We start from the raw sequence: 68,750 nt of genomic DNA, 5'->3' as shown, positions 1-68,750 counted from the left end.
TTTCTGGGGTCAACACTGTGTGTGTTTGCATCTGGATACTCTCCTGGGTGCCATGTCCCTTGGGCCTCTGTCCTGCTCTGACTGGCTGGCCCCTCTGTGGCCCCACTCCCTGTCCTTGGCCGGCTCTGTGCTGGGCCTACCTTGCTGTCGTCCACAGCCAGCTGTCCCCCCCTCCTGGGCAGGGCGAGCGTTTTGGATCATGTGAGATTGTATCTTGAGCTTGAAATCAGGTAGACTGATTCTTCCTACCGTTTCCTTTTTAAGAATCATCGTAGTTATTCTGAGTCTCTTTCCGTCGTGTTTGAACCTTTAGAAGAATCTGGTCTATATCCACAGGAGTCTCACGGGGTCCTGGACAGGAACTCTGTAGGTCGATCCCTGCCTAATGCTGACAGCTCTCCCCCGCCCTCCCCTGTGGGTAGAGTGTCTGTGCGCTCTGACTTAGAGGTTCCCTGATGTCTTTCATCGTGGTTGTATAGTTTTTAGCATGCTCGTCCTGTACCAATTCTGTTAGTTTTACACCTAAGTATTTCATTTTCGAGGATTTAAGGGGTATCTAAAATTTTCTGATGAACACACGTTTATTACTAGTGTTGAGAGACGCAGCCAGTTTTTGTATATTTATCTTGTATCCCGCAACCTGGATGAGCTCGTTTGTTAACTCTGGAGTTCGAGTATGTGTGTGAATTCCGTGGGGTTTTCTACATTTTCTGTAAAATGTCTGTAAAAAATCTCTGCTTTCTCATAGGAACGGCTTTGGTTTCCTTTCCCTCTATGGATGTGTCTAGAACTTGGAGCATGAGTCCAAACGTGAATGGCGAGAGTGGGGTCCATGTCCTAGTCTCAGACAGACTTTCACGATCAAGCATCACTTCGGCTTAGGTTTGGGTGGAAGCTCTTTATCACACTGAGGAAGTTCCTCTCTGATCCTACCACCTCAGTGACTTGTTGAATATCGTCAGAAGCTCCTCTGAGTCAGCTGGCGTAAGCGTGTGACCTCTGGCCTGTCGCTGTGTAGATGAGTGGATCGACTCGGGAACCTCGGGCAAGCCTGGAGTCCCGGGAAAAGCTGCGCTTGATTGCGGGGTAGAATTTGCTGGTCTCCTGCTGAATTCCATTGGCTGAGAGTCCGTCAGTGACTCTGTGTCACATTCATGAGGGACCCCGGTCGGTCCCTTCCCTCTTTATCCCTACTCCCTCTGTCTGGTGTGTATCAGAATGACACTGAGTCCTAAGATGGACTCATGGGGGTCCCCCTCTTCTGTTTTCTGAAGGAATTGGGAGTCCATTCTTCTGCAAACACTTCTAGCTCTTTCCCGGGAAATCACCTGAGCCCAGAGGTTTTAGGGGAGTTTGGAATCATGGATCCATTCCTCGGTGGTATGAGGCATTCAGATCAGCCCATAGGGGGTGAGCGTGGAGTCTGAGGGGTTGTCAGATCCACGCGTGGGGAGTGGTTTGTAGTCCTCGGTCCTCGCGTCTGATGCCGGTGGGGTCTCTGGTGACAGCCTGTTCTGGAGCCAGCAGCGGGCGGCTTTTCTGGTGGGTCTGGCTGTACGTTTGCCGGCTCGTCACCCGTCCACGGCGTCGGTTCTCAGGGAGGGGGTGCCTGGGGGGGTGTGCTCCGGTCCTCGTGACTGTCAGTCTGCGTCCTCTCCACTTGTCAGAGGGAGCGGAGGCACCCGGGGCCCGGGAACTGCTCTCCTCGGCACTGAGTGGGCCTGGGTCCACTCTCTTGCTCTCTGTGACTTCTCCGCGAGGCCAGCTCTCCGAGACAGAGGCTCGCTCTGGCCACTGCTTCAGCAATGGGCTCTCAGAGCGTCGGCTCAATGAATGAGTGGACGGCTCCGCCAGGCTCACCCTGACCACAGAGCAGACAGGGCGAGATCATCGTGGGAAGAGTTTCTGTTCCAAGTGGACTCCATGGAGAAGGGTGCCATGACAGGTCTTTCTCTTCAACAGTGAGTGACGGTGGTGGTGGTGACGGTGATGGTGATGGTGCTGATGGTGGGGACTGTGGTGGTGGTGATGGTGTTGATGGTGATGGTTATAATGATGGTGGCGGTGACGGTGGTGGTGATGGTGATAATGGTGATGGTGGTGGTGACGGTGATGGTGATGGTGCTGATGGTGGGGACTGTGGTGGTGGTGATGGTGGTGATGGTGTTGATGGTGATGGTTATAATGATGGTGGCGGTGATAATGATGGTGGTGGTGATGGTGATAATGGTGATGGTGGTGGTGACAGTGGTGGTGGTGATGGTGATAATGGTGATGGTGATAATGGTGATGGTGGTGGTGATGGTGATGGTGATAATGGTGGTGGTGACAGTGGTGGTGGTGATGGTGGTGGTGATAATGGTGGTGGTGACAGTGGTGATGGTGGTGATGGTGTTGATGGTGATGGTTATAATGATGGTGGCGGTGATAATGATGGTGGTGGTGATGGTGATAATGGTGATGGTGGTGATAATGGTGATGGTGGTGGTGACAGTGGTGGTGGTGATGGTGATAATGGTGATGGTGATAATGGTGATGGTGGTGGTGATGGTGGTGGTGATAATGGTGGTGGTGACAGTGGTGGTGGTGATAATGGTGGTGGTGACGGTGATGATAATGGTGGTGGTGGTGGTGACAGTGGTGGTGATGGTGGTGGTGATGGTGATAATGGTGGTGGTGGCGGTGGTGGTGATGGTGGTGGTGATAATGGTGGTGGTGACAGTGGTGGTGGTGATAATGGTGGTGGTGACGGTGATGATAATGGTGGTGGTGGTGGTGACAGTGGTGGTGATGGTGAGGACGACAGTGGTGGTGACGATGGTGGAGAAAACAATATTATTGCATATTTACTACACACGGATCCAGTTAAGTCCTTTACTGGTATTAAGCAATGAGTCATCCTCATGACTTGATAAGGAGGTGCATCGTGCCCCGTGGCTGTGGACAGTGATGGTGATGGTGGTGGTGTTTGCGGCCCAGAGCTGACCAGCTCTCCAGGGAGCTCTGTGAGTGGGCCGGACCCGGGAGGCTGGCTCAGAGCCGCACAATCTATTTCTGCTCAATATTCATTGAACACCCTCCATATGTCTGACCCTCTGCTGGACGAGGACTCAAGAATGGAAGGGGCGGCCGTGTCCACGCCCTCGCCGGCTCCATCTGTGAGTGGCTTGGGGAAATCTGTCACAGCCCAGGACTGATGGTGGCTGTGGCCTCCGCCTCCCTCCCCGGGCTCCGTGGGTGGGGCCCGCATCCCCATGGACTCTGTCCTTTTATCCCTCATGCCAGGGCCTTTGGGGAGAGGTTTTGTGACGAAAGACTTCTACTAAACCACAGTTCTCAAACAGCGGTTTTAGGGTCTCGTACCACGTTTACTTTACCAACATACAAGTGCCCCCCGCGGTGGGAAAGCAGACCCCCTCACGCTGCCCCAGAGCCGAAGTGGCCTGCTTCACATTGGCCGGGCTTTCCTCCACTCCTGGGACAGCAGGACAGGGGCCTGGGATGGACTCTCCTGAGCCTCGGGAAGGGCCCATCCTGCCCAGGCCCCGCCTCAGGTTCTGGCCCCCAGCCTGGGGCGGGGGGGAGGTGGCCTCACCTGCGAGGCTGGGCAGACCCAGGCCGGCCCCTGCCTGCTCTTCCCAGGAGCCCCCCGGGCCACCTGCTGCTCCGGAGCGTGACCACCTCCTGGAGAGAACTGGGGGGACGGGGAGGAAGAGGGAGCAGGCTCGAGCTTCAGTGCCGGAGGAACCGTCTGGACACTGGACGTGCCCCTGGCCCCCCGCCCTCAGTTCAGCTCAGTCCACGTGAGGTGGGGCCCGGGATGTGCTGACCCGCCTGCTCCCAGCCACCTCCATGCCACGGGTCTGGGGACCGCATTTTGAGTAGCAGTGGCTCAGGCGGAGGGAGCAGCTGGGACAGAGGCTGCAGATGAGGGCCAGGCACAGGGGCCCTGAATGCCAGAAGCGGGCAGCAGGCAGGGCAGCTCACTAGCAGGACCAGGCTCCCCACAGCTGGCTGCCTGCCCGGGGTCGGCTTGCAGGAAGGGGAGCTGGGAGGGGCGAGGCAGGGGACGGAACCGAGCCCAGGGCTGGAGTGAGCATGGAGGCTGGCACTGCCCCCGGGGAGTCAGGGGACCCGGTCACAGCAACCCCCTGCAGTCCCACTGGGCCCAAAGGGCTGGGGTCAGCTGGTCTGCAGGACAGGGGAGTGACACAGGCCTCTCTGAACCTGCCGGACCTGGGCCTCCTCCTGGCCGTTGTGCGTGGGGGTGGGGCCTCCCGTCTGCAGGGCCAGCCTCGCCACCCCCCCTGGAGCCCCCTGGGCCCAGCCCGGGGTGCAGGCCGCTGGGGGGCGCTCAGAACCGGGCCCGCCCAGCTGGCCGGAGCTGCTTTCTTTGCCCCTCTAAGAGGTCCGCTCCTGGCCGTAAATCCTGCAGCCCCGCCGCTGGCCGGGACGCACACGTCGGCAGACACCGCGGTCAGGGAAAACACGCTTCCCAGCTGAAAAAGTGGCCTCACAATGGGGCCTTGTCCCCGGCGGCAGATCCGACGGCCACCTTCTTTGATTCCCTGACCTTGCCGCAGCCTCGTATGGAATCGGCCCCATTCTCGGGGGTCCATCAAACGTGCATTTAAACGACTTCATTAGCATCTCCTCTGATCCGTGACCACCGCGCGGGGCCGCGGTCACTTCCGTGGGGCCGGCGCGGCCTTCTATCTGGTGGACATCTAAAACTCCTTGACAGAGTTCCTTTTAACACCGACTCCCTTTGTTCCGCCTTCGTCTGCTGTTGAGATCTTTCGTGGCCCATGTACTCTGAGATGACTTGGGGACAAAATGCCGTCTGGCCCAGACAGTAAATCTCGTCCCCATTCAGACGGGCTAAATGCCTGCTTTATGCCCATTGTCACCGGCTCTCCAGAACCCCCTGCGCCCGCGAGGGCTTCCTCCAATAAATCAGACCCATCACCCCTGCCGGCCGGGGGAGAGGGACGGCCCGGCTGCCGGGTGGAGGGACGCTGGGCTGCGACAAACAGGCCGCCGCGGCCGTCAGGGACAGCGGCCATCGCCCTGGACGGTGGCACAACCTCCCCTGGACCTTTGACCTCCAGGCATTTGGGAGTTGTTTCCAGAGAAAGGAGACCCAACTCCGAGTGGATCTGCTCACCCCACGGCTGGGAGCAGGGAGGGGCCGGCAGAGCCTGGCGGGCAGGGGCTGGGGCAGGGGCTGGGGCAGGGGCTCCACGCCCACCTCCTCACCTCCTGGCCCGGCCGCCCACCCAGCTCCCTGCGGAGGGGCACGGCTTCCCCAGCACTCCTGGGCACCACTGGGCCACACGACCTTTCCCACCCCGGGGCATGGCCACTCGGGCGGGAGTGGGGACCACGGCCAAAGGACAGAGCCTCAGGCTGTGACTTCCCTGGTGGGAAGAGACCCCGTCCAGACTCTCTTCCTGTCAGATCCAGATGGGGCAGCTGCTGACCTGGGTGAGGAGTGACGTTTCCTCTGGGCAGCAGGGTGCCCGTGTGACACGGGGTGGACGGCGGCCCGTGACGGATCGTGGATGGGGCTTCTGTCAAACCCTTTTGTGAGCTGGATGAGCCCTTCTCGCTGTCCCATCCTTCCCACCCAGATGCAGACGTGCTGGCACTGGGCAGGGTCCCCGTCCCCGGCACTCTCCACACTAACACCTGGTGCTTCCAGTCGGGTGGACGTGCCCGGCCTTGCTCTGTTTCCATTTTTAATTCTTTGATTCCTGTGAGACGGTGGTGTCTGTTCTGGTCTCTTTTGACTCTTTGTAGCCTTTTTCTTTTCTTTTCTTTTTTTTTGTTGTTGATTTGTAGAAGTTCTTTACATAGTGTGGATATGAACCTTTTGCCCATTATAAGCATTGCCTGAACCCTCTGCCTCGCAATGGCTACTCTTTTCACTTTTTCCAGTGGCATCTTCTGTGATATAGTTACACATCTCTGTCCTGTCTGTGCTTTCTGTGATGACTGAATACAGCTTCTCTCAGCCTCGTGAAGATATTCTCCTAGGTTTTATTTTAAAACTATGTGGATTCTCTGTGCCTATTTAAGTTTTGGATTCATTGGGAATTTCTCTCTTTGGTAGATGTAGAGACGGGATCTGATTTTACCTTGTTTTCCTTTGTAACGTGGACGGTCCCAGACCTACGTATTGAGCGATGCTCCTTTGTTCTTTATTTTTCCTACTGACGTGTCCTTATGTGTCATTTCCATTAAATCTGAGCTCTCTGACTTCATGCTCCCCCTGCAGGAACACAGGTGACTGACCACAGTGGTGGCCTGGCGGGGCTTTATCTCTGGGTGGCCCTGCAGGGCCCCTCACTCTCCCTCCCCCCTCCTTTGTCCTTCTTTGGGACCGTCTTCTGTTCTTAGCACGTTAATCGTCCCCATAAATTTTAGGGCCATCTTGTCAAGTTTTATGACACCACCTACTGGGGTTTTATTAGATTTGCCTTGAGTTCATAAAGGGGCAGGCGCGCGGTTATCGGATTTGATAAGATTGCAGGAGCGGGAGCAGACCGCAGCCTGACCGGAAGCTCTGGTGCTGTCTCTCTGTGATTGATAGAAGGGGACAAAAAGGGAGACAGGACACGGGGGACCTGGGAGGCGCTTTTGGCCGCTCGGCTGGACTGGTGTTGAGGAGGCCTACATCCCGAAGGACATGAAGGCTGCTCGTGTCTTTGCTGCCCGGGTGCTGGGCCCTCTCCCCGCGGGCGAGGCCTGCTGAGCTGGTCCACACGTCCATCCTGCTCGCTCGGGGTGTGTCGAGCTCCGTAGCTCTGGGGGTTCACAGTTCACATCAGAGTGGGAAAAATTCCAGCCTTTGTTTCTTCAATTTTTTTTTTCCGGTTCCCTTTGTATCAGTCATCTTTTGCTGCACAAATCTTTGCCCCCAAACCTAATGGCTTAAAATCAAAAAGCACATTATCTCACCCAGGCTTTGGGGGCCAGGAATCTGGGAGCACCTTGGCTGGGCACCTCTGGCTCCAGGTCTCTCTTCATAAGGCCACCTTCAAGGTGCCCGGTGGCCTGCAGTCATTTCACAGTATCGGTTCTTCACCGAGGGACCTCTGCAGGGGCTTGCTGGGGTGCTCAGTCCAGGAGAGGGTGAGGCAGAGGCCACAGTGTCTTTAATGACCTTGTTCAGAAGTCACACATGGTCATGGCCATGTTCTGTTCGTCAGTCAGCCCATTCGAGGTGGAAGGGGTCGCCAAGAGATGGGGTCCCCTGGGGCCATCTTGGAGGATGGCCACCACCCTCCTAACCCTCTCTCTTCTGTCCCTGGGTCTCGCTGTCCCCCTGGAGGTAACAGACCCTCTCCTCTGTCTGTCCGGTCTCTTTCCTTGACTTCATTTTGGATCGTCTTGGCTTCGTTTCTTCTCGAGTGGCGACTCGGGTCACGCCGTCCACTGACTATTTTATTCCAGACACGGCCCTTTTCCCTTGTAGACGTTTCCCTTGGTCAAGGTGACTGCGGGGTGGAGTCACGTGTTCCTCTGGATGCATGTCCCCTCCTCTGCCCACCAGTGAGACGCCGTACTTGGAGATCTCTCTGTTTTTGCCGCTGTTGCTCGGTGTTTTCTGAAATGCTCTAACTCCACGCCAGGCCTTGGGGACGGTCGTGGCTGGCTCAGCCTCCTGAGACGTCCCTCCTCATCTTCCCCCTCCCTGTCCCTTCAGTGAGCTCCTGTCGGGCACCGAGCTGGGTTTCCTGCCGACGGCCCCAAGGTGGCTCTTGATCTTTTGTCCAGTTGGACGATTCCAGGCAGAATTGTGGTGGCCGAGCTTCTCTCTGAGTTAAGATTGCCACAGGAAGTCCCCTGTGTCATTTTCTTGGGACCCCAGAAAGCATGTTACCCTCTTCCTCATCGTCTCAAATCGACCCTCTGCAGCGAGCAGGAGTCTGACCCCCATTCCCCAGGTGAGGATTTGGAGGGGCTCCCTCTCGGACTCAGCCCATGGCCACCAAGGCCTGCAGCAGGACGTGCTGGCTCCAGTCACCTGTGCTTGTCCACACGTCGCTGCCGCTAGGGGAAGGAGGGCCGTCCCCTGGGCTGGGAGGGAGACTCTGGCTTCTTGAGGGTCTTTTCCTTTGCAAAGACAGAGAGCTCATGGCGGCTGCTTTGTGTTCCAGCTGGATGATCAGCAGTCGCTCCACCCACCACCTCAGAGGCTAGGTTTTTCCTTCTGACCGAAATGGAAGTGAATTTTCCAGAAATGACAGGATTAGGTTTGCCTTTGAATTAGTTGGCAGCTTGTCCCTATTGTTAAACAGTCTTGTCACCCTCGTCCCACAACTTCAGTGCTAGCAGAATGAGCCTAATTAAAAGAGGTTTGGAAGTTTCTTTTCAAAGAAAATCCTATTGCTTTCGGCCGGGCGTAGGGCTGAGGGGCAACAGGGGAAACTGAGCCCAAGGAGGGGATTAAATATCAAAGGCTGGCCCCCCCCGAGGGCTGCGCATTTGTGGGGTTCCATCTGGACTCCGGCCCCACCCCCAGGAAACGTCCCCAGCCGGTCTGGAGGTGGGTGGACGGGAGGGTCCTCTTTCGTAAGTCACTTGATCTGTCCCTGTCCCCCACCCTCTGGTGGCCTAGGTTAGTTAGCCTTGGCAGCCACCCACGTCTGTGAGGGATACACTTCATCTGTCCCGAGGAGTCAGCGGGGGACGGAGCCTCTGTGGGTTTTCAGTCAAACGTGGGGAGGCACATTTTAATCTTCTAGTCCCCCCCCCCACACACACCCAGCAAAGGGAAGCCTTCAAGGCACCACAGGCCCACAAAGGCCACTCCACCTGGCCACCCACCCACAAGGTGGGGACACATGTGAACATGCCAAGCAGGCTCAGGTGTGGGCACCGTCTTCTCCTCCAGGACGTCCTGCAGGTGGGGGGCCAGCGTGCAGAGAGTCAGGACAGGCTCTGCTCATGCCAGCGAGGCCCCTGCAGGCTCCGGTGGTGGCAGGTTTGCCTGAGAAGCAGCCGACAGAGTGTCCCCTATTGTTAGAGGAAGAACAGCTGGGCTTGGGGGTGCACACCTGGAATCCCATGATGCAGGAGGCTGAGGCAGGAGGATCGCAAGTTCAAGGCCAGCCTCAGCAACTTAGCAAAGCCCTAAACGACTTCGTGAGACCCTGTCTCAAAACAAAATGTAAAAACGGCTGGGGACGTGGTTCAGTGGTTAAGTGCCCCTGGGCTCCATCTCCAGTGCCAAATAAATACATAAATAAACAGGAAGAACAAATATCTTGTAACTTTCTTGCACTTTGTTGATGTGGCAATGTGGGATGACACAGGGGACCTGGGCCTGGTCCTTCCGCGTCCATGTCTACGTGCTGATCTCAGCCACCCTATAAGAACCGCGTTATCCTCACTTTTACAGGAGGAAACAGGCAAGGGCCCCTCAGCCGTCAGGAAGGGGTCTCCTGGAGGACGGGCAGGGTCTCCAGGCCAGGTGGGAACCTGAGAGTACCCCAGAAGCCGGCTGGCCCCAGACCTGTCAGGGACACAGCGAGTGGCCCGGGCTAGACCCGGGGTTATGACCACGGTGCCAGGCTGCAGCGCAGTCTGAGGCCACAGGAGCAAGCTGCTGCCGGCTGCCGACCCGGGTCCTTGTTAAGCTGGGCTTCGGCACGGCTCCCGGGGGGCAGTGCTCCATGCCCTGCTGCATGTTGATGTTACTGGTGGAGACGGGGCTGGGGTGGGGCGGGACTGCTGGGCGCTCAGGGAGTCAGTGGCTGGGCCAGATGAGGACCCAGGCCCTCCCTCGAGGTGGCCTCTGCAGCCTTGGTTCTCACACCCACCGGCAGGTCCTTCCTGGGGAGTGACCTGGAACCCGAGGGTGGCCCAGGCACCTGGCTCTCCCCCGGGGCAGTAGAGTCCGTGGGGTCACCTGTGTGGTGGGGAGGGGGCTGAGACAGGGTGCCTGGGAACGAAGAGCTCCACTCCCGCGGCCCGGGAGCTTTTCCCCAGTCCCCACACTCGGTAGACGCCCACTCACCCCTGGTTCTCAGCCTGGGCTGCTGGGCGGGGGGGCTCTCCCCCCATTTTCTTACACACCAGGTGTAACCCTAACCCTTGCAATGAGGCTCTGTCTCCAATCGGGGGACTGAGCGCCTCCATGTGGTAAAGCCTGGAATTGCAGGTTTAGAAGGCCTCGGGGCCACAATGACTGTTCTCCCAAATCCCGGGGCCTGGGGATGCCTCGCCAGCACCCCTCCTCCTCTGTTCCCCTCCCAGCAGAAGGTCCAGCAATTTCCTTGGGTGTGGCCATGGGCCTGCCTCTCCGACCCAGCCCATGGCCTGTCTATGGGGCGGGGAGATGGAGGTGAGTTTGGGGGCCAGCTCCCAGAGTTTGTAGGGGGCTCCGACAGATTGTTGAGGAGGGAAATGTAAGTGCCTGAGTCCTCAGTTGCCCGGGCCCATCTGAGGTTTGGGCCTGGCCTTCCCTGCTCCTGCCCCTGGGTGTGTGCCTATTATCTTTGTTTTGGCGCCCTAGAGATCAAAGCCAGGGCTCACACGGGCTGGGCAGCGCTCCACCCCGGAGCTGCCCTGGCCCTCACTATTTTTAAGTAACAGATTGAAGCAAAGGCCCAGGAGGACAGACTGAGGGGCCTTCCCCTCTGGAGAATTGTGTGTTCTTTGGTGGTTGTGCCGTGTGATGTCCCCATGCACCCAGAAACCTGTCGTAGGAGAGGCCACCAAGGAACACACAGCCCCAAGCGCGGAGAGCAGCTGGGCAGAGGAGGTGGTGCTCAGGAGGGGGAGAGGCCGTCCTTGGGGTTTGAGCGGCCCTGGGGGTTCTCGCTTGTGTGATTTCTCTCTCACTCTAAATGATGGTCTTTGCACTCAGCTCGGACTTGTCCCTTGTGGCTCTTTTTCTTAAACAGCCCCTTGGATCCGCAGAACCCACCCTCGGGCCCCCAGCGCCCAGACGCCTCCAACATGGGCGCCGCCCTCCCCCATTCCCTCGGGAGCTTGCAGGGGCTGAGGCTGAGGGCTGCTACCTTTCCCACAGGGGATCTGCTTCCTAAGGGAGTGTCCCCGTCCTGGAGGGAAGGAGAGCCGCTGCAGGCATTCAGTTCCCTGACCACAGGGATTGTGGGGACTCGGCCCCACGGAGGCCTCTGGGCAGGAAGGGGGCGGGAGGCCGGGGTGGGCGGGGCTCTGGGAGGGCCTGGTGGGACCAGATGGCAGGAGCAGGTGAGCAGGGGCAGTGAGCCAGCTCACCTCTGCCCCTTCCTTCTCCCCTTCCCCAGGCATCTGTGGGCCCCATCCTTGGCCAGCCCAGGACAAGACGCCTGGGGCAGCTGGCTTTGTGGGGCACGGGAACCCCCCAGGCCTGGTAGCCTCCTGATGTCTGGGGTACGAGGTCATGCCGTGTGATGTCCTCATGTACACACACACACACACACACACACACGTGTGCCTGCGTGCACACAGGGGACACGTCCTGGGTCCCGTGGGGCATGGCTGCCAGCAGCCCTCTCCTCCCGCCCTCAGAATTCAGGCCTGTCAATAGCTGAGGGCCTGTGGGCACTGCCAGCCCTGGGCTTGTATCTGTAGATAAATGTTAAGGTCCTTTTTGGTTTAAGATTTCTAAGGATCTAGTCCATATCTGTGGTGGCCACCTGTGGTAGCCCATACCTGTGGTGGCCACCTGCGGTGGTCCACACCTGTGATCCCAGCGGCTTGGGAGGCCGAGGCAGGAGGATGGTGAGTTCAAAGCCAGCCTCATCAACTTAGCGAGGCCCTAAGCAACTCAGCGAGACCCTGTCTCTAAATAAAATATGAAAAAGGCTGAGGATGTGGCTCCGTGGTCAAGTGCCCCTGGGTTCCATCCCCAATACCAAAAAAAAAAAAAAAAAAAGAAAAAAGATTCCTAAGGATCCCAAGATGTAAGAGCAGAGGAGGAGCCCTCCACGTGTTGATCCAATATCAGTCTTCCCACCAGTCCATCCCTTCAGCTACTCGTCCAGACCAGTGTCTGCCTGTTCATCTGTCCATCCATCTGTCCACCCTAGCCTCTCTTCACTTACCCATCCACTCACCCATCCAGTCAAACGTCCATCTGTCCATCTGTCTGTCCACCTGTCCACTCGCCCTCCCATCCCATCACACTCAGCCAACATTCTCTGCTCACCCATCTGCCCACCCAACCCCTGTCCACTGACCCCTCTACCCAGGCACCCAGGCCGCCGTCTCCCTGTTTGCCTGCCCCTCTGTCTGTCCATCCGTCCAGCGGGTGCTCCCGGGGTCCCATATGATTCTGGTTGCGCTCTGTCTGCTGGGTGCTGGGGCCACAGGGGAGCCGGACACGGTCTTCGCCCTGAGTAGTTCTCAGCCGTATTCGGAGGGAAGGTGGGGGTGACCCGCGCAGCTGGGGGGTCTGAGCTCTGCTGAGGCTGGCACAGCCAGAGACCCAGGACAGCTTGGCGCAGCCCGCAGTGGACACAGGAGACCCCATGGGGGGCCCCATGGGAACAAGGAGTTTGTGCAGAGAGCAGGACATTTCCAGGCCAAGACGCTGGCTCCGCCTCGGCCCCAGGGACAGGCACAGGGTGAGAGCCAGCTCCCAAGGTGACCGTGTCCCTTACCTCCTGGCTTCGTGCTCTGTAAAGCACCTGTTGTCTGTGTGCTGGACGGAGCGCAGTAGAGGGGACGGTAGGCGGCAAGGCCTCGGCGTGGGCTCAGGAATCCCCGTCTCTGGGGAGAGCTGTCTGCCACACACAAGGACACAGTGCGGCCCCGTGGGGAGGCCTGAGCCCCCTGCCGGCAGCCACAGCCTACCCACCAGCCTTGGAGGGAGCCACCTGGAAGAAGATCCTCAGGCCCAGTGAGACCTGGTGAGGACGGGCCCTGCAGCCCCCAGAGAGACCCGCAGCCAGCTGCGCCCAGCTCAGCCCTCCACGGCCTGGAGCCCCAGACACGGCGAGGCCAGCCAATGCCTGTTGTGACTCGGCCACTCCATGGGGTGACATGTTACACAGCAGTGCGTGGTCAGCACATGGGCAGGGACAGGAGTGGGCCAAAACACAGCCCGTGGGAGCAGGGGACAAGGAGGTGGCTGGGAGGGCCTGGGGGCTGGGGAGGAGCCTGCACCTCGGCCACTCTGCCACGGTCCATCTGTCCAGTCGAACACCCTCTGCCCCACCCGAGGTTACAAAGACTCAGCTCTTCTTTTTCCTACCAGAAATTGTACACGTATAGCTATGGATTTTGCATTGAGGGCTGTGATGGACTTTTAGCTCCTTTTACATGTGTTTATAATTTTCCTCAAATATGGGACATCCTCTCCTCAAACACTCTCACCATCTTCCCTGTGTCTGGTTAGAGCTCATCAGGGTGGGTGTCATGCCACTTGATGTCATCCTGGAGGTCACTGAGTGACCTAGCATGTTGTGCAGCTATGTCAGAATGCCTGAGACTGGGTGATTTATAATGAACAGAAATGTATTGGCTCCCTGTTCTGGAGGTTGGGAAGTCCAAGATCAAGGTGCTGGCATCCAGTGAGGGCCTTTGGCTGCCTAATCACATGGCAGAAGGCAGAAGGGCAAGAGGGCAGAGCTGATACACTCCTGCAGGTCCTTTTTATGACAAAACTAACCCCTTTCTCCACCCTCCATTAAGCCCCCCCCCCCCCGAGCTTGCCCCGGAGATTGAGTCACCAACACCTGAACTCTGGGGGACGTGTTTCAATGTACACTGATCTCCATTCATTTACTTGGGTCTGCCTCCGTTGGGGGACCTCAGTATTGTCGTTGAGATCTCTGATCCTTTATCCTGCAGGACTGACGCTGCTCCCCGTGAACTTCTCATTCTGTGGTTCATTTCTGGAAGCTCCATTTGTTTTTAAAGTGTATACCCTCCTTTTAATGCTTGTTTTCCTTTCATGTTGTGAGTCGGTTTTTAATAGCTCTTAAAGCCATTGTCTGCTAATTCCTTCGTCCCCATCCTACCTGGTCTATTTCTCTGGGCTGACTCTTCTGATCATGGTCCTGATTTTGCCGCCTGATGGTGTGTCTAGTAGTTTCTGTTCCGAAGCTCGGCATCATTTGCGTCACCTTGTTCTGAGTTTGGATTCTTCCTTTAGAGTGTCCTTGACATCTATTTTGGCAGTAGAGTGACGTGTGGGTGCTTTCCGTCTCTTGGAAGCTTGTTTCGGGCTGCTCTTGGGTCGCCTGTACTGTGACTGACTCTTCCGTGGCGAAGGCATGTTCCTTCCAGGTCTCCTCCGACGGCTTCAGGCACCCCACAAGCTCTGTCGCTTTGGCCAACAGGAACCTGCCCATGTCCCAGCCCCGGGAGAGCTCTGGTCATTGTCTGGCCCTGGGCTCACCAGCAGCTGTCCCATGCCCTCCTCGGGCAGCTTCTCCCCTGTGCACAGACTGGTCTTCCACGCGGACCCACGGAGGGCTTGTGCGTGTCTGGAGTTCCTTCTCTGTGCAGCTCTGCTCCTCTAGTAGGACGGATGGTCTCGGCCCCCTCCACCCTGGGGTTCCTCAACCTGGAGGGACGTGGGGGGAATGCAGGCTCACGGCTCTGGTCCTTCCCACGGGTTGACCCTCTGCAATCTCAGGGGCCCCCGTCCACACAGGGCCTGGTCAGAAGCCCACTCCTGTTATAGTTTGGATTGAAATGACCCCTAAAGGCCGTGTGTTGGACGTTCAATCCCAACCCGTGGTGTTATTGGCAGGTGCTGCAATTTTAGGAGGTGGGGCCTGGTAGAGGAGGTAGGTCACTGGGGAAGTGCCCTTGGAGGGGATATTGGGACCCTGGCCCCTTCCTCTCTTTTTATTTTGCTTCCCTGTGGCCACGAGGTCACTACCCCCCCCCATGCACTCCTGCCATGATTGCTGAAACAGCAGGGCCGAGCGATTGTGGACTGAAACCTCTGAAACCACGAGCCACATAAACCTTTCTTCCTTTTAAGTTGATGACTTCAGACATTTAGTCACAGCAACGGAAGGTGACGGACACACTCCTCAAACATAAACTTTCTCACCTGACTCTCCTCCCCTCTCCTGGATAAGGCCTGTTGGTCTCTTATTTTCTGATTTCCTGGTCTCAGCCCCCAGCTACGCTTTCTTCCTCGTGTCTGCCCTGTGCTTCTCAATATGCGGCGTCCCTCCTGTGGGCTGGACCTCGGGCAGACCTGATTCCTGCTTCTTGCTGGCCGTGGGGCAGTGGGCTCCCCCTACGCCCTCCAGCCCACTGTTTGCCTCTGTGCGATGGGCCAGGAGCCTCTGCCGAGCAGACGTCTTGTGAGTTCTGGTTGGGCAGGTCCACAGGGCAGCAGGCAAGGGTCCCAGCATGCTGTCCATCAGCAGATCCAGGCCTGTGGGGTCCCTTGCTGGTGGTTTGTGCCTCTCAGGGCCACAGGGAGCCCGGTCTGCTCTGCCTGCGGGAGCGTGTGAATCAAAGGAACATGGCGGCTGAGGCAGCCTTGCCCGGATTCTTGACGGTGACCTCCTGACGCCGGATGGTGTGACCACATTCCCCCCAGGGAGGCAGGTCTGGCCCTCGGAGAAGGTGTGAGAGCTTCCCAGGCACCCGGAGGCCCACTGGTCAAGGGGCTCTCCACGACTCCCCTTGCGGTCTGTCGTTCACGTTGGCCCAGTGCCCAGCACCAAGAGACCTGCCCCCTCGGGCCTCCTGACGTGGCCACCACGAGGTTCCAGGTGGTCTCTGGACCCCGAGTCAGAGCATCATTCAAGGCTGCAAATTCCCATCAATTCCCTCTCCCTGCACTGCGAGGACATGCAAGGTCACTTGCTGGTAGCTGAGCGGGTCACTGCTGAAGACACACAGGTCCATGGCCACTCTGTGCAGGGCCAGGGCTGTGGCAGGCCAACTCCCATAGTGAGCAGTTTCTCTGTCACCTTTAAACATCCCTGAGGAATGCCACCTAAGGGTGAGGTTTCACTGTGGTCATCAAAGGTCCCGAGGTGGCCAGCCACGGGCAGGGTGAGACTGGGGTAGCGGCCTTGACTCCCAGATGACATGGGGGGCTGCCGTGAGGTCATGGGTGGGGAGCAGGGGTCCTGACCACTGTGGAGGGTGCACGGGGACCTTGCAGGGGACCTGCAGCCCTGCTCCCTTCCCCCCGGGGGGTCTCTCCCGCCCTCCCTCAGTATGGGGGCAAAGAGGGGCAGGATTTGGGTCTCCACCACTCCTGAGCACTGGGCTCTCAGCCGGGGTCCCGTTACCCTCGTCCCCAGTGAGGTGGAATGACAAGCCAGCTTCTCGCTTCTCCATGGGGAACATAAGGAATGTGAGCCTCGCGGGGGAGGTGGGGGGCAGGCCTGGCCCCAGGGGGCTTGGGAAGTGGCGTGGCCGCCGCTGGTTATTTTCTTACTAACTTAGCCAACGGTGGCCCGGCCTGAGAGCTGAAGTACCGTGGCGACCGTGAGGCGCTGTCCTGCAGGGGAGCTGGGCCTCACATGAGAGGGACAGGTGTGCGCTCAGGGCATCCCTTCTAGAATCCCCGAGGAGCCCTGGGTGGGCAGAGGGAGCCTGCAGATGCGGGTTTGCACTCAGGCTGCCGTCACCAGGAGTGTGGTCTCGCCCCTGAGCCTCAGTTTCCCCAAATGTGGGCTGGAAGCCATGCTGATGGCAGCTTTTTATGGGGTCCTCGAGAGGATCACAAGGACGAATGTTCGCACAGAACCTGGCAAACGGTGCCTGAGAGTTTGGTAGGTTCAGAGCCGTGTCTGCCCAGGCCTGACCTCAGTGCACTGAAAGTTGAGCATGCAGAGGGGGGTGGGGGGCCTGCTGGGGATTAAGGAACCAGGGAGGAGCCCATCCAGCAGGACTCGGCCTGAGGGGGACGGCCTCCTCGGAGCAGTCAGGAAGGGGAGGGCAGGACGAAGCTCAGGCTGTCCCAGTCCAACCACACACCTGGCCTGCAGAGGGGCCTGCTGAGGGCCGGCCTCTCCAACGCCCACTGCCTTTCGGGGCTGCCAGGACCTCCCGGGGCAGCCAGGGGAGGGGGGACAGCCAGGGAACCGGAGCTTCAGGGGAGGCACAGGCTCCGTCCATCTGCCTGGGATTGAAAGCAGCTCACAGGTGTGACCACTGCCCCAAGCACAGGTGGGGACAGCCAGTCCTGACAGCCCGAGGATGGGCCCTGGCACCTCGTGGGCACCAGAGTCACAAACGTCCTGAGAACTGTCCCCACGGCCTGGACCTCTTCCATGCTCCGGGGCAGAGGCTTGGATACACCTGGGACTGACATGGCCCTGCACTGAGCGCTTTGGCAAAGGTCACCATCAGCTGGGGACAGAGTGTGTATTGTCAGGGAAGCCAACCCAGCCCTTGTGCCCTGCAGGCCGCCCCTGACCACAGGAATTCCTCGTGGGCACCCTCACTCACACCGGGAGGCGCCTGTTCCCGTGGGGGCGCCCGCCTCCCTTCCTTCCTCCCTGAGCGGCTTTCGGGCGGGAGGCGGAAACCCTGGCCAAGCAGACCTCAAACGGACCTCACCCACCATTCTCCAAAACCTAATTGCTGGGGCTGTGTCTGCGATGGGCACCGGCCCAGGGCCTGGGCCTGCCGAGAACCTCCCGTGTGAACACCTGCACAGGGCTCTCCTGTGGGAACCAGTCACACAGAGCCTGGCACTTGTCCCCAGCCTGTCTTGTGACATTAGGCAGATCAAAGCCCCATTGTAAAAACTCATGTTCTCGCTGTTCCTCTGGTGGGAGCCAGTGTCCTGGGACGGCCCTTCCCTGTGTCCGACGCCGGGAGGGAGCTGACCGCGGGACGTGGCCCCACGCCGAGGCCTGGCGCACCTCCTGGGAGAGCCCCCTCCCCCTGGAAGTGAGGTTGCCTGCCCGTCTGAGGCCGGGCACACCCTGAGAAAGAATGAGAGGGCGCGGGCAGCCCAGAGCGCTCCAGCGTCTTTGAGGAACAAGTTCCTACTTGGTTCTACTGAGTAGCAGCTAAGAGGGAGGGGGGGGTGTCACCAGTCACCACGCTGAAGTCACGGAGGCTGCCTGATGGGGACGGCTGAGGAGCTGGACGAGGCCAGGCAGGGGTGGCCTTCAACCAAGGCAGGTAGGCGAGAGACCTACCTGACCATCCTGAGTGGCAGGGAGTAGGAAGGTGACAGCTCCCCCTCCCCCAAGTCTGATCTCTGTGTGCCAATCGAGGGGTACAAATTGCTCACCCACCTGAGTGTGATCCTGCAGTCCACAGATCCATTGGTGTGGGCTGCTGCGATGGGTAGGAAAGAGTGCCAGGATGGATTAGTGATGTCTGTCCTGGTGCCTGGCTCACAGCGGTGCTGTGCATGTTGTGCGCTGGCTGCCGTCACCGGTGGGTTAGTCAGATAAGCTGGGGTTTGCTGCCTTAACAAGTAAACCTCCCAATCTCATCAGCTCATATACACCATGAGGATTTCTCTTAAAGTGAAGGCGCAATGGGTCAGGTGATGGAAGAGGGTCACGTGGGCTCTTCATGGCTCTTCTGTCCTTTACTATGTCCCCCCAATTCACATGCTGAGATCCTGACCCCCAGCCCCTCAGAACATGCTTTGAGACAGACCCTTAAATAGGTGGTTAACATGAGGTCTTTGGCCTGGGTCCGTCTGACAGACACACATGGAGGGCCAGTGAGGACACAGGGAGAGGATGCCATCTGCAAGCCAGGGGGAGAGCCCAGCCCTGCGGCACCTGGACCTCCGACTTCCAGGCTCCAGGATGTGGGACGGTGGCTGCCTGCTGTGGTAGTGCCTTGGCACGTCTACAGGGAGGACTCCAGACACAGCCCAGGAGGGTGGACACGGGGGACCCAGGGACAGAGCAGGCAGGACCCTGGACACAGATGCCTGTCCTGATGATGCTGTTGAGGGCCAGAGCAGTGTGCGTGGCCAGGCGTGGTGAGGGGACTCCCTGGTCTCAGGGCCAGGCCACGGCGTCATCCCAGCTGCATGGAGGAGACCCAGCTCAGAGGGCAGCCCGTCCCTCCCTGTGCCCGCTCTACGCCCACTTCTGCACAGGGTGGCAAGGGCTCAAAACCAGAAGTGGTGGCAGCAGCATTGGCTGCCCCCTGTCACCCGGCCTTGGCCACAGCAGGTGTCGGCCCCACCTCGCCTCTGACCCTCACGCCAGCTGGGCTGTGTTTCTGCTCCCAGCTGGCCAGCCTGGCCATGCCCGAGATGCTTCCCCAGGAGGGCACAGCTGTGAGGTGGCAGGGCTGGGACCCAAGTCCAGGTCTGTGGAGCTCACACGAGACCCTGTGTGTGGAGGTCACTGAGGACAGTTTGTGACCACTGTTGAAGGACCACAGGGCCGATGGGCAGCTCCAGGTGACTGCACCCCACACACCTCACTTGGACTCTCCCAATCCCCAGGGTAGGGGTCTGGCCCAGGCCATGGCTGGACTGCAGAGGAGCTATGGGTTCGGGTCCAATGCAGGGAGAGGGTGCAGGTGTTAGGGGTGTGGGGTCCACGTGATGGCCCTCTGCTGGCCGTGGTGGCAGTCTGTGGCCTCTGCTTGTCCTGTGTCTGGAGTCCATGAAGGCGGCTCTGGCCCTCCCCGGGCACTGCTCACACTTCCCGGTGAGAACCGCGCGGCAAGTTCCTGCACTCTGCAGCCACGGCCACTCGCCCTCCCTCTGGGTCCTGGCTTCTCAAAGCAGGCCTGTGCTGTCCCCACGAGGACTTGGAGGAGCGGCTTCTGTTCCCAGAAGGCCTCATACCCTGGGGAGTGTGGGAGAGCAGGCAGGCCCTCAGGTGGAAACCGAGGCCACCCTTCCCTGGCTTCCTGCCCTTCAGTGTAGAGACAGTGGGCCAGAGCCACGCGAGGGACCTGTGACACACATCACCAAGCATCCTGACCCTGTTCTGTCCGGTATAGGCTGTCACCTGCTGGAGGGGAGTCAAAAGGAGACTTCACCCCCAAGGGCAGCTTGGGAGAAAGGAGAGGTGGCAGGGAGGGTGAGGCCTGGGGTCAGGGTCATCGCAGGGCTCAAGAAGTGACCAACAGAGCCTCCTTCAAGCACTGACTCCTTCAAGTTCCTGTGACGGACACTCCATGAGCCCTGGAGCTGGCCTCTGAGACTTTGCCCACACCTTCCCTCTGCCTGGAGGGCCTGCCTCACACACCATGGTATGCTGTCCTGCAAGCTGGACCACTCAGCCCCTGCCCCAGGCCACAGTAGGCTCGCCTTGGGGCCAGCCATGCCCTGTCAGAGGAAAGCATAGCCTTATTTCTGGAACTGGGCTGATTTTCTGAGATTTCCTGAGAAGCAATTTATTGGGAATGGAAATCCCCAAAGATGAGACACTCTCCTGGTAAATCAGGGAATATGATACTTAGAGAAAAATCCCTTCTCCGTGGGGGCTTTTATATCCAGACCCTACACATCTGTGCTTTCTTGGCACTCACTGTTACCTACTGAGGGTTAGAAATTGTGGAAAACTAGTCACCTGCATGTAAACCCCAGCAGAACTGGCCTCTTGTGATTTGCACATGGACAAAGTCCCCTTCATTTCCAACCAGGCAAAAAGCCATGACTGGGTGGTAGTTCTCAGAGCGTGGAGGTAGCACCTATTCATAGACCGGAGGTAGCTCATGTTCCTGGACTGGAGGTAGCCCATGTTCATGGTCTGGAGGTAGCCCATGTTCATGGACAGGAGGTAGCCCATGTTTCTGGACTGGAGGTAGCTCATGTTCATGAACAGGAGGTAGCCCATGTTCATGGACAGGAGGTAGCTCATGTTCATGGACTGGAGGTAGCCCATGTTCATGGACAGGAGGTAGCTCATGTTCATGGACAGGAGGTAGCTCATGTTCATGGACATGAGGTAGCCCATGTTCATGGAATCAGAGAGCCCATACTGTTAAGATGTCATTTTTTTCTCAAATGAATGTGTGGATTCAACACCATCCCACTCACAATCCCAGCAAGTTGTTTTTTGAGAAGATGACTCTAACATTTGTATGAAAAAGCATAGGTAACAGACTACCTGGAACAATTTTTAAGAAGAAATGCGGGGCGGGGGGGGCTCAGCAATCTTCACTTTAACCAGCCCTTCAGGTGGACCTGCTGCACACTAGTTTGGGAATCTCTGGGAGAACAAGGAAGTTCTGAGGCAGGGGGTTGGTTGGGGAGGGAGCCAAGCTCAGAGGACCCTTTGCTCAATGGGTCCTTCCTTCTGAGTTCAGCACGCTTTCGGTCTCTCCCCCTTATTTTATTTTTAAGTGACGCACAACACTTGTACACATTTAGAGGGTGCAACAGGATGATCTGATACACATATGCAGTGTGTAGTGCTCCAACCAGGGTGATTGGCATTGCCATCTCCTTAGGCTGTTGCTGCTTGTCTGTGATAGAAACTCCACGCTCCTCCTTCAGTTGTGCGGGACCTGTGGTTGGCCTACTGTGCTGTGGAGTGCCAGAGCTTATTCCTCCCACGGAGCTCTGTTTTGGTTCCCTCTACCCCCCTTCCTGCCCCCTTTCCAGGCCTCTTTTAACCACTCCTATGCTTTGCTCCAAGGAGCCAACTTACCCAGCCTTCCCCGTGAGAGGAGGGCACATGGCCCTTGCCGTCTCGTGCCTGCTTCTTTCACTCTGCACAGCGCCCTTCGGTTCCACCCACGATGCTGTGGATGATCGGGCGTTGATCCTTCCATGGGTAGACCTCGCGTCTTAGCCCTGGTTTCTGTTGGTGGCAGTGTCTGAGGTCCTCGATCCCTCTCTCCTCTCCAGTCTGCCTCACAGGGCCAGAGCTCTCCAGGGCCTCTGGTGCACCTGGCAGAGCTGCTGCCCTCACCTTCTCATCACCTTCCCTGTGGTGGCTTTGGGGCACAGGAGGGCCTGGGAGGAGGTGGAGGCCATTCCTCTCCAGCATCCAGGACGAGTGTGGGAAGAGAACCGCTACAGTCACACATTATTAAGGTACGTTCCTGTGATGGACACAAGTGTACCTCAGTGTTCTGCAGGGAGTTGGTTCCTGGAGCCCCCTCTGCACACACAAATACCACACTCTGAGGATGCTCAAGCCCTCACATAGAGCACCACAGTGTCTGCATGGGACTTATGCACACCCTCCCGTACCTGCAATCATCTCTAGGTAACATAGGATGCCTGGTGCAATGTCAGTGCTATGTAAGTGGTTGTTACACTGTATCATCTAGGGAATAATGAAAAAGTCCCTACCTGCTGAGAACAGGTGCAATAAATCTTCCTGAATAGTTTCAGTCAAGGTTGGTTCAACCTTTGGACCTGCAACCAGAGGGCCAACTGCATTTTAGGTAGCAGAGGAATCCTGGCCCTTTCTCAAACCCACGGCTCGTTAAGATTTCAAATGGACCCGCTCAGCTGCATGTCCACTCCCCACCCTGCCCTGACTGCTGTCCTGGCTCATGCTGGCATCTAACAGAGTCTCAGCCAGTCTCCCCTGTCCCCTCCTAAATTCCAGCTGTCCCATCATCCTGTCTTCTCCCAGAGTGGTCACACAGTCTTGCAACTGTAGAGTTTTTGTTTTTCCCCCCTTAATGGTTTTTGGGTTTCCTGTCTTGCTTTGGAAGACTTCCTGCCCTGTGAAGTCACAGGAGCATACTCCTTTATTAACCCCATACGCTGATAGTTAAGACTCACTGTAAGTGCATTTGGAAGCCATTCTTGTGTGTGGAATGAGGTAGGGATTCAACTTCAGCTTCTTCCAAAGGGATGATCAATTGCCCTGGAGCCTTTTGAATGAAGAATCTGCCCCTGTTCTAGTTAGGGCCCCTCCACCTGTGCATGGAGAAGCCCCTGGGCCCTCTCAGGCCACTCCTCTGTCGGTTCCGGGAGCAGTGATGTGGCTCCTGGAATACTGTGGCTGCAGCGTGGGTGCTAACATCTGGGTGGCAAAGCTCCCTCCTGTCTCCAAAGCCATCTTGACAGTTTTTACAGATTGTTTGGTTTTTTTTTTTCATGTAAGCACCAGAGTCACAGGGTCTGATTTTTTTTTTTAAAAAAGAAGATTCTGTCTAGTTTTAAAAAAATGACATAAACCCGAATTCAGAATCTTGTTGGGACCCAAGGGATAGAATAAATCTATTGGTCCTTGTAGATCTGGCAAACCATGATAATAAAGTCATCTTGAAGAACGTCTCCCTTCCTTTATTTACTCAGGACTTGATTTATGTTCTCTGATGGCATTTCATTATTTTCTTTATAGAGTGTTAGGGTCTGTAAACAAGTCTGGATGGCGCCTGGCATTTTGCCAGAGGGAGTGGTTTGTGAAGTCACGCCAGCGAGCCATGGAGTGTGGAGATTCCTTATTGGTTGCCTGCTGTATCGAGTTTATGCTAATTAAGATAAGCTGTGTGGAATGTATATATACCCCTCCTGTCCTACAATAAAGGGCTCCCACTCCTGCTGTATCAATGTACACAAGTTGCTCGTCACCCCCCGGTTAGTTTGCTGCAGCCGGACTGCGGCAATAGAGATCTTCGCACATTCAGAACTTGTGGCCCTTTAAGACTTAAAGGGCCAGATGACAACAGCTTTGGGTGATTTGCAGGGCTTTGAGAGCTGCTGAGGGTGAAGGCTGTGTCTTCTTGCTCCCTCTGGAAGGAGGTCATTCTCTGGTCCCTGGTCACCTGAGAGCTGCTCCCAAACACAGGAGCCACACCCAGGTCTCACCCCCAGCAGGATGAGAGTGGCCCAATCTGCGCAGGAGGGACTCTGGGGCTTCTACCATGGCAGCTGCACCCTGCACCCTGATTCGCTACACACAACAAGCATCCTCTGGAAGCAAGGGACCCCGATCCTGCCAGATGACAGGACAGTGGCAATGCCTCATTCCCTGGGGCCTGCTGCCTCTGACACAGTTCTCCCAGTCGGGGACAGAATCCCCAGGGCAGAGAAGTGTCCCAATGCTCTCTTCCTCTCCTGCAGACCTTCAATGCTGGCCTCCAGCCCTGGGCCTCCTTGCCTCCTGCCCAGTCTGGGGCAGGTCCTAGCTCTGCTCAGTACCCTCACGTGTGGCTGAGGCCACGTGATGGGTTTTGGTCATGAATTAGCTGCATAAACAACAAGTTTGCTTTGCCTAGAGGACGGGTCACCTGGGGGCACATCTCTCAGGTTGAGCCCGAGGTGAAGTGTGACTGTATCAGCAGACAGCTCCACTCCCAGGCGCAGGGAGCCTGGTCCCTTCTAAACCAGAGCTTCACCCCTTTCCCAGCTGATACCCTGTCCCTCTGCTGGGCTCCTGCCCGCCTACGAGGGGCCAGGCAGGGTGTGGGGCACAGTTCCCACACACCCCTGGCCTTGCCGCTCCTCCCCAGCTTGTGCCTTTGATGTCAAGTCGTGGGCCGTCCCTCCGTGGGACCCTCCTGGCATGGCTCTCTGTCCCTGGCGAGGTGCCCCCCAGAGGAGCATCTGCAGACCTTCTGAGACTGCTCTCCTGCTGGGAGTCCACCCACCTCATGGTCAGGGTCCTTCTAGATGGCCCATGTGGTGCTTTCCTCCTTGGCTGTCCACCATGGCTTCGTTCTCCTGCAGACCCGAGCACCAGTGTCCAAGGCCAGCCCCGGCCCCTGGGCTGTCAGGGCCGTCCCTGGGCAGCCCCTCACTGGGCCAGCTGCAGGAGAGAGTCAGCAGCCGGCCGTGGGTCCTCTCGATGCAGGGGACTCCTGTGGACCCTCGAGAGGTGCTCCTGGACCCCCTCACCTGGCCTGCGGAGCGGGGCAGGATGCCCCTCTGCCCACATTACCAACCACAAACTACAAGTGTAGGTGAGGAGCCCCGTGCACTGTTGGCGGGATTGCCAGACGGCAGGGCCATGTGGGAAAACACCCAGCAGGTCTTCAAAAGCTGAAACACAGACGTAAGCACACGACCCACTCCCAGGTGTGTGCAAACACTGTATGTGAACGGTCACAGCAGGATATCGGCCACGCCCACAGGTGGATGCGGCCCGAGGCCCCTCAACCCATGAATGGACCAATGAAATGTGGTCTCTCCACCCAGTGGAATAGTATGCAGCCAATGGAAGGAATGGACTCTGCTGTAATATTGACGGATATTGAAACCTTGTGCCAAATGAAATCAGCCAGCCACAAACCGCCACATATTGTAATGTTTCCATTTATAGGAAATGTCCAAAACAGGCAAATCGACAGAGACAGAAAGATCAGTGGTTGCCAGGGCTGGAGGGGACAAGGGTAGACGGGAGGTGACCATCCATGGAAACCAGGTTTTTTTTTTTGGAGGGATTAAAATTGTTCTGATGTGATAGTGGTGTGGGCACTCAGCTCTGAGCATCTAAGAACACGTGACGAATCCTGTGGTATGCAAATTACCTCCCAATAAAGCTATTATATATCAGAACAGAATCGGCCATCCACTGCCCACGTTCTAGGGTGAAGTGACGGGGGCAGAGAGGAGCCCTGGTGAGCATGCTGCCCGCTCTCCGGGCGTCCTCACCCCCGCCCAGCAGGTCGCCTCTCTCCACCATTGTCCAGGGGCTCACCTGCCGGGCTGTGGTCACCTCCACTCCTCGCTTCCCACAGGCCCAGTCTGAGCAGAATCTCAGTGCTCACTGCTCTTGCTGCTTCCCTGTGGTCCACCCTGCTCCCTGGACAAGAGGACCTCAGTGGTCGGAGGCTCAGCACCATATCCTCTCCAAAGTTCATCCACAGACCAACTCCAGCTTTCTTGTATCCACCCATCTATCTGTCCTTCTATCTGACCACCTGCCCCTCCAACCCTCTGTCCTTCCATCTGTTGAAATACCCATCCATCTCTCCATCCATCCATCCATCCATCCACCTCTCCATCCTTCCATCTCTTTATCTATCATCATTCATTAATCCATCTCTCCATGAATCCTTTCATCCATTCATTCATCCATCTCTCCATTCATCTGTCCATTTTTCTACCAATCTATCCATTCCTCCAACTCTCCATCCATCCATCTCTCCATCCATCTGTCCCTTTGTCCACCAATCTATCCATTCTTTCAACTTTCCATCCATCCATCTATCCATCCATCCATCATCCATCCACCCATCAACCTCTCCATTCATCTGTCCAATTCTCTACCAATCTATCCATTCCTCCAACTCTCCATCCAACCATCTCTCCATCCATCATCCATCCATCATTCATTCATCCATCATCCATCCATCATCCATCCATCCATCCATCCATCTCTCCATCCATCCATCTGTCTGTCCACCCCATCCTCCCACATCTGTCCCATAGACATTCACTGAACACCTGCTCTGTCGGGCTCAGAGTTTGGTGAAGACACTTGAGGACACAGTCAACACCCCGGCTATGATGAGGAGCATTTCCTATTCTGAATCCTTAAGCCATTGGTTCAACACCCTCTTCCTGCTCTTGGCTGCATCTCAAGGCAGCCAATGTGACCAGACTCTGTGACCCTCTTGTTTTAGTCAGCTTTTGTGTGACCATGCAAACGAGGTCACCTTAGAGGAGGACAAGTGTCCTTGGGGCTTGGTTCCAGAGGTCTCAGTGCACAGACAGCTGACTCCACTGCTCTGGGCCCGAGGTGAGGCAGATATCAGGGGCAGGGCCCAGCAGAGGGGGCTTCTCAGCTGAGGGCAGCAGGCAGGCAGGGAGGGCGGAAGGGCACAGAGCGTGTCCCCAGTGGTCACTCCCCACCAGTGACCACCCAGTCAGTCCTTACAAGCTTGGATGGACGGACAGGTTGCCGCTCTCAGAGTCCAGCACTGCACCTCCGAGTGGTCCTGCCTGATTAACAGGAGCTCTTGTGGGCATCTCGTGTCCTAGTCACAGCAGGTGGCATGGCCCTTGTCCCACAGTGGGGACAACAGTCCAGCGAACACTCACACAGATACACAGGAAGGACGGAGGAGAACAGATGTCAGAGGGGTGATGTGCCAGGGGTGGTCAGGGAGGGACCCAGCAGGATGGCAAGCTGAGGGTGGCCAGTCCCTGGAGGGCAGGGGGAGGGGCGAGGGGCCAGGTGACCCTGGGGCAGCTTTTCAGGCTGTGGGACTGGCAGTGACTTCATTAGCAGCCAGGCTGTGGGCCCAGCCCTCGGCCAGCCTCTCATTCCTGTGAGCCGGCCCATGGCCCAGACCTCGGAGCCGGCCCTCCCTGGGCTCCGTGCTCTGCAGCCGCCATCCTGAAGGTCCACGCGACCTCCCGGGCCTCGTCTACATTCTGCACTGGGCCCTGCGGGTCCTGCACGTGGCTGTTCCCCTGGGGCCCGAGGCTAGGAGCAGTTCTAGGGAGACCAGGCCCACATGACGGCCAGAGCTGCCCCCACCTACCAGTCGACAGGGCAGAAGCTCCTGCTCTGCCACTGACCGCCACGTGACCGGGGCAACAGAGACCGGCCTTTGGCCTCCGTTGGCTCCTCGGCAGCGTGGGCGCGTTCTGTCTCCAGGGGAGGCAGGGCTTCATGCCCACCCCCGGGTGGAGCTCGCTGCGGGGTCAGGGCCCTTCCTGTGCACCACCCTGGAGCACAGTGTCCCCACGGGGCCACGGATGCCAGGCCCCTGCACCTGGGGCTTCGTTGGTCACACCCAGGAAGGGAGAAGGGGAAGGGAAGCTGCCCAGGATGGAGCCCAGACTCAGGGTGGCCAGCAAGGGCCTGTGGGGGGCAAGGTCACGGCTGGAGAGGAGAAGCCCGTGTGGAGGGAGGAGAAGGACAGACGGCGTCAGGAGGGGCAGGAGCTGGCCCTCAGGAGGCCGAGGTCAGGAGGACACGGGCGGAAGGCGGCACGAGGCCCTGGCAGACCAGGTGGGGAAGCAGGTCAGACGCGGAATCAATCGACGGGGACCCCGGCCGGTCACAGGGGCTGTCGGGAAGTGTGACAGCCAGGTCGGGGCAGGCACCTGGGCGAGCTCCCTGGGAGCGGGGCTGGAGGCCACCTGGGTGCCCTGGCTCACTCACAGTCCTGCCCGGGCTCAGCCAGGCCCAGGGTCCAGGACCAGAGGACAGAGCCTTCAGGGCACAGAGGGCAGCATGGCTGTGCTTCCAAAGAAGGCTCTAGGGAACCCCACCCCTTAAGGCATTCTAGGAGGACTTTGGAGGTCACCGGGCCTGCTCTGTCCCCTGGGGAGGCATGGTAAAGGCCCTGGCAAAGACGGCTGTGCCCTGTGGTCCCCAAACTTGGGTCCCAGTAGCAGCTGGTGGAGCTGGAATTGGCTTTGGGAAATGATGGCCAAGCCCGTCCGCCTGTCCCCCTCCTGAGAGGCCTGGGGGAGGACCGTCACTTCCCAGGCCCCCCGACTCCTCGCTGGACTGTGATTCCTGTCGGTTCAGAGCGGCCAATGGCCCCGCCTCCCGCGTGGCCTCCATCTTCCCCTTCTCCACGTGCCTGGGGCCTCCCAGGGCAGGGACACCCGGGTCCCCCAGGCTCTGGGAGATGAGCGTCTGTTCTCTCTGTCGTGGGAAGGAGGACAGTGGGCCTCCCAGAGGGGTGCCTCCTCCGCACTGGCCTGTCCTCGGGTCCTGAGTCTCCGCCAGCAGCAGAGGGGCCTCACCTCCGCCGCTGACCCCGGGACGGCGTGGGCAGGGGCCTTGTCCTTCAGGAAGGGAGCAGAGGGGGTAAAGCGGGGAGGGCCCTGGGTCCTGGCAATGGTCACGTGCGGAGGAGGCCGGAAGGAGGCCAGGACAGAGAGCGGCCTCCCATGCTTCAGCTTCAGAGCTGGGAATGGCCCCGGGACCGAGCGGAGATGAGTGGCCACACCAGCCAGGAGCTGCAGCAACCTGGACAGGGTCCAGGCGGTAAGGCCAGGGCAGGGAGGTTCAGGGAGGCCAGAGAGGGAGGCTGGAGCAAGGCTGGGGTGGGCAGGCTGGGAGGGCTAAGAAATGCCTTGGGGCCCTGTGGGTGGCTCCTGGGACGGGAACTGGATTCCTCCTGGGGCGGACTGGAGGTGGTGTCTAGAAGTGAGCAGCAGGCGTCCTGGGCTATCTGGGCGGGAGGGGCCCTGCCGTCCTGCCCTGAGGTGGGTCTCAGTCTTCCTCCCTTTGTCCTTTCATTTACTCAGCTCCTGAGAGGCCAGTTCTGGGTTTGAAGTCTAGCTCTTCCACTTCACTCTGTGACCTTGGGCAAGTCACTAAACCTCTCTGAGCCGGTTTCCTCGTCTCTAAAATGTGGACATTTTTATCTCTTTTCCAGGTGGAAAGACTGAGTCTGATACTGGGGCTCAGAAAGCGCTCAGGGAGAGATGGAATCTCAGGCCCAGGGGGGTCTTCACAGAGGACTGGGGGTGAGAAGGGTCCCCTGCCAGGCCCACCCTGGCCCCAACGTCCTGTCCTCATGTGACCCCAGAAACTTCTGGAAGAGTGGCGTGGGGGCCTGGCTGGCTCACGGCCTCTGTGGGACCCGAAGCCGCTCTCCACACGGTGGGGCGGGCGGCGGGAGGCCCTGGCCTGCCCTGTGACGGGTCATGGTGGGCTACCTGGGTGGGCAGCATGGAAGGGGGCACTAGGACCTCAGGGGGGCCAGGGGGCTGGGAGCCCTGGCCCGGGACCTCATGGGCAGCCGCTGGCGCGGGAACACTGGCCCAGCTCATGTGCTGCTGAGATCCACACGGTCCAGGGCCTGCGGGTCGCCTCCCGGGGGTGATGGCCGCTCCGTGGCGGGGGGCAGGCCCAGCAGGGCATGCTGGGAACGGACAGCCCAGCCTCCCGCTTCCTCCTCCCTCTGGGCCTCCCGGGCCTCTGGGGCAGCATGGCCTCGTGCAGGCCCTGAGGTGGTGCCAGCATCCCGGGCCTTCATCCTGGAGAGGGGACGCAGGTTCCCCTGCCCCTCTCCTCCCACCCCAGGCTGGGGGCCACCGGCTGCTGCCCCCAGCTCTGGGGCATGTCTGCCCCCCGCTCCCCCCAACTCGGGCCATCTTCCAACAGGCGCTCGGGATCATTGATGGGAACATGACCCCGGGGACAGAGGCTTTGGCCAAGCTCACATCCAAGAGGACGCCCTGGCCAGGTGACATCAGGAGCCTGGACAAACCCGGCGTCCTCTGGCCAGCTCCCTCCCGTCCAGGCTGCGGGGCCAGGCTCAGCTGGAATCTCCAGTGGCCGGAGCCAGAAGGCCCCTGGAGATGGTCCCAGCCAGTGGACCCAGAGAGGCCTGGGGCCTGAGGAGAGCAGCGGGGACCAGGGCCAGGTCCAGGTCCTCCTGGGTCACAGCCGCTGCCCACCTGCAGCAGAGCCCTGAGACGGGCAGCAGCCCTCCCTGGATAGGCCGCAGGCCCCTGTCAGGGCTGGGACGTCCCCAAGCCAGGGCTCTCCTTGGCTTCTTCTGGGACTTAACACAGCGGGTGTAGGAGAGGGGCCTCCCCACCGTGGCCAGGGCTGCACTCGGTCCCCACTGTGATGTCCACCTGCGGCAGGGTCGGCTGCTGATGTGGCCCGATGGTCACCAGGCAGCACCGCAGAGTCGGACCTCAACTTGGCTTTCCTGCCCACTGGCCCGTCCGGCCTCCTCTGTCCGCCCGTCCGGCCTCTGTCCTTCCACTCTCTGGCCGCCTGTGCTGACTCCCACCTGTCCACAGGTGCAGGGTCCACCCACCCCTTTGCTCACACGTCCATAGTGGCTCATTAGCCCGTCCATCCAAAGGCCCATCCGCCCACCCGTCTGTCCAGCAGCCCTCCCCGTGTCCATGACCCCTCCACTCACCCACCGGGCTCTGCGTCCGCTCGCTGGCTGTTCACCGGGTCCCTGTGGTCCACGCACTGGTCAGTCTGCTCACAGGCCACCTCTGGTCCCTGTCCTCCCAGGTTCTCCTGAAGCAGAACATCTGGGCTGCTCTGGGGACTCGAGGTAAAGCCCCAGTGGCTGCCGGGGACCTAGTGGCTCTCAGTGAGGAGCCCCTGCGGGATGACTGCTGCAGGCAGGGCTGTCCCCGGGGTGCCCCTGCAGCCTCCGGCCGGAGCCCGGCTGTCGGATGGCCACTCGTCCATCCCGTGCAGGGGACTGGCACCCGCAGCTGGCAGGCCTCCGCGGCCTCAGGTTCTTGCCGCCCAGATGAGGCGGCTCAGCCTCCGGCTTCCTGCGAGGGCGCCCCGCCCCCGCCCTGCCGCTGCCACCCGAGGCCTGGACGCTCCCAGGACGCAGCTTCCCCGGCCCCTCTGCGGGCGCGCCCCGCCCACACCCGCTGCGGGCACAGGATGTGTGCACTCGGAGCGTGACAGGAATCAGAGCCGCTGGCCATCCCTCCCCATCCACCTGGCCGCCTGTCCCTTCCCCTCGGTGGGTAAATACAGGCTCGATTTACGTGGCAACCCGGTGGCCCATGGTGGCAGGCAGGCGGTTATGTAATGGCCGCGTGGCGCTTGGCAGCTCCTGGGTGCTCAGCGGTCAGAGGCACCTTGCTGCTTGCCCCGGGGTGATACCCCACGGGGCCCCCAGAAGGCCCAGGATCCTGCCACCCCCCACCTGCCACGTGCCCTGGCTCTCAGGGACCCTTTGGAAAGTCCGGGGCTACCTGTTGAACACACCTGGATGGACACACGTCCCGTCCCGCGGCTTCCCCTTACAGATGGGAGACTGGGCCCCGAGAGGAGAGGGGCCTGTCCCAGGTCACAGAGGAGGCTGAGGCCACCGCTCTGGGCTGAGGTCCTCCTCCTGGCCCAGGCTCCTGGGTGCCCAGCTCAGGTCAGCTCGAGGCTGTGCCCTCCGGACCTGAACCCCAAAGGCCAGGCCCCCAGGGACTGCACTCAGCCCCAGGACCTCAGTCCCCTCTGCCTCAGCACGGAGTGGCCCTGAGCCTGGGCCATCTCAGGAAAGGAGAGGACAGCTGGTGTGCTCCTCCGTGTCCCCACGCGTAGGAACACCAGAGTCCTCCAACCACGTGGCGCCACAGAGGGCACCTCCACGCCCCTCCCCACGAGGACAGACTCCCACGCTCAGTGGCCTCGACTGTTGTCCTTGACGCCTCTGTGGCGTCCGTCCTGCACCGAGGGAGGGGACCTGTGGGCACGGGCAGGTGACAGGTGGACAACCCAAACCATCAGTGGGCACGTGGCCTGGGACGAAGGAGGAGGAGAAGGGACAGGGGAGGAGGGGGAGGAAGAAGGAGCAGGGGTTGTGTGCAGCTGGCCTCCGTCCACTCATCCCCAGCTGCCCCAGGTGGCCGCGGGAGTCTCACTCTCCATTTTGAGTCTCTGGGGGAATGGGACTCGAGCACCCACCAGAGCACGGCTGAGGAGCTCACAGGGAGCATCAGAGCGGGAACAGCCTCAGAGAGGGACTCTGGATGTCCTCCCTCCCAGCAACCTGGCTGTTCCTGCCCCGGCCTGGCCGCGCCTCCCCTGCTGTTAAAATCCCCTGGCGCAGCGCCTGGCCCAGGTATGTCCTGCTTATGTAATCGCAGCCCAGTCCTCCGGCTGGCTCACCGTGTGCCCCGTGGCGGGGGGGAGAGTCCCTTAGAAGAACTCGCCATTGTTCCTCGGCCTTCCCATGGGAAAGTGGCCTCAGGGAGGGGCCCAGCGGCCAGCAGGAGGGGGGCCGTGGGGAGGAGAGGAAGCGGCCTCCCACAGCCCAGGGCTTCCTCCACAGCTTACCACCTTTATCTCTTTAAAAACAAAAGCCTCAAAGAGCCCTTTGAATGACCTGGTTTTTGATATACCTGGAGAATGGTTAGGAGAAACTGGGCTATCAGCTCGGCCACCCGCCACTGGCCGTGACCTCTCACGCACCTCCTCTGGAACTTGGTTGTCTTTTTCTTCAGGCATGTTAGGCCCTTCCCCCATCAACCCACCCAGCAGCCAACCCTCACCCACCCACCCGTCCTCTACCCATCTGCCATCCACCCACCACCCACCTATCCACCAAACCATTCATTCGTCCACCCACCTGTCCATCCACCCACCCATCCATTCATTCAGCCACCCACTCATCCTCTACCCATCCACCATCTATCATCTACTGACTATCTAACCATTCATCCACCCATCCACCCAACCATCCCTCCATCCATCCACCCAACCATCCCTCCATCCATCCACCCAACCATCCCTCCATCCATCTACCCACCATCCATCCATCCACCCAACCATCCCTCCATCCATCCACCCAACCATCCCTCCATCCATCCACCCAACCACCCACCCACCATCTATCATCCATTGACCATCCATCTACCCACCACCCACCCACCCACCCTTCCACTCGCTTTTCCATCTGTCACCTAACATTTATTGAGTTTGCAATGAAGGACACAGTGGACTTGACTTCCATTGGCTGAACAAGTCCTGGGAGGGACATATTCCCAGATCCGAGTCTCACACCTGTCATTTTCTTTTCTGCCCTTGGCCAAAGTTCCCCACTCCCCGCCCCTCTGCGTCTCAGTCCTCACCTGGGAACTGGCGTGACAATGGCATCTGTCTCATCATGGTGGCCACGGTGGGAAGATACACACTGTAATCACATGGGCTTCCCCGGGGGCCGGCGGGGGCTGGCTTTGGGTGGGGGATGCCGAAATGGAGTCAGAGGTGGCCCTTGCTTTCAGGGCCTCCAGGGGTGGGGCAGGGTCCACCCTGGAGTGGAGGGCAGAGTGAAGTGGATGAGGCCAGGGAGGCCGGGCGGAGAGGAGGCCCTGGTGGCTGGGGCGGGGGGGGGGGGGTCCTGCTCAGGGCTCCAGCAGAGCCTGGAGCGTGGCTGGTGTGGGGTTTTGGACGCTCTCTGGTTGCTGAGCCAAGGCCAAGAGCCTGGACAGCAGGGACTCCCCTTAAACTGCACAGACACGCTTTCTCCTAAACGCTGAGACTGGGCGGACCCAGGGTCACTGATTAGGCCTCAGGTCCTGGGATGCCACCCGTCCCCTGGTCACTGAGGAGCGTGGCCTTCAGGTTTGCCCGTCTCACCCCAAGTGTGGCAGAGGCTGTCAGTCCGTCGCTGCTCTCTCCCCCTGGGCCGGACATGAAGCTGTCCAACACCAGTAGCCACTAGCCACCATTCAGATATGGCCATTTCAGTCTAAATCTGTTAACACGAAAGAGCGCGTACCGCGGGCGCCGATCGCGGTGTCGCTCTTCAAACGCCCTCTGGCTGCACGTGGCTGGTGGGTACTGGAGTGGACGTAGCAGGTACAAAGCTTCTCCGTCATGGCACAAGCTCTGGGCGGTGCCAGCCTCGGCAGGCTGCAGGGCCAGTCCCTGGGGAGGGGGCGGACAGGGGGCACCGCAGGCTGTACTGCCAGACCCCAGGGACTTGCGCGTGGTCAGAGGTCCCTGCAGATGGGCTCTGTCTGCGGTCCCACTGAGTTCCACGTCTAAGACGACGAGTCCTCTGGGCTGACCTGTCAGCTTCCTTCCTGTTTATCTGTAAAGAAAGAGAAAGGGGCCAGCCCAGGCTGGACGCCCCTGGCTCGCCTGGGCCCAGCGCCTCCCGGGGCTGGACACTCAGTCCTCGAGTCTATTTTTAGCACTGCTGGGCCAGTGTCCTTGCCACCCGCCGCCGGAGGCTGACATTTCATACTCTGGGAACCGCGACCTGCCGCTCTTCCGGTTGTGAGGGGACGGCTGTTGTCATGCCCCAGAAGGAAAGAACAATGGTCATTAGTAATCGGCATCTCCCGAAAATCGGAAGCGGAGGCTCTGCCATCTGAGCAGCCCTTAACCCCAGCGGTGCCACCTCGGCCCAGAGGGTCATGCCCTGGGGTGAAGCAGGGGAGGTGGGCCGTGGGCTGCGGGGGCAGCAGAACTGGCCCCTCAGCCACGGGACCAGGGCGTGGAGGGCGCGAGGTGGAGACCCAGCTTAGTGGAGAAGTGGCCCCACGGCTAGTGCCCTGGGCCTCCCCGAGACCCCCGCAGGCAGGGTGGAGTCCGGTGGGGGAGATGCCTGGCCCCCGTGGGGGGTCTCACCTGGGCCAGGAGCCTGGCTTGGCCAAGTGTCCGAGCCCTGCCGTGGGCCGCGCCCTGGGTGCTGGGGCCGAGAGGAAGGAGGGCCGTTGGATGGTGGGGAGGTGGGCAGGGAAGGGGCCTGGCAGGCTGGGGTGCTCCCTGCCCAGCTGCCCGCTTCCTGGAGGGGGACCACGGCCGGCCCGGCCTTCAGGGAAGGGGTGGGGGGGGGCAAGTCACTCTGAAGGGAAGCAGGGGTCAGGGACTATTCCTCCTTCCAGCCCGCTACCTGGCAGGAGCTGCCGGAGCGGCCCGAGGGCGAAGCCCTCCCCCACAGCCCCCCCACAGTTCCCCCACAGCCCTCCCCCACAGCCCCCCCACAGTTCCCCCACAGCCCTCCCCCACAGCCCCCCCACAGTTCTCCCATAGCCCTCCCCACAGCCCTCCCCACAGCCCCCCCACAGTTCTCCCATAGCCCTCCCCACAGCCCTCCCCACAGCCCCCCTGCAGGCCCCCAGCAGCCCTCCCCCACAGCCCCCCCTGCAGTTCCCCCACAGCCCTCCCCCACAGCCCCCCCGCAGTTCCCCCCACAGCCCTCCCCCACAGCCCCCCCACAGCCCCCCCTGCAGCCCTCCCCCACAGCCCAAGGCAAACACAGCAGAGGGCAGTTCCCACGCTCAGGCCAAAGGCTGGCTGCAAGGAGGGCAGGCCTCAGCCACCCACAGGTGAGCCTGGGTCCCGCCCCGGGTCACCCACTGAGCCCAGACTCCGCCCCACACTTGGCAAACGTGGCCCTGCTGAGTCCTTGCGAAGATCCAAGTTCATGTTAAGATCTTTATTCCACGGAATAGAAGACTGACACCCAGAGAGGTTAAGTGACTTGCCTCGAGTCACACAGCTGGCAGGAGAAGAGCTGGCACTTGGACTTGGAGTCTGTGATCTCCAGTCCTGTGTGTCCCTCGGGGAGCCCACACACTCAGGCGTGCCCCGGGCGCTGGCCAGCAGACGCCGTCAGGTCTGCACCCGTATTACAGCAGAAGTGCCATGAGCTGTGGCCGCGTGGGCCTGGGGGCTGTCCTCTGGGGGCGCTGGGAGGCACAGGGCCCAGGCGCACGCGGGCCTCGGGGTGAGGTGCTCGAGGGGCCTGCGATTGTCAGTTCCTGGATATTTGAAGCTATTTTGCTTGATCTCTGGTCTGGGTGCTGTGGGATGGGGACTTCCTGTGTCACTTGAAGCCGCGTGACCAGGAGCAAGCTCCCTGTCGCCCACGAGCATCCTCTCAAGGAAGGAGGTGAACGAGCCAGGGAGCCCCAAGCCCCTGCCCGCGGGACCTGGCCTCCGGCAGGCACTCGGGACACGTGGGCAGGAGCTCCGGGACACGGGGTCGTCCCTTCCCCTCGAGCAACACTGACTGAGCACCGGTGGTGGGAGTCTCAGAGTCTGGGGCGTGGCACGAACACCAGGGCTGGCGTGCGGGCACTGGCCCAGATGGCCATCAGCTGTCACTGCTGCCCCCAGGGGCGGAGCTCCTGGGCCCCCTGGGCTCTGAGGGCAGTGGGTCTCACAGTCGTGGAGGACTGGAAATGGCTGCCTCATGGGAACCCTGTCACGGCCTGTCGCCTGGGGTGACAGGGTCAGGCTGGCATGGCCACTTCCAGGCCTCCTTGGTGCCCACGATCCTTCCCCATCTCGACCGCCTGGCCCCGAGGTCAGGGGAAGCCGGGTGCTGAGCTCGGGTTGCAGGGTGCGCCAGGCGTTGCCCCAGAGCCAAGTGGGGGAGGCTGGCCAAGGGGCCTCGCATTGGTCCTGGTGGGTGGTTCCCAAGGACTCTCCCTAGCAGGTCCCTCGCCGTGAGACCAGAGAGGCCTCGATGGCCCCTTCTACCTCACAGAGTCTGGATTGCAAACTAGCAGCATTTAAGAAAGATCTGGCCTCTCAGGGCCCATCTCTGACCGTCCTCCCTGGAGCAAGCCCCCTCCCCCACCTCCCCTTCCCTGCTCCTGGCTGGGGAAGCCGGAGTCAGACCTGCAGTCAGGGGCCTGATTCTTGCGCCCTGAGCAGGCAGCAACACTGCCCACCACTGGCCATCTATCTGCACCTGCCCATCCACTGACCTGCTGATCCATCTGCATCCAGCCATCCCTCCATCCATTACATAATCCATAATACCCTAACCCCACAGTCTCCACCATCAATCCGCCCAAGTCACCCACCTGCACATCCAGCCACCCATCCACCCACCCACCTATCCACTCATCCATTCATCCATCTACTCATCCTCCATCCATCCACCCACCTACCCATCCATCCATCCACCCAGCCATCCACTCACTTATCCATCCATCCACCCATACATCTACCCATCTACTCATCCATCCTTCCATCCATCCATCCATCCATCCATCCATGCATACATACATACATTCATCTACTCAGCTACCATTTAGCTATCCATCCATCCATCCATCTACACATCCATCCCTCCACCCACCTGTCCACCCACTACTCCCCGCCCGCCCTCCCATGCCCACAGCATCCGTTCCTTCATCCCACCCTGGTCCCTCTGTTCCCTGAGCCTCCTCCGATTGTCCCCTGTCCATGGCATCTCCCCACGTCCTTGGCTGCCCACCTGCCCACCCACTGACGTCCCTGCACGTCCACACTGCCTCACACTCCTGGGTCCAGGCCTGAAGTCCCAGAGCAGGGCCACGTAGGCTGGGTCAGTTCTGGGGATGACGAGCACCAGGTGGTTGGGGCAAATCCTTTGCATCCTTGCTCTGCAGCTGCCCGGCCAGAGGGACTGGCGCTTCCCTTCTGGGAGCAGACAGTCATGGACAGGGGAGCGTGGGCTCCCAGTGGCCCTGGACGTGGGTGGTGGTCGGCCTTTCTCAGCTGCCTGAGCTGGACAGCCTCGCCCATCTCTCCATGTCACCTGAGTGAACCGTGACACAGCACCTCTGTGCTGAGTCACTTGCGACGAGAAGCCCTCCGTCAGTGGCCGTGTGTTGACAGGGCTGGTCACCAAGGAGAGCTGCACTGCTGTGCTGGGCCCGGGGCGCCCTGTCCTTCCCGGGTCCCCCAAAGGCAAGATCCACGGGAAACCATCTCGCGCAGGTTCGCGCTGACCGGCCTTCCTCTGCTGCCCCGTCGGATGCCCATTTCTACCCGAGCGGCCCTCACAACACACCTCTGACAGGAGGACCAGGGTCCAGTGGCGGATCAGGAAGGCCCTTTGCTCCGGCTCAGAGGGGCGCTGGGTGCTCCGGGTCGTCCCCGCTGGAATGCGAGGGAGAGGTGGGGACGCTTGTTTGGAGGGTCTTCCTGGTGGCCCTTTCCTCCCCACAAGGGGTTCAGCCCTGTTCTGTCTGACTGCAGCTGGGTGGGAAAGAGTCCTTGCTCTCGGGCGGGCTGACCTGGGGTGGGGACGCTCGTGTTCCTCTGGGGCAATGTGTCTGACCACTGCTGCCCGTGGTCACAGCATGGCAGAGAGTGGCCTGGTCTGAGTGTGGCTCTTTCTGCTTTCTGATGCTGGGACAGGGCTGTGTTAGAGTTGACCCGGAAGCTGCCGTGCGTGTCGGGTCCCTTAATGAATGTGGCTTTACTCTTTTCCTGTGGCTGAAATATTGTCCTGTTGCAGAGGAGGAGACTGAGGGTCAGAGTGGATGGGGGAGACTTGCTCCTTGAGTGGATACAGTTTGGGTCTTTCTGACACCAACACCCAGTTCTTGCTTCCATAGCCAAGCAAGCTGCCCTTCCTATGGGCCCTTGCTGTGCTCTGAGCTGTCGTGAGTCTGAGAAGCCTTCATCCCGTGCTGTACATCTTTTATGTTTTAAAAATGTGGTAAAGGTCCACGTGGACTTCCTCACCCTCTGCAGGCCCACGGCTGCCCCCCGGGGCCCAGGTGCAGTGAAGGAGCTCGAGCCTGGTCACACCCCAGAGCTGCTCCTGGACGCCCCCTGACCCTCTGAGCAGCAGGAGGGTCTCCTGGGAGAGTCGTGGCTGGGCCTGGGCCTGCGGAGTTCAGGGCCGGCCCAGCTGCACCTCTCGGCTCCAGCTGGGGCAGGGCTGACCGTGTGGACCAAGTGTCCTGGGGCGGCGGTGGAGTGGGGCTCCAGGGCCGGTCAGAAGGGCCAGTGGTCCGCCTGGTGTCCGCAGCCACTGGCTCTGGGTGAGGCGTCCGTGGGGCTGCAGGCCACCCCCGGAGGAGCCTCTCCCTTGGCCTGAGAGACAGGAGCCAGACCCTGGGCAGGTGAGTGGCGCACGGGGTGGGAGCCGTGCAGCCTGGACGGGCGGCAGGGGCACTGCGGGAGGCCTGCTGCCCTCCGGCGGCTCCTGGTGTGGCTCCAGCCCCCCCGAGGGCCGCACTTCCTGCCCCCCCAGGCAGCCGTGCAGCCCACCCCCAGCCACCCGCCCGCCCGGGGTGAGGGGACGGGGCTCCACGGCTGCTGGGCAGCCCTGGCCCAGAGAGCAGCCTGCTCGGGGGTCTCGTAGTAGCCCAAGGCACCTCTCATCAGCCACTGTCCCCGTCACTGCCAGCGCGGTCCAGGGACACCAGGCGCACTCACTGGCCCCCAGAGCCTTCCCTTCCCACCCTGGAGCTCCCGCCTGCTGCCCCGTGGACGTGCCCCGGGGAGCCTGGCCTGGACCTGGTCCCCACCCCACACGACGGAGGCCACCTCCCGCTGGCTGCCTGGGGCATGGAGCCTGATGCTGGGTACGGGGAGGGGGTCGCAGGGGCCCTGACTCTCCTTGATTCAACCCCCAAGGAACATGGCCCTGTCCCAGCCCAGCCTGGCCCTGGGCCCCTCGGTGGCAGACCTGCTGTGGTCACTGTGTCGTCTCAACGTGGTGGACTGGGGTGGACACCTGCCGACTGCCGCCTGTCTGCTGGGATAAGGCCCCGGCTCCGGGCTCCGCTGCGATCCCAGGGGGGGGCCGGGCAGAACCCCAGCAGGGGCCGAATCAGGTCCAAGCTCACCCCCCACGGGGCGCCGGGCGACAGTGTGACTGCGTGTCCCCAGCGCCTCCAGACCCCGCTCCCGGGGAGGCAGGGAGGGGTGCCGAGTGGGGTCCCGTGGCTGTGGGCCTCCAGCAGGTGGCCAGGTGCAAGGACAGGACCGGGGGCCTTGAGGGACGCAGCCTGGACTAGAGCTTGGGTCTGCCACTGGGGACTCGGGTGGCCTTGGGGACCTTGCTGGACCTCTGCCTCAGTCTCTCTCCCTCTGAAACGGTCATGGCAGTGGCCACTTGCTGGGGGACTTGCTTCCTTCGTCTGCACCTCGGGCGGGGCTCACCCCTTTCTGTGCCCCCCGGGTCCTGCTGCGCCCCAGGAGGTGCGTCGGGGGACAGCGTGGCCTTCCTTCTCTGGGCTCTTCCTCGTCCCCAGCGGCGGCAGGGCTTTCTCTCGGGGTCTGCCTGGCGTGCGGGACCTGGCGCCAGGTGGCCTTCCCTGCGCCTTCTGTGGGATGGACCTGGAGGAGCCGGAGGGAGAGCCTCCCCTGACCCCTCGGCTCTGGACAGGATTCCCGAGTACCCCTGAGCAGGTCACGGAGGACCCCCGAGGAAGACGGGGACCTCCAGGAGGGGCGGGGGTCTGGCCAAGCGGGCAGGGGTCTGGGTGGGAGGCGGCCAGATGGTCGTGCCTGGCAGGGCCACCTCACCCCTCCTCTGGGGACCTCAGTGTCCCTCCCTGCCTCTGCCCTCACTGCTGCCTCTGTCTCCACACAGAACCTTTGAAATCCCTGAGCCCATCCCCGGGGCCTCCCTGGACAGGACTCCCTGGCTCTTGGTGCACCAGTCCCACTGTGCTCCCTCCAGTGGCCCCAAGGGCTCCATCCTTCTGGCCCCAGGGCCTTTGCACTTGCCCACGGAGGGCTCAGTGATGCTGGGGGTGGCTGAGGGATAAGCTTCGGGCCGAGGGGAGCGAGTCTGCCCCAGCTAGAGCCCAGACTCTGCCTCAGGACTTTCAGAAGTGCCTGTGCCTGCCGTGGACTTGGGGAGGCCTGCAGCTTCGCTGGGGCAATGGCCGCCCTCTCTGCTCTGTTTCCCAGGATGCCCTGGAGAGGGGTGACTTCCACTTACCAGTCCCACCCCAGGCCACCCTCCCTCAAAGGCTGGGCCCCAGCTCTTGGCCCTGCCTGGGCCGCTGGGGATGGTCCTGCGGGCCTGAGGACAGTCCAGCACACGGCACCACGTCACCAGGGCCCTCAAGGTGCCGGGGGGACAGTCTCCACTTTGCACCTGCCTTGTGCCAGCAGGTCTCTTGGGGTTTGGGACACGAACAGGGATTTGGGACACTATGGTCCCCATGGTGCTGGCACAGGGCTGGGGTCCTGTCCACCCTCAGCCCCTGGACACCGAGGCCAGGCCCACCGCTGCTTTGAAGCTTCCCTTCTCTGTTGTTGAAGGAATGTCCTGGTGGTCGACCCCACAAGGCTCTGGGGGACGTGGGTGGCCTCTGCTGCCGTGGATCAGCGAGTCCCTCCCTGTCCCAGGAGCAGGAGGTCTCAGGCTGCCTCCTCTGTGGCCCTTGGGGGTGAGGGGCCCACATGGGCCCCCCCCACCCCTGCCCCAGGGAGACCTGGGTCTCAGGAGCCCCAGCCACTGACACAGACTCCCAGAAGCCGCACAGCAACACGCCCGCTGGCTTCTAGGGACACCGTGAGACACCCACCGCACTCGAGAAACCCTGAGTCCAAGACCGTTGCCCCCCCACCCGGAGAGCGAGGCCCGTAGCCTCCCCCACCTGCCGGGCCCGACACCCACGCGAGGCAGCAGGGGCACAGAGGGGCCAGGGCAGAACCGCCTGTCCACTGCGGAATATCCATCGCTCCTGCCCGAGGTCCCGGGTCATCTCCAAGGTCCAAATCTAAACTTCGAAGTGCAGCTTCTACAGGATGCCAGACACTGCTGCACCCTGAGGAGCCAGCCGGTCACCAGGCCAGCGGAGGCAGGGCCACGGCATCTCCCGACCGAGGCGCGGCCCAGCCAGGACCAGCTCCCAGCCCGCGCGGGAGGTCAGGGTGCCGGCCAGGCTGCGCTCCTCCCAAGGCTCTGGGCACCAGGGAGGAGGTTCTATTGTCACAGTGGTCTGTCCCAGGTCTTTTGGTTGGTGGCCAAGCTGTGGAACCCGTGTCCCCTGTCCTTGCTGGTGTCAGCCGGGACTGCTCCATGGTCTCCTTCCTTTCTCAGACCAATGATGATGGGTGGCCTTCACATTTTGGGAACCTCCGATTGTCCCCTTGTGACCAGCTGGGGAGAGCACTTGGCTTTTAGCAGGCTCACAGGATGAGGTCAGCCTCTCCCAGCTAGTGCCTCTTCCTGAAAGTGGACAGACCTCTGTGACGCTCAATGGAACCTCCTTCCTGGGGTGTCGTCCTCCACATGTGCACCGGCAGGGGCCAGGGAGGGTGTGTGTGCAGGCAGGGACCATGACATGTGGCCTCTGCCAGCGCTTCCCTTGGCAGAGGAGCCCGTGGGCTGGACGTGGGCGTGGACATGGAGGCCCTTCGGTCCAGGTGGCCCTCCCTGGGCTGCATCATGGCTCCACTCTCCAGGGCCACATGGCCTTGAGGAAGCCGCTCGACTCTCCCTGCCCGGTTGGCTCCTCTGCGAAGTGGGGTGGCTGCGCTGGCCGGCGGAGGGGGCTGGGGGGGTGGGGGTGGAGGTTCCAGCAGTGACCTGGGGACGGCTCAGTGGGCAAGGCCGCTGTCGCAGTTCTCCACCGCCGTGTGGCCTCTGTTCTCCCCGGGGCGGGACGTGGCCAGGGCCAGGGCGTGTTGTCAGGCCCAACCTGACCGAGGCCACCTCCAGCATCTTCCAGAATTTAACTGTGGCCAGTGACGGGCCTGTGTGCTGGACATGGTCCATGGGGGACGTGCCATTCTGGCCAGCGCCTGCTGCTGGCAGTGCCTGACCCCTCGGAGCAGGGAGTGTCATGGACCACGGCCAGTCAGCCACGATCCCTCCTTAGAGGCGCCCTGGGGGGACCGGCACTCTGCTCCAGCGGCTGGGACCTCAGCGTCCTTCTCGAGGAGGGACCGCGAACACGGAGGGTGACCAAGGACGTGGAGGGAGGAGACCAGGGTCTGGAGCTGCTGCCTGCGGTGCCTCTGGGTTCCAGTGCCAACTAGTCAGGTGACAACCAACCTGGGCCTCCGTCCCCACTCTAAACCTGGGACAGCAAGAGGCTCGGCCCATCTTGTCACGGGCGACGTCCGAATCTCAAACAAATCAAAGAACTTTATCTGTAGTTTCCTGGCCAGGGACGCGTCTGCCAGGCCCAAGGGCCTTCTGGGAGAAGTGCGCCAGGCTGTGTGTGGCTCCAGGATTTAAGGAAAAACCACGTCCACGTCCGGTGGCATCTGCGAATTTCAAGCAAGCAGGACACGAGGGCTGCGGAACGCGGTGAGCAGAGCAGGCGGACAAGCGCCCCTGGCCCGCGGCAGCTGGGGCTGAACGTCCCGGGCCCGAGGCAGCTGCAGATGTATGAGGCACAGAAACACGAATTGTTTAAAATGCGTTTTAAAAACAGCTTATATAACAGTTTCACACGGGAACCATAAAGGTGGAGTCACTAGGGCTACACTCACTGTTTTATTAACCTATAGTTCAGTCTATGACCTACAACCTACTAATGTATTGATTAATTCAGACCATAATAGTGTGACATCACGAGATGTGTGCTTGGTAAGTTATCTTCACACCACCACCACCACCACCATCACCCCCATCACCACCATCACCATCACCATCACCACCAACACCATCACCACCAACACCATCACCACCACCACCACCATCACCATCACCACCATCACCACCACCACCACCACCAACACCATCACCATCACCATCACCACCACCATCACCATCACCACCACCACCAACACCACCACCATCACCACCACCATCACCACCACCATCACCACCACCACCATCACCACCCCCATCACCACCCCCATCACCACCACCATCACCACCACCACCACCACCACCACCACCACCATCACCACCACCACCATCACTATCACCACCACTACCACCATCACCATCACCACCACCACCACCACCATCACCACCACCACCATCACCACCATCACCACCACCACCACCACCATCACCACCACCACCATCACCACCATCACCACCAACACCATCACCATCACCATCACCACCATCATCATCAGCAGCAGCACCACCACCACCACCACCAACACCACCACCATCACCACCACCACCACCACCACCAACACCACCACCATCACCCCCATCACCACCACCATCACCACCATCATCATCACCACCATCACCACCACCACCCCCATAACCATCACCCCCATCACCATCACTATCAACACCATCACCATCACCACCACCACCACCACCATCATCATCATCACCCCCATCACCATCACCATCACCACCACTACCACTATCACCATCACCACCCCATTACCATCACCATCACCACCAACAATACCACCACCATCACCTCCACCATCACCACCACCACCACCATCATCATCATCACCACCATCACCATCACCATCACAACCACCACCACCACCACCACCTCCACCACCTCCACCATCTCCACCAACACCACCATCTCCACCATCACCATCATCACCATCACCACCATCTCCACCATCACCATCTCCACCATCACCATCATCACCATCATTACCACCACCATCAATCACCACCACCACCACCATCACCATCACCACCATCACCACCATTACCACCATCACCACCATCACCATCACCATCAACACCATCTCCACCACCATCACTACCATCATACCATCACCATCATCACCACCACCATCAGCACCATCATCACCACCACCATCAGCACCATCATCACTATCACCACATTGCCATCACCACCACCACCATCTCCACCATCACCATCACCACCACCACCATCACTATCTCCTCCTGGCTCATTAGGTGGCCTAGCACCCTGAGTGCTGGAGACAGAGGGAGGGAATCCAACATGGTCAGGTTCTGATGTCTACGGAGTCCAGGTGGCCACGGGACTGGGTCTCGGGGCAGTGGCAGGGTGCTGGAAGCGTCCGGGACTCAGGCAGGAGTAGGCCCGTCCTGCCCCACGGCACCCCCTGCACGTCTCAGAAGGGCCTTTCTGGAGAGCAGCTGGGAGACGGGCTGCTGAGGTCCTGTCCCTGGCGGGTCACCCTGGAAGAGCTCCTTCTGCTTTCTTGGCTCTGTTCTCTCATCTCTAAGAGGGGACACACTGGGACCTGGATCTGCCCTTGGCAGTCACTGGGGGCCTGTCCTGAGCAGCCAGTAGGTGGCGCTGCTGGGCAGTGGGGCAGGGGCGGGAGCCCTCCAGGATGCCCTGCGGCAGAGGAGCCCGCGGTGGTCCCCCAGCCCCTCTGGTGCAGGTTCGGACATGCTTGGGCACCTGGGCAGCAGTTCCCAGCCGTCTCCAGCTCAGGGTGGGCCCCGTGAAGGGTGACACCCCTGCTGTGGTGGCAGGGTCCTGTCCTCCCCCTGGGATGCCCCCTCTCCCTGCCTTCACCCGCCACTGGTCCCTCCTACCTTCGTCTCCCGCCAGGACAGCCTTGAGCCTCCTCCCACCTGCCACCCCGGACACTTCCACTCGGAAGCTGGAAGCTTCTAAAGCAGCAATGGCCTCGTCCTTGTCACATGCAGGGTCCTCAGCCCTGGGATAAAGTTCAAGGCCCTGACTGGGCTTGCGTGGCCGGGGCCCTGCTGCTCTGGGGCGGCTCAGGAGGCTGCCTCCTCTCTGCAGGGGGCCAGCTGGCCACCAGGACCCTGCAGGGCACGGGCTGAGCGCAGCTGCCTCTGTCCCCTGGAGGCCTGGCTGGGCTCTTCCCTGTCCTGTCCTGTCTTCTGCAGCCACCTGCAGTCCCCCTCAGGCTTGCCGTCTGCGCTCTGCTGGCCCTGACCACGTGTGCCGGGGACCTGGGGCGCTGCCTGGCCTCCTCGCTGCGTAGACCCTGTGGGATGGGGGTGGGCGGGGAGTGGGTGAGGAGTGGAGGCAGAGGGTCAGCAGGGCTTCCCAAAAGGGCTCGAAAAGTCTCAGCCGCGGCCGTGGCCCTGTCCGGGCCGTGGTCTGCTCTTATCTCCTGGGGGCAGCGGTCAACCCGGGGTGGGGGACATGGTTGCACGACCTCTCAGGGAGCCAGCACCGTGGCCGATGTAGGAAGGCCCTGCATGCGCACCTTCTGCCGTCAAGGACGCCCAGGGAGGGACGTGGCTGGGGCTGAGCCTGTGGGCAGCACCCGAGCCCCCCCTCAGGTGCTCTGGGGTCACTGAGGGGTCCTCTGTGTCCCTTCGGGCGGGGCCCAGTGAGCCTGACTCACCAGGGCAGGCCTTCGCCACCCTGGGCGTGGGCTCCACCCGCCTTGACCCCAGAGGAAGGCAGGAGGCCCTGGCCCCCCAGGCCGCCCCAGGCCGCCCGCCCCTCCTTCTCCCACTACTGTCCCACAGCCCTCCCCCCGCAGAGGAGGACAGCGAGCTGGGAGAGCGGGCAGCGTGGAGACCAGGGCTGGGTCAGAGGCGGGGGCCCAGGGGTCTCCCTGAGGCATCCAGGTGCTCGCCTGGAGCTAGGGCCCAGGGCCTCCCACCCGACGCCAGGTGTCCGGGGACAGCACTGAGCTGGGAGGCGGGCGGCTCCCCAGGCAGGGCAGCGGGGCGAGGCCGCGGTGGAAGGCCCGGGCTCCAGCGGAGGCGGGGAGGGCAGGGCCTGTGACTCTCCCACTCCGGGGGGACGGGGAGTCTGGGTTCTCTGTGGCGTGGACGGCTGGCCCCGGCGGGGTCTGAGCAGGGGACACGGGGACTTCTGCTTTAGGGATGGCCTCTGGCTGCTTGGTCAGCTGGAGGGGGCCGAAGGGCGGGGGCCAGAGTCCAGGCCAGCTCTGGGAGCTGCCCAAGGGACTCTTGGAGGGGCCTCTGCTGAGCCCCAGGTCCTCAGATGACCACCTCCCACCCAAGTCCCCACACAGGGCCCAGGCGAGGCCACCACAGCCTGAGGACAGGGCAGTGAAGGCCGTGGTCCAGCTGCCCTGACCATGGGGGATGGGCAGGCCCCATGCTCCCCACAGCCCCAGGCTTGTGTGACGTCCCCGCCCTGGTTTGCTGTGACGTCATGGCCCAGGTTTGCTGTGACGTCCCTGCCCTGGCCCTCTGTGACGTCCCCGCCCTGGCTCTTTGTGACATCCCCGCCCTGGCCCTCTGTGACGTCCCCGCCCTGGCCCTCTGTGACGTCCCCGCCCTGGCTCTCTGTGACATCCCTGCCCTGGCCCTCTGTGACGTCCCCGCCCTGGCTCTCTGTGACGTCCCCGCCCTGGCCCTCTGTGATGTCCCTGCCCTGGCTCTGTGACATCCTGGTCCTGGCTCTCTGTGACATCCCGGTCCTGGCTCTCTGTGACATCCTGGTCCTGGCTCTCTGTGACGTCCCTGCCCTGGCTCTCTGTGACATCCTGGTCCTGGCTCTCTGTGACATCCTGGTCCTGGCTCTCTGTGACATCCTGGTCCTGGCTCTCTGTGATGTCCCTGCCCTGGCTCTGTGTGACGTCCCCGCCCTGGCCCTCTGTGACGTCCCTGCCCTGGCTCTCTGTGACATCCCCGCCCTGGCCCTCTGTGACATCCCTGCCCTGGCTCTCTGTGACATCCCTGCTCTGGCCCTCTGTGACGTCCCCGCCCTGGCCCTCTGTGACATCCCTGCCCTGGCTCTTTGTGACATCCCCGCCCTGGCCCTCTGTGACATCCCCGCCCTGGCCCTCTGTAACATTCCTGCCCTGGCCCTCTGTGACGTCCCCGCCCTGGCTCTCTGTGACGTCCCCGCCCTGGCCCTCTGTGATGTCCCTGCCCTGGCTCTGTGACATCCTGGTCCTGGCTCTCTGTGACATCCCGGTCCTGGCTCTCTGTGACATCCTGGTCCTGGCTCTCTGTGACGTCCCTGCCCTGGCTCTCTGTGACATCCTGGTCCTGGCTCTCTGTGACATCCTGGTCCTGGCTCTCTGTGATGTCCCTGCCCTGGCTCTGTGTGACGTCCCCGCCCTGGCCCTCTGTGACGTCCCTGCCCTGGCTCTCTGTGACATCCCCGCCCTGGCCCTCTGTGACATCCCTGCCCTGGCTCTCTGTGACATCCCTGCTCTGGCCCTCTGTGACGTCCCCGCCCTGGCCCTCTGTGACATCCCTGCCCCAGGTCTCTGTGACATCCCCGCCCTGGCTCTCTGTGACATCCCCGCCCTGGCCCTCTGTGACATCCCCGCCCTGGCCCTCTGTGACGTCCCCGCCCTGGCTCTCTGTGACGTCCCTGCCCTGGCTCTGTGACATCCTGGTCCTGGCTCTCTGTGACATCCTGGTCCGGGCTCTCTGTGACGTCCCTGCCCTGGCTCTCTGTGACATCCTGGTCCTGGCTCTCTGTGACATCCCAGTCCTGGCTCTCTATGACATCCCTGCCCTGGCTCTCTGTGACGTCCCTGCCCTGGCTCTCTATGACATCCCTGCCCTGGCTCTCTGTGACATCCCTGCCCTGGCCCTCTGTGACATCCTGGTCCTGGCTCTCTGTGACATCCTGGTCCTGGCTCTCTGTGACGTCCTGGTCCTGGCTCTCTGTGACGTCCCTGCTCTGGCTCTCTGTGACATCCTGGTCCTGGCTCTCTGTGACGTCCCTGCCCTGGCTCTCTGTGACGTCCCCACCCTGGCTCTCTGTGACGTCCTGGTCCTGGCTCTCTGTGACATCCTGGTCCTGGCTCTCTGTGACGTCCCTGCCCTGGCTCTCTGTGACGTCCTGGTCCTGGCTCTCTGTGACATCCTGGTCCTGGCTCTCTGTGACATCCCTGCCCTGGCTCTCTGTGACGTCCTGGTCCTGGCTCTCTGTGACATCCCTGCCCTGGCTCTCTGTGACGTCCTGGTCCTGGCTCTCTGTAACATCCCGGTCCTGGCTCTCTGTGACATCCTGGCTTTGGCTCTCTGTGACGTCCCCACCCTGGCTCTCTGTGATGTCCTTGTCCTGGCTTTCTGTATCGTCCCTCCCTGGCTCTCTGTGATGTCCCCGCCCTGGCTCGCTGATGGCCTCCTGCAGCCCTCTCAGCTCCTTTTTGCTCTGCCTGCTGGGGAGCTCAGAGTGGGCTGGCCTTGCCCCTGGGCGCCCCTTAGCCCGGGCTCTGGGCACTTCTGTCCCCACGTGAGCTCTTTGTCCTCCGCTGCGCGTCCAGAAGCTCGCGGGACACAGGCATCACCTGGGTCGGGGCCTCGGCTTCCTCTGGCTCCTCCGTAGCTTCCTGGGGCATCTGTCAGGTCCACGGGAGGGACTCCTGGCGGAAGATGACATCAGCATCAGCTGGCGGGAGCAGCCCTGGCCCGCAGGCCGCCCTCAATGCCCCATTGTGCGGCGCCTCATCCCACCCGCTGCCGCGGGGACCCTCCGCGGGTTCTGGGGCTCCCGCCCTCGCGCACAGAGGCAGCTGCCCGGCCGCCTCCTCCTGCGGCTGCCCTGGCGCCCGGCCAGCCCAGGGGCCACCCCTTCCTCCATGACTCAGGCTCATTCTTCTCGCTGATTCAGGTCCCTTTAAAGGGACAGCAGGCTGCTGGTCCGGGAAGAACCTGCTGGGGAGGGGACACCTGGGTCCTCGGGGGCACTGGGGAGCAGCTCCCCCTCCCACCATCGCGGAGCCCACGGTGGAGGGCTTTCTTGCCGCTCCAAGGGACGGAGCCTGTGATTTCCCCAAAGCCACCGTCTGTCCAGCAGGAGTCCCCGGGCGTCCACTGACCTTTTCTGCCCTCATCTGCCCAGCAGGCAAGGCCACCACCCCTCTCCTGCCCTAGTCTTGCTTTAGCCCCTGACCCCCTGCGCTGGGGTCTCAGCAGGCTTCTGTGGGTTCAGAGTGTCCTGACCCTCTGCCCAGGCTGACCTCCCTGCCACCTGGAGGGACTGGGGTCCCGTTGCTCATTGTGGTCTCATTTCCCCTGCTAGAGCTCCATGTCCCCCAGATCACCCTGCTGGTCTTGTGGTGGCTCCCGTGACCACTCACAACTGTTTGATTTGTGTCCCCACAAACTGCCAGTTGCAGGAGGGCAGGGACAGTTGTCTGGCTTGTGCACAGCCCAAGGCCTGGCTTGTAGTAGATGCTCAATAAACACTCATGGAATGAAGGAATAATGGGAGGATCATGGCAGGTATCCCTCCCAGCTGACACGGTGCCTAGACGGATATGGGGTGGCTCCTCGTAGCCCTGGTGGAGTAGGAGGGGATAGCACCAGGTGCAGTGAACAGGACAAGCTTGCAGGTGGACATTCCTGGGCTGGGGACCCTGGGGCCAGGCCTATGGTGCCTCATGCCCTCCTTGGCCTCTATGACTCGCGGGTTTGTTTTGGAGCCCCCCCTTTCTGCTGGAGCCTCCCTGGGGTCATGGAGTGCTCACTCCAGAGGCACAGGGTGTGGCCACCACAGGAAGCGAGGCTGCAGTTGTATTCACAGAATCATGGCCTGCTGGTCCCTGATCCTGCCGGCCTCTGTGGCCTCCACCCTCCGCCCTCCTGGGTGTCTGAGGTGGGGGGGGGCAGGGGGCGCGCACAGGTTCACAGAGCCTGAGCTCCTGCCTGCATGAGGCCAGACTCCACCTGGGCCTCTCCCTCCGGCCTCCCGTCTCTGCCCGGCATGCTGTGGTGGGCAGGGGCTGGGCACACAGGACCTTGGGCCTCTCCCCACAGAGTGGGGCAGCCGTGGGCTGAGGGGGACAGTCAGCCCCCTGCCAGGGGTCCCTCCCCCTGCCGTGGCCCACCCCAGGCTGGAGTAGATGGGGGGGGAGAAGGGGGGAGGAGACGCTGCCCCCCGCCCCCCACAGACCCCCGAGCCCGACCCGAGCCTCCTCCAGAGGCCTGTCAACTCTCGGGGGCCCCCGTCTCGCCACAGCCACTCAGTCCTCGTGCAGCAGGCCTCACGCTGGTCTCGGGGCACGTCTGTGACTTCCCTGTGGCCCCACCCCCGTGAGCCGCTGGTCTGACGGGGGACCAAAGGGCCGCCCGATGGGGAGCCGGCAGAGCGCCGAGGGGAGGCCAGAGAGGGAGGCTGGCCCAGGTTGGGGTCAGGGAAGTGTCCCTGGAAGAGGGGGATGTGAGCAGACCCTGCAGGTGAGGAGGGGCCAGCCAGGGAGAGGGACCGGGGCTGGGAGGACAGGAGGGCGGGGGCTCTGGGCAGAGGGTCGGCTTGTGGGGGGCTGGGGAGCTGGAGAGGAGCGCGGAGGCTGGGCAGGGCCCAGTGGAGGGGGAGCTGGGGGCGCTGGGGCTCGGCTGGCCAAGCCGCCTGGTCCCTGGCCGGGGCGCAGAGGGAGGCCGGCCTTCCAGATGCCTCGATGGACAGGGTGGCAGGAGGGACCCGCTGGACACAGGGTCAAAGTCCACCCTCCCTCCAAGACTCTGCCAGAACTGGAGGGTGGCGGGGAGGGCCACAGGGCCACCCCGCGCCTGGCAGGTGGGGTGCAACACCAGCGGGGCTCTGGGGGCTCTTGAAACTGTCCCTGGAGGGATATCTAAGCCCCTTGGGCAGTCTGGGAAGAGCAGGCCACCTGGAAGGGGACAGGCCCAGGACCGGTGCGTGAAACCCCGCAGGAAGGACGCGGCCCGGGAGGTGTGTGCTCAGGCCTGGGCCTCCCTCCTAGCCGGGACCTCTGGGCGCAGCTGGTCCAGAATCAATCAGGCCCAAGCCCAGGGCCACCGCCTGCTGCCCAGGTGCTGAGGGCAGCCAGCCCCCGACGGAAGCCCCCGGGCGGCCCCCGTGGTCGGCGGGCGGAGATGGGGTGGAGGCCGGCGGAGCAGCGCCAAGGCCTCCACGCTGGACAGGCTCGGCGGGTTTGGGTCCCACCTGGCTCTTGGGTCACGAGGCCCGCTGGGCTGGACAGGCCGAGGGGCTGGACAGGAAGCAGCAGGGTGTGGAAAGCAGGGTCAGGGCAGCCCGGGTCTCCACCGTGTCCAGTCCCACTAGGCCACGGAGAAGTAAGTGGAGGCCAGAGGGCCACGTGGACACGGGGGACGTGAGAACAGGGAAGTGTGGATGGTCTAAGGCAGGAGAGGAGGCCGTGGACGGATGGACGGATGGACGGCAGGGGGGAGGGGGGAGGGGTGGGTGAGGGTGAGCGGGTGCAGAGTGTAATGAAGGTGTGGACAGACAGAGGGAGGGACGGACAGGGAGCTGCGCGGGTGGACGGTGGAGACCCCGGCCCTGTCTCAGGCAGAGGACGCGGGCGACTGAGGTGATTCCAGAGGAGACCTGGGAGCCAGCAGCACCCCCGCCTGGCAGAAGCCCCGCCCTGGTGTCCCACGTGCTGGAGGCCAGTGACCAGCAGGCCCTGGGCCGGGACCCGGCTCCCGCAGCTTGCTCAGCCCCGGCCTCAGCCCGGCCTCTTCCCTCCCAGCCTCCGTCCCGTCAGGAGCCTGACCCCACAGGAGGAGTGGGGCCCAGGAGGGAGCGGTCCCCAGGGCCTGGCGGGCAGAAGGGGCAGTGCCCAGCCCCAGCCCTCACTTCAGCTGCCCCCTTGCTGCGGCCCTGGGCCCCGTCCAGGCAGCTGCCGGGCACCTCTGCCCACAGTCCCAGGGTCCGGGCGCAGAGCCAGCCCGAGGGCTGGGCCCTGGGGGGGGGCTGCCCGAGGTGGGCAGGCGGAGGCAGCGTGGTCACAGCCGGCCGCTCAGCAGGACCCTGGCAGGGTTAGGGCTGAGTCACCCTGAGTCACCGTGGTCACTTCCTACCACACATTCCTTCGTCCATGCAGCGTCTGTCCCCTGAGACACCTCCCTGCAGTCGCCAAGGGCGTGGGGACAGGCTCTGGGTCAGGCTCTGGAACCTGGGAGGGACAGAGAGCTGGACGACAGAACCCCCAGGAAAGGGTGGACACCTCGGAGCCCCTCCAGCCCGGGAGCTCCTGTCGCCCTGCGGGTGGTGGCCCTGAGGTGCCACTGTGAGGCCCGGAGCTGCCCCCGCCCGCTCCCTGGGGTCCACGGGGGAGAAGAGGAAAATGAGTCACGGACGCGCTCCCGGGCCAGCTCCTGGCCTGCCACACCCAGGCTGGGCAGTGCCCAGCTCCTGTGGCCGGACGCTGGCCTGACCAGCCCAGGGAAGCAGGCCCGGGCCCCCCACGTGGGCCGCAGGGCACGACCCTGGGGACCGGGCGCCATGTCTTCCTCTTAGCGGGGCTGCCCTGAGGTGTGGCCCTGGGGGCCGTGGGACTCTCAGGTCTCTCTGTCCCTCCGGGAACCGGGTGACCAGGGCCCTCCTGCTCCCAGGCCAGAGGCCAGCAGGAGCCACTGCAGCCCAGATGTGAGGAGCCAGAGCCTGGGCCGTGTGGCAGCTTGGGGACCAGGACAGTGACCCCAAGCACAGCCTGCCACGCGGGGCCAAGGGGCTAGCCAGGCTGGCGGGTGGGTCAGGGTCTCAGTCCTTCAAATCGGCCACAGCCAGAGCCTGGGCCCTGGACACCAGCTGCCCCTGCAGGCCTCCTTCCCACCTTGTCCCCAGGGCCTGCACCAGGGCCCGCTCTGTGCTGGGGACAGCTAAGTGCAAGAGACCCCTCCACCCCGGTCCTGGGGTCCACGTTCTAGTGGGGGCAGTGGGTGGACCTGGTGCTGCAGAGCTGGTGACAGAGGGGGACGGCGGGACCAGAGACGGGGCCTCCGAGGGCCCTGAACGGGGTCGGGGTGTCTGGACGTCCCGAGCCTCGGGGCACAGGTCATCGGAGGGTCTGAGTGGGCCTGGCCAGGCAGTGCTGGGAGGGCCCCGGGGCTCTGTGGGGGCAATTCCAGCATCCCTGCCCCCAGTGGCCCTGCAGGGACTCTGGTACTGCCACACGCAGGGCTTCCCAGGGCCCTGGCTGTCACATGAGTGAGTGGGGCGCGGCGGGGGCGGGCTCAGCTTCCAGGGAGGAGTGGACCTGGGGCTGCACAGTGGGTTGCGGTCAGTGAGCTCCGTGATGCCCGGTGCTGGGGACCAGGAGACGGGGCTGTGACTGAGGGACGGGCAGACAGGACACCTGCAGACGAAGCAGGAGCCTGAGGAGGAGCAGCCACATGGGAAGGACAGACGGACAGGCTTCCTGAGGCCCAGGGCTGAGGTGTGTCTGGAAAAGTGACCGACAGGTTCCCAGGCAGAGGAGAAGGGACAGCAGCCCCATGGGGACAGCCTGGCCAAGACTCAGGCAGACAAGCAAGCCACTGAGCTACCCCCCTCCATTCCACCCCTCCATCCCCCATGCATCCCCCATCCATCCTCCATGCATCCCCCATGTATCCCCCATCCATCCCCCATCCTTCACCCTCCATCCCTCCCCCATCCACCCTCCATCCATCCCCCCACATCCCCCCATCCATCCCTCCATCCCTCCACCATCCCTCCCCCATCCCTCCCCCATCCATCCCCCATGCATCCCCCATGTATCCCCCCATACATCCCCATCCATCCCTCCATCCATCCCCCATCCATACCCCATCCATCCCCCATCCATCCCCCATCCATCCCCCATCCTTCACCCTCCATCCCTCCCCCATCCCTCCCCCATCCATCCCCCATCCCTCCCCATCCCTCCCCCATCCATCCCCCATGCATCCCCCATCCATCCTCCATGCATCCCCCATGTATCCCCCATCCATCCCCCATCCTTCACCCTCCATCCCTCCCCCATCCACCCTCCATCCATCCCCCCACATCCCCCCATCCATCCCTCCATCCCTCCCCCATCCCTCCCCCATCCCTCCCCCATCCATCCCCCATCCATCCCCCATGCATCCCCCATGTATCCCCCATCCATCCCCCATCCTTCACCCTCCATCCATCCCCCATCCATCCCCCATCCATCCCCCATCCTCCACCCTCCATCCATCCCCCCCACATCCCCCATCCATCCCTCCATCCCTCCCCATCCCTCCCCCATCCATCCCCCATCCATCCCCCATCCATCCCCCATCCATCCCCCATCCATCCCTCCATCCATCCCCCATCCTCCACCCTCCATCCATCCCCCATCATCCCTCCATCCATCCCCCATCCATCCCTCCATCTATTCCCCATCCATCCCCCATCCATCCCCCCATTATCCACCCTCCATCCATCCCACCCACATCCCCCATCCATCCCTCCATCCCTCCCCCATCCCTCCCCCATCCCTCCCCCATCCTCCTCCCTCCACCCTCCACACACTCCCCTGTGCCCTCAGCCCTCCTGGCTGTCCTGGCCCTGTAGCGATTGTAGTCACCTCCCGCCTGCTCTCTGCCACAGCCCAGGGAGGACTGGCCGTCCCCAGAGCCCCGTCCTGGTCCCGCAGCCTGGCAGCAGCCTCCTGCACAGACCCGTAGCTCAGCGGCCACATTTGTTTTGCATTTGAAATTCCTCTAACTCTTCATGTCTTCGCATTAATGGTTCCTCCTAAAACATCAAAGGGAGCCGGGGACGTCTCCTCCTAACCGTTTTGCGGGAGAGTCGGCCGATCATTATCCCCCGGCTCCAATGATAGACTGTGCTCAGCTCGGATTCCCAGATTACAAAAGGAAATTCAGCTAATTATGGTTTGGTAGGAATTACAGTCCTGCCGAAGCCTCGCTGGCTTTGGGTTGGCGGAGTCCTGGGTTCCTTGATAAGATTTTATTAATCTCTCGCAGGGATCTCACTGGTACCTTGTTGCAGGAGAAACCTCTTTTGTGTTTCTCTCCCACAAAGAACCTGCCCATCTTATCCCTGTAGATTTGGAAAGCAGGGATTATGGGGGAGTAGAAGCAAGAACAGAGGCCTGGGAGCTAAGAATGCTGGGTTTGTATGTAGCCAATAACTTGCTGTGTGACTTTCTGCAGCCCCTTTGCCTCTCTGTGCATTTGCTACTTTATTGGAAGGGAGGCAGTAGGGTCCATTGGTTCAGAGTACTGTTCCAGGCTCGGGTTCTGTGTGTCCTTGGGCAAGCTCTCTAGCCTCAGTTCCTTCATCTGTGAAATAGGAACGACGATGATGACGAGCCCTTCATGTTGTTTTGAGAGTTAAATGAACTAATACGTGTGAGTCAACATAAAGCGGCTAAGGTGGGAATGCGTATAAAGCAACAGCTTGGTGTGAGAGCTCTAAAGAAACCGCTTGTTTTGTTATTAAAGTGGCTCCCTTGAGGTGGGGAGAGGCAGGGTCTGGGCAGAAGTGCCTGACCACCCCTCTGCTGCCCGTAGAGAAGGAACCTGTCCTGGTCAGGGCCGTGAAGGAGGCAGGTGGGAGCTGGGCCCGGGAGGCCCTGAGGCTGCTCACACTCAGGCCCGTGTCCAGGCCTAGGAGGGACCTAGGGCCCCTTCCCTGAACTGTGCCAGGCGCCTCTCTGCATGGACCTCGCCCAGAAGGGACACACGATTTCTGGATGGCCTCGGCTTGGCCATGCTGGGTATGTGGCAAGGGATGTCAGCGGGCCTTCTGGCCCTGGTCCGTAGGGGACAGGATGCTGGTCCTGAGAGGCTCAGGCCCGAGGACCCACCAGCTGGACAAATGGCCAGCAGCAGGCCCTGCCCTCCTGCCCAGTGCCCTCCCAGCTGCCCGCCTGTGATTCACAGAAGTGGGTATTGTCACTGCAATGGATCACGATCATTGCCCCGGCTCCCTCCGTCCCCTGTCACCTGTCCCCATGTGTTGGGTGGCTCCAGAGTGGCCCTGGAGGTGCTGGGGCTTGTCCAGGGCATGGAGTCAGGCCCGGGGTCTGCTGATGGGGTCGGCGGACGTGGCCGGGTGCTGAGCTGTCGCAGGCTGTGGGCTGCAGGTGGCTCCCGGGTTCATCCTGCCTCTCTGGAAACTCACCGGCACCTTGATAGGAGGTCGCAGGGCCTGGGCGGGCACCGCCCTGGGCACCCCAGCCCTGCTCTGCCCTGAAGGGCAGAGGGCGGGAAGAGGCGGCCTTGGGACCCGGCAGCTGCCGGTGGGGGGACCCGGGGTGTGGTCCTAGGTGTCAGTTAACGTGGAAATGCTGTCCTGCAGGAACCTCCCGGAGCACAAGGGAGCCCTGCTCTGCTGCTGGGGACACCAGGGGACCCAGGTGCCCCAGCACACAGAGGGCTCAGGCCACCTGCAGATGGCCCCTTCTTGCCACCAGGAAGCTGGCTGCAGGGCCCAGGGTCACAAGAACAAGGACGTGTGGCCCAGAAGTCAGAGGGCCCCCGGCCTCCGACAGGCCCCTGGGCAAGGCCAGGAGACCCCGTCTCCTAGAACACCTGGGGTCTGTCTGGACCCCCAAGACCCACGTCCATCAGCAAAGTACCCGTGCCCGAGTCTCCAAGCACCCCAAGCCCTGTTGGCCAGGGGCTGACCAGCAATCCCGGGCCCCGCGCACCCTGCCCAGGGCGGGGGCCAGGCCTGAAGAGCAGTAAGGTCCAGCTCTCCAGAGGCACTAGCAGCACTTCCCGGGTGAACCCACTGCCCAGCCTGATGCGTGTCCCAGGGAGGCCTGTGGGAAACTCCCGGGCCCCAGTGCCCTGCGCCCTCCTCCAGGGGCCCCCGCGCCCCCGAGGGACCTCACCTCTGCCTCTGCCATCAAGGTGATGGCCAAAGGGGCAGCTGGCTGAGGGGCCACCCAGAGCCTCCCCGCAGCCAGGCAGGCGGTCACACGGGGCCCCTTCGCGACACTCTTCCCGGCCCCAACTGCGGAACTCCGAGCCCCGTTTCCTTTCCTGTGAGATCAGCCCAGTGGCCCAGGGCCACTCGCGAGTGGGCTGCTCTTCCCAGGTCAACCTGGACGGGGGCCATCAGGGTCAGCAGGAATTCCGAGCACAGCGGCAGGACCTCGCCCAGCCCCCAAGGGACCCTAAAGAGCAGAACGGGAGGGTCCCCAGAACTCAGCTGAGCCGAGCCCCCCCATTCTCTGGCTGCAGGAGGCTGAGGCTGGAGAGCTGCCTGTCCCCTCGGCAAGCTGGGCAGGCCTGAGCCTGGTCCTGGGGCCCAAGCGGCCCGTGTCACCACAGGCCTGGGTGGGCAGGCCCCTCCGCTGCCCCTCGCACTCCAAGGCCCTGGCCGAATCCAGGTTGCCCACTCGAGCCCTGGTGAGGCTGGACCTGGACAGGAGCAGGCCGGGAGGGGACTAGCCAGGCTCCCCGCTAGGGACCATGGGATCCCCAAGCCCCACTGCGGCCCAGCACAGAGGCCACCCCCAGGAGGTCCACGCGCATCGTCCTGGTGGGAAGAGGGGCTCCCCACTTCTGAGCCTCAGCCACAGGTGACTCATGTGGCTTTAATCAGCTCCTGTCCCCATGAGCGCCTGCATCCAGGCCTCGCGTGTCCCGGGCACTGCCCACCTGCACGGCCCTCAGCACCTGCCTCTAGCCACCTCCTGCTCCCCTCGGCCCAGCCCTGGAGGAGGCGGCTCCCCGGCCCTGGGCCCTGCACTGTTCACAGGCTGGGACGGCAGATCTGAGCCTGAGCCCAGCCTTGCTGTGCTCACCCTCCAGCGGCCACACTGGCCAGGCCTGCCGCTCTGCGTCCTACCCGTCCTCTCCAACCTCCTCTCCCCACCTCCCGCTGTCCTTCCACTCCAACTGCAAAGGCCTCCCTGCTGCCCTCGAAAGTGCAGGCAGAGCCAGGCACAGTGGTCACGCCTGTCATCCCAGGGGCTCGGGAGGCTGAGGCAGGAGGATCTCGAGTCCAAAGCCGGCCTCAGCAAAAGCGAGGCGCTAAGCAACTCGGTGAGACCCTGTCTCTAAATAAAATACCAAATACCGCGGGGGATGGGGCTCCGAGGTCAGTGCCCCTGGGTTCAATCCCCAGCACCCCTCCCCCCAAAAAGTGCAGGCAGCCTCCGACCCCAGAGCCTTTGTACTTGCTGTGTGCAGCCCGCGACACCCCCCGACACCCACATAATGGCTTCCACGCCTCCATGCAGCCTCGGCTCAAGTGAAGGTCTGCTCGGGGAGCCACCCGGGCCGCTATCTGCCACTGCCCCTGAACCCTGGAGCCCGCAGCACCATCTGACCACTCGCTGGGTGAACCGTGTTGAGTGTAGGCTGCAGGGTCCCTGAGGCACGGGCCACCTGGTGCCCTTTGTCTCCCCCAGACGGGTTTCCCTGCCCGTCCTCGCTCAGCTCTGTGTGGCCCTAGGCTGCAGCCTGTGACACACACAGGACCTGCCTGGAGGCCAGCAGGGTGGGCCGCTGTGGGTCCCAGGGCAGGCCTGGAGGGGAAGAGGGAGACAAGGTTCATGCCGGGGGAACTCACAGTGGTGCCCAAGCCCAGGGGAAGCCGGGCAGCGGGAGGGGAGGGTGCAGGTCCCATCTGAAGGGAGGTGGAGGAGCACCGGGCAGGCGGCCACCTGCAGCTGGCCACATGGGGCTGGAGGCACAGAGCAGAGGCTCGGGGACCAGGCTCCATGTGTCCCAGGCTCGTAGCTGGGGACCTGGTGCAGAGGGGCCGGGGGGAGGGGTGAACAGGGGACCCAGCCGGGGGGCTGAGCCTCAGCTCCTGTTCACAGCCTGGTTCCAGGGGAGAGCAGCAGAGAACACGGCCCGGCCCAGGGCCTGCGCAGGGCTTCAGCGAGGGGAGGGCGAGGTCCCTCCAGAAGAGCGGCTGGTGACAGCTGCAGGCCCCCGCACAGCACAGTGTCCGGCCCACAGTCCTGGGAGCCGGCGGCCCTGGCCCTCCCGATGCGGCTGGGGCTGCCTGGTGGCCTCCGCGGCCTCCGACTCCCCTCAGATGGATGCACTTTGGAGGCCGGCCAGCAGCCGGGAGGAAAGCGCTGAAGGGCTGTGTTCTGGAGGGACTTCCTCGTCGGTCCTTGTCCACGTTGGAGCCTTGGGAGACCACAGGGTGGGCTGCAGGGGCGCCAGGCCGTGGGGGGTGGAGCAGGCCCCTGCCCCTGCCGCAGGGGCCACCTGGGGCCCCATGATGGGAATCTGGACAGGGTCTGCCGGTGTCTCAGGACCAGCGTCTCGTCCAAACCCAGGTGTCATCTCTCAGTGCCACTCAATGTCCCCATGCAGTCTTGGAAGTCACCTCCAACTCCACAGGCCCCAGCCAAGCTGGTGTTGGCCTGCTGTCCCAGCCTGGTCCCTAGCTGGCCCTGAGGCTGGGAACCAACGGCTAAGAGTCACAGACCTCGTGGGGACACTCTCCCAGGCTCTGCTGCGTCCAGGTGACACACTGGGCACTGTCACCAACTGCCCAGCAACCCCGTTATTAGGTTGGAGGGGGGCTCAGAGAGGCCACAGAGGGAAGAAGGCAAAGCCCCCCCCCCAGCCCAGGCACGGCTGGGGGCAGTTCTGGGCCAGTGCAGGACCGTGGCTGACCCTGGGCAGAGTGGACGGGGTCGCGGGCTGCTCTGGCCCCGCTGAGGGCCGTCTCTGGTTCCCACAGGGAATTCCTCCTGGAGCCCCATCCTTCACACCCCTGGGATGGAGACCCCTGCCCCAGCCTGGGCACAGGAGGCTGCTGCCTCTGTGCGGCCTCCTGGCCTCAACCCTCCTGCCCTGGGCTCCCTGTGTCTCCTCCGAGCGCCCCTCGGGCCCAGCCTCGGCCTTGCAAAGAGAATGTCCCTCGTCACATTTTACAGAAAGGAAATGAGGCTCCGGGAGGTGACGTGACTCCTGAGGGACAGGAGACACCCCGCCGTGGGGGCAGGGTGGGGGAGCAATAGTCCCAGCCTGACCCCAGAGCCCCACCCCAGCTCGTCCCCAGGCCCTGCCCCTCAGCAGGCCGCCCCCTCCCCCTCCCCCGGGGAGAATTCCGTGGTAAACGTTTCAAAGTCAACTGTCAAAAGAAAATGGCGAGGAAGGAAACGTGCAATTAGGAGCCTCCAGTGCCTCGCGGGCTGGTTTGAGCTCCACTGTAAACACTGGAGCAGGGCAGTTCCCACCCCAGAATGGGCGGCCTCAGAGAGGAGCCACCAACACTGCGCTTATAACTGTGTGTTTAATTAAGTTATTAAGCAGGACCCCCCGGGAGGGGAGGAGGAGGCACCCGCCCGCAGGTCCATTCTGATCCTTCTCCCAGGATGTAGCGGAGCCGGCAGAGGAGCCAGACCCGCAGGCAGAGGGCCCTGCAGCCGGCCGGGCTGGGTGGCTGTGGGCGCGGCGGTCCCTGCAGGGGGCCCACCCGGGCGCACAGTAGGTGCTCGGGCAGTAGTCTGCGGGACTGCCCGGCGGGCGCTGGAGATGACGGGGCTGGCAGTGTCTCCGGGGCTTCTCAGAGACCTTCAGCTGCTGATCTTTCTAGAAAGGGTGCAGCAGTCTCTGCCGGGACTGGCCTCTGCCACCACCCCCACTCTGGCCTCCCTGGCAGCCCACACTGATGTCCCTTCTGGCCAGCGGTGACCGTGCCTTCTGACATTCTCTTCTTTCTTCAGCCTCTGCCTGGTCACTGATGGATGCCCCCTGGAACAGGGCCAGCAAATGCCACCCACCCCCAGGCCCTAAAGGGGCTCCAGACCACGGTCTCCTGAGGGGACAGTTTCCTAAGGAACAGGAGCATCAGGGTTCCAGAAGGTTCAAGCAGTTAAAGGCCCTGCTCAGCCCCGGGTCTGGGGTCCCCACTGTGGGACTGTGACCTGGCCCCTGGCTCGGCCAGGAGCCCCTGCTGGGGGGCCCAGGAGGGTGCTGGCCATCAGCGGGCTCCAGATCCGGTTCTGCGCCCTGAGCTCCAGCTGCCCCGGGCTCCGTGCAGCGCCGCCCGTCAGACGGGAAGTGCCTCCGTCCAGCTGGCAGGGCCTTATCGGACAGGCCGGGCTCTGAGTGTGGGCAGCTGCAGCGGCAGGCGGCTGGGTGGGGAGGGGGCTGGGCGGGGAGTGGAGGGCCGGGCGGCCAGAGCCAGCAGCATCTGCAAGCGGGTGGGGGAGCAGAGGACCGGGCTGCGGTCACTGGGGAAGGAGCTCGAAGGGCACAGGACTGCATGGGACGGGTTCCCACAGGAGGGCAGGGCCCAGCGTCCAGCACTTCTCACCCCAGGGACAACAGAAATGCCATCTTTCCAAGGCACCCGTGAGGCTTACCACTTAGCGATCTGGAAGCGTGGGATCTTGTAGGGACCCATCTATGCCCCCCATCAGCCCCATCCATCATCTATCACCTGCCCATCATCCACCTGCCCCTCTGTCTGCTTATCCATCCCTCCATTTATCCTTCCTTCCTTCCACCCAGCTACCATGCACCCCCCATCAACTCGTTCACCCATCGTCTACCCACCCATCCACTCATCCATCCATCTGCCTATCCACCTGGCCATCTATCCATTGCTCATCCATCCATCCATCACTCCATCCATCCATCCATCACTCATCCATCCATCCATCCATCCATCCATCACTCATCCATCCATCCATCACTCCATCCATCCATCCATCACTCCATCCATCCATCCATCCATCCATCCATCCATCTATCACTCATCCATCCATCCATCACTCATCCATCCATCCATCCATCCATCACTCATCCATCCATCCATCACTCCATCCATCCATCCATCACTCCATCCATCCATCCATCCATCCATCCATCTATCACTCATCCATCCATCCATCACTCATCCATCCATCCATCCATCCATCACTCCATCCATCCATCACTCCATCCATCCATCCATCACTCATCCATCCATCCATCACTCCATCCATCCATCCATCCATCCATCACTCATCCATCCATCCATCACTCATCCATCCATCCATCACTCCATCCATCCATCCATCACTCCATCCATCCATCCATCCATCCATCACTCCATCCATCCATCCATCACTCATCCATCCATCCATCCATCCATCCATCCATCACTCCATCACTCCATCCATCCATCCATCACTCATCCATCCATCCATCTGCTCATCCATCCATCCATCACTCCATCTGCTCATCCATCCATCCATCACTCCATCTGCTCATCCATCCATCCATCACTCCATCCATCCATCCATCCATCCATCACTCATCCATCCATCCATCCCTCCATCTGCTCATCCATCCATCCATCACTCCATCTGCTCATCCATCCCTCCATCACTCCATCCATCCATCCATCCATCACTCCATCCATCCATCACTCCATCCATCCATCCATCACTCATCCATCCATCCATCACTCCATCCATCCATCCATCACTCATCCATCCATCCATCCCTCCATCTGCTCATCCATCCATCCATCACTCCATCTGCTCATCCATCCATCCATCCATCCATCACTCATCCATCCATCCATCCATCCATCACTCCATCCATCCATCCATCACTCATCCATCCATCCATCACTCCATCCATCCATCCATCCATCCATCACTCATCCATCCATCCATCCCTCCATCTGCTCATCCATCCATCCATCACTCCATCTGCTCATCCATCCATCCATCCATCCATCCATCCATCCATCCATCACTCCATCTAATATCTGTACAAGGGTTACACAAGGCCACCTCTTCTTCTGGGCTTCAGAGACCCAGGAAATAATCAACTGTCCCTGCCCTGGCGGGAGTCCACGTGTGTGTGAGTGAGGGACAGAGGCGAGGAGACAGAGAAAAGTCAAATAAATCTCCACAACAACTTGGGGGAGAAGAAGGCATAAAGCAAATGTTTTGGGTTGGTGTTTGCTTGTTTTGTTTTCTGTGACCAAAGACCCAACAAGAACAATTAAAGGAGGAAAGGTTTATTTTGGCTCGTGGTTTTAGAGGTCTCAGTCCGTGGACTCCCAGCTCTGGGCTGAGGTGGGCAGGACATCATGGTGGACGGGTGTGGGGAGGGAAGCAGCTCAGGACACGGCAACAAGAAAGCAGGGCGTGTCCTGCTCACCAGGGACAAGCATTCACCCAAAGCCACCCTGTGTGACGGATGGCCTCCTGAACCTTACCTGCAGACAGTTCCCACCCAGTTAGTCCATCGGGGTCAATGCACCGTTCAGGTCAAAGCCCCCGTAACCTGACCATTTTACCTCTGAGAACCCTTGTGTTATCTTGCAAGTGAGCTTTGGGGGGACATCTCATATCTAGATCATAACCTTCCACACCCTACCCCCAAAACCTCATGCCCACCCCCAACGCAAAATACACGTAGTCCATTTTCCAGAGGGCCACGATTCTAGCATCACCCCAAAGCCCAAGTCCAAAGTCTCCTCTGCCACTCTTAGAGCCAGCCCCTGTGAGAAGTCAAAGGAGTCATGAATATCCAGGAAACAACGACACCAAGTGAAGAAATAGAGGCAGAGAGAGAAGGGAGGGGACCAGGCGAGACAGCGGTCCAGCAGGGCAAGCAAGTCCCCTGGCTCCAGGCCCTGGGTCAGGGGCACACAGGCTCTGCGCAGGGCCTCTCCCCGGCTCCTGCTCAGTTCCTGAGTTCTCTTCGCAGATGGTCCGTGTTCCTGGCACCTCTTCATCTTGTCCCCACGGCAGGCAGCTTGGTTTCCCGTCCCTTTTCGCACATCACTCTGGGGACACCCACAGAGACCCGGACCCTGCTGCCTCCGCCTGCCCTCAGGCCTGTCTTCTTGATCTCAGTGGGAGCCTCCCTGACCCTTGACTCCAGCACCCTCTATGCCTGCAGCATCGTCACCATGTGGCTGAGCAAGGTCTGCCACCATCTGGAGCATGTTCAGGCCTCCTGGGACCGTGACGGCGGGAGCCTCCGTGTGCCTGGGTGGCGGAACATCGTGAGAAACTTTCCTCCGTCCCTGCTGTGCAGACAGGGCGTCCAGCTCTCTTCTCAATGCAATTTCCCCTTTGCACCCATGAGCCTGTGATGTCAGGGTCCTGTGATGTCAGGGTCCTGTGATGTCAGGGTTCTGTGATGTCATGTTCCTGTGATGTTGTGGTCTTGTGATGTCGTGGTCCTGTGATGTCGTGGTCCTGTGATGTCAGGGTCCTGTGATGTCAGGGTTCTGTGATGTCATGTTCCTGTGATGTCGTGGTCTTGTGATGTCGTGGTCCTGTGATGTCGTGGTCCTGTGATGTCATGGTCTTGTGATGTCATGGTCTTGCGACGTCATGGTCCTGCGATGTCGTGGTCCTGTGATGTCATGGTCTTGTGATGTCATGGTCTTGTGATGTCGTGGTCCTGTGATGTCGTGGTCCTGTGATGTCGTGGTCTTGTGATGTCGTGGTCTTGTGATGTCATGGTCTTGTGATGTCGTTGTCTTGTGATGTCATGGTCTTTGATGTCATGGCCCTGTGAAGTCGTGGTCTTGTGATGTCAGGGTCCTGTGATGTCATGGTCCTGTGATGTCAGGGTCCTGTGATGTCAGGGTCCTGTGATGTCATGGTCCTGTGATGTCACGGTCTTGTCATCCCTCAGACGCCCTCAAGACGTGTTTGCTATTGTCTCGTGGAAGGGGCTGGGCATCTCGTTGGTGGGTGTAATACCTTTAACGATCATAACTTCCTTGACCCCAGTTTCATTCCCACTTTTTTGGACAAACTGCTTGTCTCAAATCTCTTGCTTTGCTTTCTGCTCCTGATTACAACACAAACTTGGCTAAAAGCTTCCGGCAATGTCCATGCCACTGTCCAAATGCCGTGCTGCCTTGAAGTTTCCTCCTCCGACTAATTCGCACGTCGCCTTTCAACGCAACCTCACCAAGTCTCAGGAGATGGGCCGCGACTCCCGCCAGACCCTACCGTGGATGGCTCCTAGTCTCACTGCCATAGAACCTCCGAACCCGCCTCACTGTCCACAGTCCTGTCAGTTGACCACGAATCTCTGCCCACAGCCCTCCACAGCTTTCCCAGCTGGCCCTCCTGAACCTCAGAATCCCTCCTGGGCATCCCAGAAAGCCTCAAAAGCTCTGGCCCCACGGTCACTCTCCCCCACTCCTGGAGTCCCCCCCCCTGAAGCCCCACCCCAGGCCTGGCGCCTCTGGAGGTTCCTGCCCAGCCAGGCCCTGTCTCACGCCTTCCCCTTGCCTTGTCCACGGATCCATCCACAGGCCCTCTGGACTTGGCCTCGGCTGACCCTTCAGGGCGGCTGGTCTTCCGGAGCCCCTCAGTGGCCCCAGAGTGCAGACCTCTCTGGGGCAGGGGCGGCTCCCTCGGAAGCTGCCAGAGTCTGCCCACGGGGGAGAGGCAGAGGGGATAGAAGGGACGGGGACAGAGCTCAGGGTTTCTCCAGGGAAGTCTCCACGTTGAGTCTCGGAGACTCAGCCCCAGCACAGGAAGGTCCTCAGGGGTGGACAGTCAGATCCTGGGTGGAAGGGTCGGCGGGTGGGTGCAGGATGGATGGGGGTTTGGACGATGCATGAGGGAGGGGTGGGTAAGGGAGTGTCTGTGTGTACAGTGGGGTGGACAGATGGAAGGACGTGGATGGGTGATGGACGGGTGAGTAAGTTAGACGGCAGGACCAGAACCTGGAGCTTTGGGACTACATAGATCGACCCAAACCCACCATCCAGTCAGGGCTGCCCCGTGTCTCCTTGCCCCAGAAATCGTACCAGGTGCGAGGTACCAGGTGAGCGAGACCCGCCCTCGTGGTACTTGACATCCAAGTGAGAAGCCGAAGAATGAGCAAGTGAAGTCCAAACAAGACGTTTTGAGTGGTCACTGTCTCAAGGAGTACTAGAGGGACTAGTCAGAGTGGTCAGTTAGAGTGGTCAGTGGTCAGGGCGCCACATGACGAGTGGCTCACATTCCAGTTGAGCCTGAATGACAAGGCAGCTGTGTGAAGATCTGGAGAAGAACTAAGAATAGTAAGTGCAAGGGTCCTGAGGCAGGGATGGAGCTGCGCTTGTCCAAGGATTCCCAAAGGCTGTGTGAGCATTTAGTACAATAAGAAAGGGGGCTTGTGGCCTCGGTTGATTGTGGGGAAACCGACAGGACAGATCATGGAGGGCCTTGTAGGCCGCGGAAGAGCCATGACATTTATCCAGAGCTGGTGGGAAGCCAAGAAGCATCTAGCAGGAGAGTAACCGGGTGGTTGCGTCTTCAGGGGTGGCTCTGCTATTTGGGGGGGGGGGCTACAGAGAACAGTACGCATGAGAGGGGCAGAGGAGGGGCAGCTGGGGATGGGGCAGGTGGGGACCACGGGGCGGACCCAGGAACTGGCTGTGCTGGTCCCCGGGGTCTGGGTGGGCCTTCACAGCCATCTGCAGAGCTCTGGAGGTATGAAGAACACGCAGGCCACACCCGTCCCAGAGCCTGGTGGGGACCCGCGGGCTGGAGTCAGGACACAAGGCCCTGAGCCCGTGAGCCCGTCCCGTCACTTCCCTAGGTCTCCGTGTCCCACCTGAAGGTGGGGTCTCCCCCGTGCAGCGTGCTTGGCACAGGGCGCCCACCCCATTAATCCTGCTAATGATGCCTGTCTACTACAGGGAGTGCCCCGTCCCTGCCCACCACCCAGTCCTTGTTCCCCCAGGCCCAGGCCTGCCCAGAGCGGCTGCTGACCGTCCTGCTCCCCACCCCCTTCTCAGATTCCAGAGCCCAGGGGCAGAGAGCATCCGTGGGGGCTGGTCCCAACGTCATGCAAGATCACAGGCACCTTCTCGAGAGTGAGGCGGTGGGAGGACTTGTCTTCCTGGTGCCCAGCAAGGAGCCGGACCCACAGCGATCTCACCAAAGCAGGGGGCATGCCCACGCCCTCTGCTCCTTGAGGTGGGTGATTAGCGGGGATCCCGAGGGCCAAGCTTGGCGGAGGCTCAGCGTGAGGCCCAGAGCCCTCTGAGAGGTGGCCAGGAGGGGTGCTGGCCACAGGGACTGCCCCGAAGGGCCCCTGGACTGCTCTGCTGCTTGGGTGGCTGGGTGGTCCTCCTCCTGACGGAGTGAGGCACTGGATGACTCTCCTTGCCCAGCTTCTTCCTGATTTCAGACCCACATTTCCCACTCCGTGCGTTACTGTCCCTCGGTGGATCTCCTATGGGCACCCTACGGGCACCCTACGGGCACGGGAGCCCTTCAGACGGAGCACAGGGTCCCAGCCACGGCACCCCTCATTTCCGCCCTCTTCCCTGTTCTGAATCCCCACCTGGTTCTCTGTGGGAATCCCATCTCTGCGTGTGTCCTGTCTGTTCCCTAATGAAGACCATATTTTCCATTAATTCTTCCGCTTGTTTTTCTGTGACGTTTGGGACACGTTGATAAGCGCTGGCTTCTGTTGGCGTTTTTCCCTGTCCATCTTGACCTTGAGTCACATTTTCTTGTCTCTTGGTGTGTGTGTCCGTTGATTGTTGATTGTGCATGGGACACTGTGGGTGAGGCCGCAGCATCTCTGGATCCTGCTCTCGTCCCCTGAGCGGGGCTGGTCTGCTCTGGGAGGAAGCCTGGCTCCGTCTGGGGACCTGAACGTGGTGACCTTGACTTTCACGACTTCTCATGGCGGGTCTGTGTCTTCAAAACTCCTCCAACTTGGTGAGAATCAGGCTGCAGACTGCAAATCTCCCCTGACCCCCTCCCTGTCCATCCCTAGGGTGCTTCTTCAGAAGGTGGCTCTGGTGACACTCACCGGAGGCCTGGGGTCTGTCACACCTTCCTTCTCTACTGCCCTCGGCCTGGTCTGCGGCTCCCTTCCCATTGTCCCCTGCCCAGCAGACGGGCCTTTCTGAGCCTGGGGGTCTGCCCTGGGCCCTGCAGTACGAGGAGCCTGCAGTGACTGTCTGGCCTGATTGGTCCCTTCTCCTTTCTTGCCATCCCTCTGTCCTGCCACTTGGGCCATCTGCTGCTTCTAGACGGGGGCAGGTCCTTGTGGTCCTGGGGCCCTTGCCGTGTGACCTGGGGTACTGTCCCCTGGGTGTTCTGCCGAGCATCCTGTCAGCTCTTAGCACAATGTCACCTCCTCCAGGAAGCCCCCCAGGGCACAGCTCCCTCTGCCGGGGCCGACCCCCAGCTCCTTGAGAACGGGAAGGTGCAGTTCTCTGCGTCTCTCTGGGGCCAGCCCCCAGGACACCCCTGACTCTGGGGAAGGTGTCAAAGGCCACTGAGGGTTGGTGCACCTGATGCTGGAGGTGGATCCCGGGGCTTGTGGGGGGTGCAAGCCCCACAGGG

The 68,750-nt window shown here is 61.4% G+C and overlaps 1 protein-coding gene and 3 long non-coding RNA genes across 7 annotated transcripts; 1 reads left to right on the top strand and 3 right to left on the bottom strand.

The window, feature by feature from the left end:
• Positions 1 to 33,148: 33,148 nt before the first annotated feature.
• On the bottom strand, positions 33,149 to 35,080 carry LOC117794879 (uncharacterized). The gene is made up of 2 exons (XR_004618754.2): positions 34,839 to 35,080; positions 33,149 to 34,496 (listed from the first exon to the last, which is right to left on the bottom strand). It is a non-coding gene; the product is annotated as an uncharacterized lncRNA (long non-coding RNA).
• Positions 35,081 to 35,630: 550 nt separating this feature from the next.
• Positions 35,631 to 42,684, bottom strand: LOC114100005 (uncharacterized). Its single transcript, XM_027944590.2, has 5 exons — positions 42,608 to 42,684; positions 39,634 to 40,017; positions 38,228 to 38,442; positions 37,444 to 38,090; positions 35,631 to 36,016 (listed from the first exon to the last, which is right to left on the bottom strand). Exons 1-5 carry the CDS (start codon positions 42,682 to 42,684, stop codon positions 35,843 to 35,845), a joined length of 1,497 nt encoding a protein of 498 aa, XP_027800391.2. The 3' UTR covers positions 35,631 to 35,842.
• A 354-nt stretch (positions 42,685 to 43,038) lies between these two features.
• Positions 43,039 to 49,289, bottom strand: LOC114082751 (uncharacterized). 2 transcript variants are annotated; one of them, XR_011708653.1, is made up of 4 exons: positions 49,059 to 49,289; positions 45,385 to 45,806; positions 44,785 to 45,061; positions 43,039 to 43,292 (listed from the first exon to the last, which is right to left on the bottom strand). It is a non-coding gene; the product is annotated as an uncharacterized lncRNA (long non-coding RNA). The 2 variants fall into 2 exon arrangements; XR_011708652.1 differs by having other exon boundaries at positions 44,785 to 45,018.
• Positions 49,290 to 50,847: 1,558 nt separating this feature from the next.
• LOC139707048 (uncharacterized) lies at positions 50,848 to 67,807 on the top strand. 3 transcript variants are annotated; one of them, XR_011708651.1, is made up of 4 exons: positions 50,848 to 50,949; positions 64,135 to 64,435; positions 67,184 to 67,364; positions 67,579 to 67,807. It is a non-coding gene; the product is annotated as an uncharacterized lncRNA (long non-coding RNA). The 3 variants fall into 3 exon arrangements; XR_011708649.1 differs by having other exon boundaries at positions 67,562 to 67,807; XR_011708648.1 differs by having other exon boundaries at positions 67,184 to 67,807.
• Positions 67,808 to 68,750: the final 943 nt, after the last annotated feature.

This window comes from Marmota flaviventris, chromosome 9 (assembly GCF_047511675.1).
Source record: "Marmota flaviventris isolate mMarFla1 chromosome 9, mMarFla1.hap1, whole genome shotgun sequence".
Lineage (NCBI taxonomy): Eukaryota > Metazoa > Chordata > Mammalia > Rodentia > Sciuridae > Marmota > Marmota flaviventris.
The sequence above is the reverse complement of the archived record's forward strand: the minus strand, read 5'-3'. Positions and strand labels throughout refer to the sequence as shown.

Bases quoted from the DNA above. Each gene is read 5' to 3' on its own strand.
- LOC114100005 (XM_027944590.2), bottom strand. From the start codon at position 42,684: ATGGACCATGTCCAGCACACAGGCCCGTCACTGGCCACAGTTAAATTC. The intron at 38,443-39,633 runs GTCTGCCACCGA...CCTCTGCAACAG, and splicing joins CGACACAGTGACCACAGCAG to GACAATATTTCAGCCACAGG. The intron at 38,091-38,227 runs GTCAGCCCGCCC...CTCGCATTCCAG, and splicing joins CACGAGCGTCCCCACCCCAG to CGGGGACGACCCGGAGCACC.